General features: G+C 44.6%; 1 protein-coding gene and 1 pseudogene across 1 annotated transcript; one reads left to right on the top strand and one right to left on the bottom strand.

Moving 5' to 3' along the window:
* Positions 1-3309: 3309 nt before the first annotated feature.
* Positions 3310-4766, bottom strand: LOC125167337 (heterogeneous nuclear ribonucleoprotein A3-like; annotated as a pseudogene).
* A 1278-nt stretch (positions 4767-6044) lies between these two features.
* Positions 6045-40288, top strand: SORD (sorbitol dehydrogenase). The gene is made up of 9 exons (XM_047861340.1): positions 6045-6250; positions 19998-20031; positions 22577-22741; positions 26459-26618; positions 30313-30431; positions 33769-33834; positions 34834-35009; positions 38137-38258; positions 39151-40288. Exons 1-9 carry the CDS (start codon positions 6188-6190, stop codon positions 39314-39316), a joined length of 1071 nt encoding a protein of 356 aa, XP_047717296.1. The 5' UTR covers positions 6045-6187; the 3' UTR covers positions 39317-40288.
* Positions 40289-58381: the final 18093 nt, after the last annotated feature.

Genomic DNA, 58381 nt, shown 5'->3' with positions numbered 1-58381 from the left:
CACCAAGCACCTCTCTCCCCTGGATAGTTCTAGACTAAAATTCCTGCTCTCCTTCTTTTCCTAATCTTCCCTGAAATTTGTTAATGGCAGGTATGTTACTAGTTCCTCAGGGAAGCTCATTAATCTTACTCATTGCATATGGATTTTACTAGTTTAACTCTCATTGGTAACCTTATTTCCAAGGTCTGCAAGATATTTCATGTTTTCCTTCCTTCCTTCCTTCCTTCCTTCCTTCCTTCCTTCCTTTCCTTCTTTCTTGTCTCTTTCTTTTGTTTTGTTTTGTTTTTGTTATTCTTTCTTTTGTTGTAAATAACCAGGTTTGAGTAACTGAATAGTTGACCAAATGGAGAAATCGGGAAATCAGAATTTTACAACTGTTCTGACCTTCCGAAAACTAAAGTCCAATGGCACACAGATTTTTCTTGTTAGTATATTGCATTATCTACACCTGAAGTAACCCAGTATTTTTGATAGAATAGATGCTGCCTGGACTAAAGTCTCCCTTTTTCTAAATATGCAATCCTGGAGGATATGCATCCTATGATTTCGTTTTAGAATTCTAAATAGGTTTTCATGGCAGAAATTTATCAACAACTTGTTGTAGTTGTATTCAGGGGAGAGAGTCCCTCAAAGTGTTTGGGAAAGTTAGGCAGAGACCCAGAGAAGCTGTGCCAAGCAGGCCACCAGCAAAGGCAAAGCCAGCACTTTATCCCTATTCACTAAAATGCCTAGAAAAGTCTATTGCTTACCATCATGAATGCTAGTCTCTGTTAGGAAATTATGTAGAAATGTCACACCAAATTGTTTAAATGCCATAATAACCACTTGCTTTTTTACTTTAAAAATGCCAGTTTCTTAAGAATCTTTATCAACTCACTGTTTTATGTTTTCTATAGAGAGCCTTAGTCTTAGAATATATTTCTAGATTTGTCTCCTGCCTTTCCAAATCTCTTTACCTCCAGGCAATAACCTTCAAGACAGTTGCAAAGTGTTATTGCTCATAAGAAAACAAATACCTCTCCAAAGTGTGGTCATTGTGTCATATTTTACTGTCAGACCTCTGCCTTGGTTCTGGTATTCTGTTTACTTAATTTAAAAGTCAGTAAGAGTCTACTTCAAGTGGCTCTCAGCTATTAAACCATTAGGGCTTTCTCCATTGTCAGCTTCACCCACTGGAGAGCCATGTTTGGGAGACTGAAGGAACTCCACAAGCCAAGAAGAGAAAGCTTAGTTTAAAGTTCAGCTTCACGAGTGAAGTCAGGTAACCCTGAGTTAGTCTGTCTCTCCAAGCAAAGCCTGCTTAGAAGCTGTGTGCAGGAAGTGCTGGAGGGACTGGTCAAGTATAGCCTAGCCTTATGGGATAGGTCTCAAAGCAATGAACGTGACTCTACCAGTCCCTTGCAAAAATCCATCCCATTGTTTTGCCACACCTTACCCATCCCCCCCCCCCCCAACCCCTGACACATACTTCCATTTTTATCATTATTGGGGTTCCAGAGATTGGTCTACATTTATCATCAAATCTTTTTTTTTTTTTTTTTTGAGCTCCTACACTGTCCAAAACATTTTACCAGATTCTGTTTTTTTAAATGAGGTCTTGGCAAGTATTCTGGAGGAAAAAACAATTGCTGAGGATGTACAGAAAAAGAACCCTCAGGCACAGTTGGTGGGAATACAAGTTAGTGTAGCCACTGTGGTAAACAGTATGGAAGTTCCTCAAAAATTTTAAAAATAGAATTATCATATGATCCAATAATCCCACTACTGGGTACTTATCCAAAGAAAACAAAAACATTAATTTGAGAAGATATAGGCACCCCTATGTTTATTGCAGCATTATTTACAAAAGCTAAATTAAATTACGGAAGCAACCCAAATGTCCATCAACAGATGAATGAATAAAGAAGTGGCATATATATATATATACACACATATATATATATACACACATATGTATATGTGTGTGTATATATATATATATATATATATATGAAATATATACACACAATGGATATTACTCGGTCATAAAAAAGAAAGAGATCTTGCCATTTGGAACAACATGGATGGGCCTAGAGGGTATAATGCTAAGTGAAAGAAGTCAGTCAAAGACAAATACCATATGATTTCACTCTTATGGTGGACTTTAAGAAAAAAGATTAAAAAAAACCCCACTCTTAAATATAGAGAACAAATCAGTAGTTGCCAGAGGGGAGGTGGGGGAGGGGATGGGTGAAATAGGTGAAGGGGATTAAGAGTACGTTTATTGTGATGAGCACTGAGAAATGTATAGAATCGTTGAATTATTATACTATACACTTGAAACTAATATAACACTGTATGTTATGCTAATTATACTTCAATTAAAAAAAAACCAATGAGATGCACTACACACCTATTAGAACATCTAAAATTTTTTAGAAACTGACTACACCAACTGTTGGTGAGGATTTGGAAAAACTGGGACTCCCAGCTCCAGTTGCACAGCTGCTGGGAATTAAAGTGGTTCAATCACTTTGGAAAACAGTTTAGACGTTCCTCAAATGGCTAATCATAGAGTAACAACGACCTGATAACCTAGAAGAAATGAAAGCATATGTCCGTATCAAAACTTGTACATGAATGTTCATAGGAACCATATTTGTAATCATAAAAAACTAGAAACAACCCAAATGTCCATCAGTATGTAAATGGATAAACACATTGTGGCACATCACCAATAAAAAGGAATGAACTATTGATATATGCAACTTGGATATATCCAACAACTTGGATGAATCTCAAAACAATTGTGATAAGTCTAAAAAGCTTGGGGTGCCTGGGTAGCTCAGTCAGTTGAGTGACTTCAACTCGGGTCATGATCTCATGGTTTGTGAGATGGAGTCCTGTGTTGGGCTTGCTGCTGTCAGCACAGAGCTCGCTTGGGATCCTCTGTGGCCCTGCTGTCTCTACCCCTCCCCCACCTCTCAAAAATAAAGAAACATTAAAAAAAAAAGGCTAAAAAATACCCACTTTTTATACTATTTATATAAAATTCTAGAAAATGCAAACTAATCTGTAGTGAAGAAAGAAGAACAATGGTTGCTTAGGATGCGGAGAGGACTTTTGAGGGGGATACATTATGCTCATTATCTTGAATATGGTGATGGCTTCATGATGTATACATATATCAAAACTTACTGTAGTATGTACTTTAAATATTGGCTATTTACAGTATGTCAATTATACTTCAATAAAGCTATTTAAAAATTTAAAAAAAGTAAGACACTTAATAGATTTTTGTTTTTGAAAAGTTAAAAATTCCTTCATTTTTTATTCCTGGTACCACTACCACAATTTACAGGACAATATACCTGATGTAATGAAAAGAAAAAGAAAAAGCTACAACAGATAAAAGACCTCAGGAATGCACATCTAATTGACACTACATTGCCTTCATCAATAGCTGCACTTTTTGCCAACTGTGGCTATGACAGTCCTGAACAAGAAGGGGTTCCTGTTTAAGCTGCAGGAACTTTTCTGATTATGGAGCATCGTTCCTTCTGTGGCAGATTTTTGCAGTTCCTCTAATGCACTGGGGACGACTGTCTCAAAGTAACCTGTCAGCTTTCCTGACAACACCTTGCTCGCTCTCCTGCTAAGAACTGTAGCCCTTTTCTTCTGAAAATTTTTAGAACCTTCTGCTACCATATCCACCACTTCCACCACCAGATCCATAACCACCACCATAGGGACTGCCCGAGCTTCTTCCACCAAAACTGCCCCCTTTCATGGGTCCTCAGCTTGGTTGCTGTTGTCCACTATAATTTCCAAAATCATTATAGTTCCCACGACCACCATAGTTACCACCTCCAAAATTTCCTCCTTCATTGTAACCATCATATCCTCCACCACCACCACCATACCCACCGCCTTGGTTTCCATATCCTGGTCCACCACCACCATAGCCTCCTCTGCTACTATAACCAGGACCACCACCACAGTTGCCACCATCACCTCCAAATCCATTATATCGACCATCACCTCCTCCATATCTACCTCTGCTGCCACCACCTCCACCGTAGCCTCCTCTTCCACCAAAGTTTCCTCCACTTCCCATAAAGTTGCCAGATCCACCTCCACGACCTCTTTGTGATCCAGCAGACTGCATTTCTTGTTTGGAAAGGGCCTTTTCCACTTCACAATTACGCCCATTAATAGTGATGGTATTTCTGAACAATTTTATCAACTGTATCATGATCATCAAAAGTTACAAAAGCAAATCCTCTCTTTTTTCCACTCTGCCTGTCCTCCATAACTTCTATGGTTTCCATCTTGCCATACTTTTCAAAGCAGTCTCTCAAATTGTATTCTTCTGTATCTTCTTTAATACCACCAATGAAATTTTTCGTCATAGTTAGATGGGCACCAGGCTTTGCAGAATCCTCTCCAGAAACATCTCTCTTTGGTTCCACTACATGTCCATCACCCTTGTGTGGTCAAGCACACATGGCTGCATCCACCTCTTCCACGCAAGAGTAAGTCACAAAACCAAAACCCCTGGAACGTTTTGTTTGGGGGTCTCTCATCACCACACAATCTGTAAGTGTGTCCCATTTTTCAAAACGTTCTCATAAACTATCATTTGTAGTTTCAAAGCTCAAACCACCAATAAACAGTTTTCTCAACTGCTCTGGTTCCTTTGGATCATGCCCCCCGCCCCGCGCGGCAGAGACAGAGTCCAGCTGGGGGCAACCAGGGGGTGGTTTTACCTCCATTTTGAGACCGGTCTCGCCTCTTCCAACTGGAGCTCAACATGGGCTAGACTTTTTTTTTTTTTTTTTTTTAAGAAATAAAGCCTTGCCCTCAGTGACCTTCCAGAGCATTTGGGGAAGGGATGATTACAGGTTGAGGAAGGAAAGTACAGGTTGTGACCCATCTGTGGAGTGTGCAGTGAGTGCCACAGGGTTATCTCCAAGGGCTGTGTGCTGGGGAAAGTCTCCCAGGGGGGATAAAATGATCCAGCAGAATGTCTGGGTGTGGGGAGAAGCTGTAGGGAATGAAATCCTGAACACTACTCTCAAAGGAGGGAAGGGCCTTTACAGACTTAAGCCAGGCCTGAGGGCAGCTCTCCCCTTGGAGTAAACTTTCATTGTTTCTGAGGAAAAAGAAGCCTGAAGGAAGAATGCACGCAGAAGTCCGGTTTCTATTACAAGAAGCAGAGCCAGTTAAGAGAAAAAGGGTTTGCAGATTCCATTTCATAGCTTCTTCACTCTGATGCATGGAGCCCATGAGATGGTATGTCAATTCATTCATTCATTCATTTTTTTTTAATGTTTATTTATTTTTGAGACAATGCGAGAGACAGAGTGCAAGCAGCGGAGGGGCAGAGGAAGTCATAGAATCTGAAGCGGGCTCCAGGCTCTGAGCTGTCAGCCCAGAGCCCGAGGCAGGGCTCAAACTCATGAACCGTAAGATCATGACCTGAGCCGAAGTGGGACGCTTAACCGACTGAGCCATTGGTTCATTCTTACTTGTACCGACTGACGCATTCGTTCATTCTTATTTGTACCGGGCACTTTGCTGGGTGCTGGGGATACAGGGCCCACATGAAGGTTGCATCAGTGTAGTTCCTGTTTCTCAAAGTGTAGACCGTGCCCTATCTGCAGCTTCAAGATTTCCAATGCTAATACAAATACAGACCCCTAGGCCTCACCTCGAGGTAAGACAGGTAAGACGGAGACACACCTTATCAGAATCTCAGTGCTAGCCTTCAGAATCTGCTCCACATTGCAGAACCCCCTTCTTCTGCAGCTCAAGTCTGAGGACATTGGTCTGGTGGCTGACGCCTCTGCAGGTTACTTTCAGGACAGCAATGTTCCCTTGGATATGACGCCGACATAAACAGCAGCGCCTGCAGACGACTGTGGAGGACCGGCTTCGCCTCTCCCCTACCCCCTCCTCTGGCCCCTCCTTAGGCCCCCCTCCCCCAGCGCCCCGGGGTAGCGCCTGAGGGAAGCAGGAAGGCCCCGCCCACCCACGCTAGCCCCGCCCAGGTTGTCAGAGACGAGGAAGCCCCGCCCCGGCCGGCCGTGCGCCTTTTCTGACAACCAGGGCCTCCCAACCCTTACCCCCAACCCTCGCGGGGCTGTCACCAGAATCACCACGCGTCCTGCAGACTGCAGCCTCGACCCGGGAGGGACACAGCGACATGGCGGCGGCCAAGCCCGAGAACCTCTCTCTGGTGGTGCACGGACCCGGAGACCTGCGCCTGGTAAAACGGGAAGGGGAGTGGGAAGCCTAGCCGGACCCTGCCCTGCTGGCCTCCGAACTGGGCCAAGCCGCCGTCCCAGCTCGCCAGTTCCAGCGCTGCGCTGGGCCTGTACCTCTGTGTCCTGGCCGCCCAGATCAGAGCTGGTTACCATGTTGGGGGGAGGGGATGGCTGGTTTGTAAGGTGCTAAGAGGAAGGTTCTTGTCCAGTGCCTCCCGGAACCCAGCCCCGTGGCCGGCACGTGGCCAGAGCCTAGAAAAGTTGCAAACTGATTGAAGCCTTCTCCCTCCTTTGCCAGCTGCAGATTCGCAGTCTAGTCTCTAATCATTGCACTTTTAAAAAGAGGTACCAGGAGGCTGCCTGATGTAGGACATGCTCTGAATTTCTCTGAGCAGACAGTGCAGGGCAGAAAGGAGGGCCACATTTAAAAGATGTGGAACTCATATTTAATCTCTCTTGTCTGGGGCTGATTACACATCCTTTGCAGGATTATTACGATCACAAGAGTACCCAGCACTAACTAGGGACTCAGAAAGTGCCAGTTTCTGTCCCTTTTCCTTCCAGCACAGGTCTCCGTCACCAGGACTCATGGTGTTGCCTGTGCCTGTGCCAGACTTCTGTATCTGAATAGTGTCCATGTCTCTAAAGGTTCTTTCCTCCTTGCCTCCCTTAGTCCCCATTTGGTTCACTTTCCAGCCATTTTCCTCTTTGATCTGGCTCCCATGTTTCTTTAAGAGCGTTAAGGGTATGTCCACCATACTTCTACCTCTGCTCCCTGGCTCATGGGGCCAAAGTTAAGGGAGCTGCAGGATCAGCCCTGTGGTCATGCCAGGGGTCCCTTGACAAACTCCATCTCAGATGGGCCTGGGATGGCAGTGGGTGTGTGGGACGGGTGCCAGCCATCTCTACTGCTCCCTGGCACCTCCTTCCTCAAGAGACTATGCACCACAATCTAGATGGGAGAGACTCAGGAGATTATCCAGATTAACAGTTCTTGACTACTTATGAATCTGTGGTCTCTCTCCTCACAGAATTCAAATAGATTGAGTTTAGCAGCAAGTTCAGAGATTTTATGGACTTCCTTTAAGTCCCTCCATCGACCTTTAGAGGTTTGTGGACCCCAGACCAAGGACTCCTGCCCTGAGTCAATTCTCCTATCTTCTCAGTTGAAGAAAAGTGCGATTCCTGCAGTGCCTGGGTGGCTCAGTTGGTTAAGTGTCCAACTTTGGCTCAGGTCATGATCTCTTGTCCATGAGTAAGAGCCCTTTGTCGGGCTCTTCTGACAGCTCAGAGCTGGGAGCTGCTTTGGATTCTGTGTCTCCTCCTCTCTCTGCCCCTTCCCACTTGTGCTCTCTGAAAAACAAATAAACATTAAAAAAAAAAAAAAAAGACTGTCCCCAGGATGACAGACTTGCCCAGATGAGAGCTCAGAGGTTGACTCCCATTCCAGTGCTCTCTGCACTCACTGTGGAGTCTCACCCAAGGTCTTGAATTAAAATGACACTATTAGTGTTTATTGCTATAACACGGATGAAATTAATAGTAAGACAACGTGAGGGCTTTGCTGGAGGCTGCACGGAGTAAAGACCTCACAGGGAGGGGTCCTTAACCTAGGACCTAGGGGAGAGGTCCCAGAGGAGATGGATGCTACTTGACCTGGTTCTTGAAGGATGAGTAGGAGTCATTCAGGCAAATAAATGCAAGAGCAAGTGCCAAGATATGTGGAGTACAAGATTACAGGTTCTGTTTACCGGCCCTGCAAATAGTGTGATGTACTGACTGGAGGGTGGTAAAGCTGGAGAGGTGGACAGGACCTGATTCTCCGTCTGCTCAGGGCCTGCTTTAAGTCCTGGACCTGATAAGTAGCAGAACTAGAATTGCAACCCCAGGATCTGCTTTGCCTTAACTCTTAAACTCAGCCTGTCCCACTGCTCAGGCTCAGATGACTTCTTTCTGTCACGGCTGTCTAGAACAAAGCCTTGAAGATTGGAGGGAGCGGGAAGCCAACCTTAAAATTGATTTTATAAAAAAAAAATAATTTTTTTAAAAACTTAGGAGTGACTGATGGCTCAGTTGGTTGAGCATCCTACTTTTTTTCTTTAAAATTAAAAAAAAATTTTTTATTTATTTTTGAGAGAGAGAGACAGAGACCAAGTGGGGGAGGGGCAGAGAGAAAGGGGGACAGGATCCCAAGCGGGCTCTACATCTACAGCAGAGAGCCCAATGTGGGGCTTGAACATACGAACCACGAGATCATGACCTGAGCCACCCAGGCGCCCCTCTTTAATTTTTTTTAATGTTTACTTATTTTTGAGAAAGAGATGGCGTGGGTGGGGGAGGGACACAGAGAAAGGGAGACACAAAATCCGAAGCAGGCTCCAGGCTCTGAGCTGTCAGCACAGAGTTTAATATGGGGTTCAAACTCACATGACCATGAGATCATGACCTGAGCTGAAGTCGGACACTTAACCAAGGACACTTAACCAACTGAGCCATTCAGGTGCCCCAGCATCTGACTTTTGATTTCAGCTCAGGTCAGGATCCCAGTGTCCTGGGATGGAGCCCCATGTCTGACTATGTGCTAAGTGTGGAGCCTGCTTGAGATTCTTTCTCTCCCTCTACCCCTCTCCCCTGTTCATGTGCACTCTTTCTCTGTAAAATTTTTTTAAAAAAATCATTTTTAATTAAAAAATTTTTTAATCAACTTTGCCTTAGAATCTACTCTTGATTAGGGATGAGTTGGAGTGGGTATATCCTAAAGGCTCTAGAAAATGCATGATGGGCTAAAGAATGTAGCCTGTGGTTACACTAAAATGGTTCAGGGTGGATTCATGAGGGCCTCAGGTTTGTTTGAGAGTAGGATGTGGTGGGATCATTTACTAGACAAAAGAGTAGAGTAAAATATTGAGGTCAGGTTTGAGTGTAAGATGTCTCTAGGACACAACATCAAGGTGTCTTTGAGAAATTACCTTGGTTTTAGGGATCGGGGGTGCAGGGTTGATTTTTTGGGGGCTGGAAATGTAAGTTCAGGAGTCATTTGCTTCTCTACTGGGCAGTACTTCACCTCCTCCCCACAAGGCATTTGGGAATGGGGAGAGGGTTTGTCACAGTAACTGAGGGGCAGACTTCATAGAGTTAACAGCACTGTCCTGTTGGAGGAGTCAACATGGTGGAGAAGTAGGGGGACCCGAAGTTCCCTCATTCTCAAATATAGCACTGTCCAGCTCAACAAAATATTATTGCCTTGCCCAAAGTAGCACCCTAGTGGGAAATTGTGGCTGGATGAACTTGCCTAGGCTGAGTAGGACATGTAGAGTGAGAAAGCAGCAAATGGAGGACACTACCCTGGAGAGAGCCTCACACTCAGGGGAAAAGGCAGAAAGCTGTCAGCTGAGAAGAGTGACCAGGGATGCCTATGCTGCCTCAGATACCTGCGATGCAACACAGACCTTCCTGGCCCCTCACCACTCCCTCCAGAGAAGGACCCCCTTCCCCTACTTCCATAGACTATCTTTACTCTTCCACCCCCTTCTGTGAGGTGAATAGGTAAGTAGATTGGGACTGGGGATTGGTACTGTTAGTAAACCAGAAAGCAACAAGGAGGAACAGTCCTGGGGCACCTTGGGAGGGAACACCAGTTTTTCTTTCTGTGGGAGAACCAAAATGAAATCCAAGAGTTCCTGGGCAGAGCAGGCTGTGGCCATTTTGTCCGACCAGGCTCAGGGTCCACTGATAGAAAGGGCTGTGCCTCAGGAACTCATGTGAAGGGAGCTGTCTGGGGGGAGGCCAATTTCTAAAATCTGTAGCAGGATTTGGAAGCGTTCTGAAGCAGGAAGCAAGGGCTCGACCCTTCCCAGTGCTGCCATCCCACTTCAGGACAGCCCAGAGACCAGCCAGCAGCCATGGCTGGGCTTCTGTGGGGGAAATTTAACCTGGGCCACTTGAAACTCCTGCCATCTTCCACCTGCTGGGAAGGAAACAGAACACTTAGCCATTTTCCTGCTTATGGAGAAGGCTGGATTCCCTCTTCTTTCTTGATGCTGTGGCCCCAGGGAAGGAAAAATTAAATTCCTTGCCTGTTATGTAGCTAGTGATGACCTCAACCACAGCAAGGGAAAGGCCAAGGCAGCTTCAGTGCTCCCTGACCTGGGGATTCAGGCCTCCATGGTGCCTGGGCTCCAGGCATTTTGTAAGTTGCGTGGTAAATCAGAGAGAGAGAGAGAGAGAGAGAGAGAGAGAGAAAGTATGTGCACCTAAACACACACACACACACACACACACACACACACACACACACAGACACTGACTGGTGGTTTTCATTTATAATGAGAAAAACAAAAATGTGAGGTAACAAAAAAAGACTGACTTTTCCCTCCCTATTTTAAATAGAGAAGGGAGCAAGGGGAGAGGCAGCCAAGCTGATGCATAAAGAGGCAAACAGCCTGTCAGCGAAAAGTGTCAGCTCACTGAGGTCCTCTTAAAAAGGAAACAGTAATAAGGTCACGAGCCAGGTTGAGGCCCAGAGTGGGATTTAGTGCCAGCTCTGCTGTTTATAGTTGTGTGACTCGCCAAATTACTTTCTGCTTCAGTTTCCCATCTGTATAATGGGGATGACAGTAGTTCTCATCTCTGGGGTGTGTGGGGACTAGATGATGTCAGGGAGCAAGAATTCTTGTCTCCTCAAAGGTCCTAGCTGGACTAAGAATCAAATTGACACAAGACAGATTAACAGGAGAAAATAAAATTTAATAGCATGTGTCCAGAGAATCCATACAGACAATGGAAACTCCAAAGACAGTCAGGCAAAATGAGGTATATGTGTCATTCTGAACCAAGGAGAAAGGGGATAGGGGCTTGGGACTTCAAAGGGAATGAATGTAATTCACAGAAAAATGAAAAAGTAAATGTTTGGTAAATAAATGTTTGCCCTGCCCTATAGATAGATAACTCAGATAAAGTTTATCTCTGGTAGTAGATAGCCCTTACTCTGTAAAGACCCTCTAATTTATTTATTTATTTATTTATTTATTTATTTATTTATTTATTTATTTATTTTAATGTTTATTTTTGAGAGACCTCGAGCTGGGGAGGGGCAGAGAGAGGGGGGCAGAGGATGCTCCTCACTGACAGCAGAGAGCCCGATGTGGGGATCTAATCCACGAACCCTGAGATCATGATCTGAGCCAGAGTCTGATGCTCAACAACTGAGCCACCCAGGCACCCAAGAGTCTCCAATTTAGATTGTTCTTTGTAGTTAAGAGAGGGGCAAACGTTTCTCCTGAGCCCACAGGATCTCAATTCCCTTCAGCTCAAAATAATCCCACATATGCGAAAATGGCCCACCTTGGGGCAGGACCATTACAGTGAGATGGTGCTATAAAAGACCCAGCCTTATGGAGCTCGAGTCCTGCATCAGATGCCCTACACATCTCAGCATAAAAAGAGATGAGACCAACACCTACAAATGTACGGACAATCTTTTTTTCTTTTTGTGCTATGTGGACAATTTTTAGCCAAATTATAATACATGTGGGCCCAGGAGATAATCTTATATCCATCTGTATTTACCAGTCAAATTACTTTGTGTCTCTCTGGTCAGTCTTGAGAAATCCAGAAGTTGCTTTGGATTGGGAAATGAATTCTCTTTGAGTTACTAGTTCATGAAGTTGAGATATAAAACAGTCAGATTAGTTTTTTCCACAGAAGCTGTTTTTGGTGGGGGGAAGAGGGAGGCTTTTTTTTTTCTTTTTTTTCTTTTTTAATGCTCTAGGTTTCACTTGAAAGGTAAGGGAAACAAAGAGAGAGCATGTTGAGTGCCTACTATATCCCAGGCATACGCTGGGTGCTTTCATGCATTGCTTCACAAACTATCCCGAATGAAGCACCAATTTTATATTTTTAGCTGTGAACTGACATGCTTGTATTGCTGCATTTTGATGTTGGGGCAATGTCAAATGTTGTAAATATTTGTAAATTCTCCCATCAGTTTCTGTAGGTGTTGCATCAATAATAGACGTAGTACTAGGTCCGTATTGCATCAGGAAAGTCCACTGCGCGTCCACTTTATCTGCCTTACCCCTGACAGCTCTGCCAGATTTCAGGCACCAGCATCTGGCCAGGGAGAATGGAACAACCCAGCCCCCACATCCAGGAAGCTGAACAGTGGGTTTGGGATAGGGGATAGTCAGATTTTTGTTTTACCATGTAGGGGAGGAAAAGTAATTTTCTTCCTATGCTTCTAGGTTATTGGCCGAGACCCCTTGTAATAAAAGACAGATTTTTTTAAATGTATTATTTTTTTAAGTTTATTCATTTTTAGGGCGGACGCGCGCGCGCGCGCGCGCGCGCGCGCACACACACACACACACACACACACACACACACACACACGAGAGTGGGGGAGGGGCAGAGAGGTTAGGCCGGATCCAAAGCAAGCTCTGGGCTGACTGCAGAGCATCTGATGCAGGACTCCAGCTCACGGATCATGACCTGAGCCAAAGTCCGCAAGCCAAGATGCTAACCAACTAAGTCACCCAGGTGCCCCTAAAAGACAGACTAACAAGAGAAAACTAAACAAGTTGTTTTTAAAAAATTTTTTTAAATGATTATTTATTTTTGAGAGAGGCAGAGACAGAATGCGAGGGGGTTAGGGGCAGAGAGAGAGACAAACAGAATCCGAAGCAGGCTCCAGGCTGTCAGCACAGAGCCCGACCAGGGGCTCGAACCCGTGAGCTGTGAGATCATGACCTGAGCCAAAGTCAGACGCTCAACCGACTGAGCCACTCAGGTGCCCCAGTAAACAAATTTTATAACTGTACCTCCTATATGCATGGGAGATATCAGGAAAACTGAATAATTTCCAGAAATGGCCTAAGCCACCATCTTAAATACCATTTCCAGCTAAAGACAAAAGGTCTTCTTAGAGTGAGGGAAACCAGTTATGGGAGGTTTCAGGAAAAAGCACAGTAAACAAGGGTAAGGTTGTTATGCAAATTTAAATCTGTGCCTTCTTCCTAGAAAACTATCTAGAGAGATAGTTATCCTTTTCCTGGAACAGAGAGGGAGACACCCTTACAAATGGAGATTTTCCTTGTCTGCATAAATATCTTACAGAATTTACATAGTTTTCATGGGGCGCCTGGGTGGCTCAGTCGGTTAAGCATCCGACTTCAGCTCAGGTCACGATCTCACGGTCCGGTCCGTGAGTGCAAGCCCCGCCTCGGGCTCTGGGCTGATGGCTCAGAGCCTGGAGCCTGCTTCCCATTCTGTGTCTCCCTCTCTCTCTGCCCCTCCCCCGTTCATGCTCTGTCTCTCTCTGTCTCAAAAATAAATAAACGTTAAAAAAAAAATTAAAAAAAAATTTACATAGTTTTCAGATATTTTCCTATTCAGCTGTTTGTTAAAAATAATCAGCCTAAAATAATTCTTATTCCAAAGAGATAAATTTTGGGATGACATTTTCCTCTGGAGGAAAGAACAAGTTAAAGGGAAAATAGTCATTTTAGAATGATGGGTTGATGTTTAATTATAAAGGGCAGAGGAAATGTACCAGCATGGAGCTTAATTAAACATTAATCAGGCCCAATGAAGATGAGTTTTTGCACTTTGAGGAAATGTGTTATACCCTAGATCAAAAGATTTGATTTGAATCTGTACAAATTTTATTTATTTATTTATTTATTTATTTATTTATTTATTTATGAGGTGGGACAGGAGGAGAGGGAGAGAGAGACTTTTTTTTTTGAGAGAGACTCTTAAACTGACTGCATGCCCAGTGGGGATCCCAATAGGGGGCTCAATCTCACACTGTGAAATTATGAGCCAAAATTGAGAGTCTACTGCTTAACTGACCCCGGCACCCCTGTAATAATTATTTTTAAAGTAAAATAATTCTATGACTGTAATATAACACATTGAAAATATCCCATCCTTGCATATGTACTTTACTGTTAAGATTTGTGGGTAAGGACAAGGGGATTATTTAATGCGGGGGCATCAACACTGGCACCTCCAGTGGTCCTGAGCACAATGTCTTTTTCCCTGGTTATTTTTGCCATCAGCTGACAGACCTAGTATCTATAAGATCACTTTAAAGGGCCCTGATAGGCTTCAAGTATCAGCTGGATTACACTGGGAGTTTACTCTGAGTGGGGAAATGCTGGCTACTTAACCCTTTAACACCTGAGCTAGATTTATCAGTCAGAGGCACTGAAAATAGACTAAAACTCCTTCTGAAAAAGGGAAAATCAGGTAGTAGCAAATAGCCCAAAGAAATACCTCTTCCCTTATTTTAATATTTTAATTAATATTTATTTTAATATTATTAAACAATATTATTTAAATTAAATGATATCATAATTTAATATTAAATATTATTAATATTTTAATATTTATTTTAACAATAAAACAAGACCCAAACCAATAAACAACAGGAAATTAAATCCAGCAAATCTGGCCATCTCTGCCACCCGCTAAGGAAGGACAGTGCCTTTGTCTGCAGGAGGTCCAGAGGCACAAAGCTAACACATTCCCCTACAAGCAGCAGGAGCAGTCAACAATACCACAAATAGGATCAGAACATTTTATGTAATAAGTCCTAGTACTACTAAGAGAGGTAGTAAAAGTAGCCCTATTCTGAAGGGAAAAGCTAGAATTATGGGTATGGGGGGAAATTTACCTTTCAAAATTGCATGACAAAAATTAAGGAGGAGAAATATGTACTCACAGTATTGGCATCCACTTGATCTTTTAGTGTGGCTGTTAAAGCTGGCAGTTTTCTCAATCAGATTGACATTAAGAACACTAATTACTGGAGGAAAAATGTTCAGATTTTGTGAAGTGATATTCAGCTTAATGTTATTTTTTTCAGTGTTTTTTAATTATTTTTGTAATGCTTATTTTTGGAGAGACCATGTGTACAAGAGTTGGGGAGGGGCAGAGAGAGAGGGAGACAGGATCCAAAGCAGGCTCTGCTGCAAGGGTGTGCTGGGAATTGCAGAGGCTTGCTGAGAACATGGTGGCCAGAACATAGAGAGTTTAGGATTTTACAGGGCCACTGGGCACTTTAAATTGATTTGCATTTTATAAAGATTGTTAGCAGAAGAAGACTGGTTGGAGCCCTGAGGGCTTGGGCCGGAGAGTGGCTCCGTGGACTTTGGGAGAGTGTTCAACCCTTCTACTTTGACCCCAAGTTTGCCAGGCCTAATGCAGCTAGAACAAAGTCTTTTTTTTTTTTTTTTTTTTTTTTTTTTAATGTTTATTTTTGAGAGACATAGCGCAAACAGGGGAGGGGCAGAGAAAGAGGGAGATACAGAATTTGAAGCAGGCTCCAGGCCCTGAGCTGGCAGCACAGAGCCGGGCGCAGGGCTCAAACTTGTGAACCGTGAATTCATGACCTGATCTGAGGTTGGCTGCTTAACTGACTGAGCCACCCAGGCGCCCCTAGAACAAAGCCGTTTATGACAAAATGCCTAATTAGGAAATGTTTGGATTTTCCTCCCACGCTCAAAACATGCTCAAGGGAAGAGGAAAATTGAGGAGGGAGGGAAGCCAAAATAAGGTCTTCTGCTCTCTCCTGCTGTGTCTGTGCAGGGCAGCCAGACAACAGGTTGTCTGGGTACAGATGGGGGTGGGAGGCCAATGTGGGCTTTGAGGACCTGGGGTGAGGCCAGCCTCTAAGCCCTCAGTCTAAGGCAGGGAGGTTGGCCAACACCTTCCCACAACTGGTAGAATCAGGCTTAAAACACTAGGCTGGAATCCTATATCACTTTCTCCCAAATTCCAGCCTTTTAAGAAAAGCAGTTCAAGTCTCTTAATACTGATGTGACAAACAAGGGAAATAACAACTCCTCCCCAAAACAAATTTAAGAAGTAACCCTTTTCAGAAGGAAAAGGACAAGGCTGTCCAGAGCTGGTTCAACCATACTGTGAATTAATTATAGAAAAAATAACTTTGATTCTATTTCTTTTGTAATAAGACCTAACTTATTTACTATGAGCCAGGCACTCTATTTTCTGAATATCCTCATTATACAGAGGAGGAAATTGAAGGCACAAAGAGGTTATGTAACTGCCCCGAGGTCATGCAGCTGGTGGAGGGGAGCCTCAGTTTGCACACAGACATGTTGTTCCAGAGTCTGAGTGCTTCACCCCTGCTCCACACAGGTCAGCTGCCGGAGGGAGAAGGCATCTTCCCTTGATTTCTCCTCATGTCGAGGCTGTTTCTGCAACCCAAGCAAGATGTACTGAGGGTATATGAACTCAGATGTGCAGGTGGAAGTAGAAGATAAGGGGCTATGAGGATATATTTGGGAGAGAAATATTTAGGCTAACTTGAGAAAGTATATTTAGGAAATACAAGATAGCATTTAGGATACAAGAGACACCTGGGAGGATTCCATGTTCCCACAGAGTTCTTTTTTTTTTTTTTTTCTATTTTTAAATATTTATTTTTGAGAGAGAGAGAGAGAGACACACACACACAGAGTGTGAGTGTGGGGGGGGGTGTGGAGGGACAGAGAGAGAGAGAGAGAGAGAGAGAGGGGGGCAGGCTCCAGGGTCTGAGCTGTCAGCACAGAGCCCCACATGGGGCTTGAACTCATGAACGGTGAGATCATGACCTGAGCCAAAGGAGGCTGAAGCAACTGAGCCACCCCAGCGCTCCCCCACAGAGTTCTTCATGAAGTACTTCCATGACTTATTCCAGGAGGTGGGAGGAGACCTGGAGGGGATGGAAGGATGTCTGTGATGCATTTCTGACTTGTGAAAAATGCTGGAAAAAAGTTAACTCCTCCTTATCCCTTTGTTTACTGTTACTCCCAGAAAGGTAAGAAATAGTGTTTAGGAAAGCTTGAATATGCATGATAACAAAACTTTGGGGGAATGGAAGGGCGATGAGGATAAAAGGGGAAGTTGAGGGATCTCAGACGGGCTAAGAAATGGGTGAACAAAAGAATATCTTCACCGAAATCTGAGACAGAAAAAGGAGATTAAGTAAACAGAGGACTGTGGCCAGCGTCATACCAAGGAACCACAAACGAAAAGCAAAGTTTTTTCAGTGACCCCGTTGTGATAACTTTCTACAACACGAGCTCTGCAGCCATGCTTAGGATAACATTTACAGACTTAGGGACTGATCTTAACATGGTCTTGTGCTTCTGTGGCATGTCTCCTGCAGAGAGGGGAGTCAGGAGTCAAGCTGAATTGTAAGAGTGGTTAGAGTCAGCAAGAATGAGAATGAAAAAAAAGTTGGTTTGCAAGGAGAGGTATTTAAGTTCTCCACAATGTGTGATCTGCTACCAAGGAAAAACCATGCTGTCAGCACAGCGCCCTCTAGTGTCTCTGAAAGTCACTGCAGCTCTGTGGGGGTGGGACGGCCAAAGTTGGTCAGCTCTGTTAACCTCCAGCATATGTTTACAGTGGTAATCTCTAGTGACTCAGGGCCAACTGTTGGCTTTGAGCTTGATTCTTACCCCTCTCCACCCCTAAATGGGTATTCAGGGCTGGCCTGGTTGGAGGTAAGGATATGAAGAATATGCTGTGGATTTATCTCTTGTTTCTTGAGAAGTTGCCTAACAGTGCCTTTACCGGGGAGGATGGGGTGCTGTTCCATGTTTGAAATAAAGGCCTTACTCCTTAGTTTCAATTAACCTGCAGTTTAAAATCTCACCCAGTATAAGAGAAACAGAACTTTATGTGGTAATCCCTGATGTATAATGTCAGAGATGGGACTTGCAACTCTGAGAGGTTTTGGTGACAGCCAGCTCTCCTGAATTGCCCATTTTTAAATGGACTCCCTCTCCCCACCCTCCTTCCTTCCTTCCTTTCACAGGTAGCCAGTTTAAGTTATCAAGAGATGAAAAACTGCCTTGAGAAGTGTTTTCCCCACATCAAGCTGCTTTGGATATAGTTCCACCAATTTTATCATAGTGCTGCCATGGGCACATCACTGTGAGGATGAACCGAGGTGATGCATGTGCAGCACTTAGCACAGGACCTGGTAGAAAAAAGTTGGTCAATGTTAGCTAATCAGCATTAGCAATTGTCTCTTTGGACTTGGTTCCACTGGGGACAAGGAATTCAAATTAGCATCAAGCTATTTCAACAGAAAGGTTGGTAATCTGAGTTGAGTGAGAACCACAGACCTTCCTTGGTGTCCGTCATGGACAGTGGTTACATAACAAGAACAAACCTCTCTCCCTCCCCTCCATGTTTGAGGCAGTACACTGTACCTGGTGACTGAAGAGATTGAAGGCATGGTCTTTGGCATTGAGGTTATTTTGTTAGCAAAATAGCTCGGGTGTCATTTACTGCTACCCTATTAAAGCATCTGGGGGAGGCTTTCTGAAGGGGGCAAGCTTTGAGCAGTGCCCCTCCCAGACAGAGCACTGTGCATGGGGCCCAGCCCCAACATTGTCATCACCTGTCTGGCTGCTTCTTGCATCACCCTGGAAGGAGAAAAGGCATCTTCTACCCCTGGAGTGCAGTGTGGGATGCAGTGAGGCAGTTGGGGAATCAGGTTTAGTCCTGGTTTATCCACTCTGTGGTGGTATGGCTTTGGCCAAGTTATTTAACTTCCCAGCCTCAGGTTTCTCATCTGCAAACTGTGGGCCATGTGCCATGATGTGTGTGAAGCCAGAATGTTGTCTGGCACATAGTTGTTACAGTGAACATTTTACATTCCTTCCTCTTCTTGGCTGCCTTCAAAGACTTCATAAAATGAACACTTGGATTTAGCCACTCATTGTCCTTCCTTCTTGTCACCAGGAATTTCCTAGCTAGTTAGCAATGGGAAGAAATGTTGGTTAATGTTAATAATAATAATAATAATAATAATAATAATAGCTGTGAATGCCAGAATAGCTCAGATTGGTTTTGTTTTTTGTTTTTTGGTTTTTTTTTTGTTTTTGAGAGAGAGAGAGAGTGCAGATGAGTGAGGCGCAGAGAGGGAGATGGAGAGAGAAGCTAGGCTCACCAGAGGCAGGGCACAAGCTCACCTAATTCAGGGCTCCAACTCACAAACCATGAGACCGTGACCTGAGCCGAAATCAAATGCTCAAGCAACTGAGCCACCCAGATGCCCTAGATTGCTTGTTGAACCTGGAGAGTAGTCAAAATGCAGGTCCTGTGTGTTCCCAAAGGGCATCTGAAAGTCCACATGGGAGGTTTCAGAAGAGAGGACCAAGCAATGGTCCGTGTGCTGATGTAAAGGTATGAGTAGAGATCAAAACCCTCACATAGAATTACCACATACCCTATCCTTTCCCTATAAGAGTTTCCCAGACCAAACAAATCTGTATCTTAAGAATGTGGTTTTTGAGGAGGGCAGGATCTGATAGGAAGACAGCCCAAACATCCTTTCTGCCTAGGGGAGCATATATACTTTTTATTAGTCCGGGGTAAATTGCATCCGTGGGTGGGGTGAGGTCAGCAGTTAGAGTCAGCACTATCTAGTGTGTCCCCTCAGGCATTCACCCGGTAGCAGTGTGGTCTGAACCTGTGTTAATTCTTAGAAGAAGCATTTGAATGAAACTCCACATTAATTAAATAGTTGAGGGGCACCTGGGTGGCTTAGCCAGTTAAGTGTCCAACTCTTGATTTCGGTTCAGGTCTTGATCTCAGGGTCATGAGTTCAAGCCTCATGTTGGGCTCTGCAGTGAGTGTGAAGCCTACTTAAAAAAAAAGTTGAAAATGTTCATAAGGGAAAGTTATTGTGCATACTAAATAGTTTTTGTATTTTATTTCCTTTAGGAGAACTATCCGATCCCTGAACCAGGACCAAATGGTAGGTCCTTGGGACACTTGACTTACTTCTTATTATTTACCCTGGAGACACCTGTGCATTGCTCCCTTACCCCCCTTTTCCTTCTGTTTATTACTTTACCTCCAATTAAAAACTGTGTTTTTGTTAGGCTGTAAACCCAGTCTGTTATTCACAGCATGACTGGATAGGTTCAACTTGACTCCTACATGAAATAAAAACAGTGATAGACCCAGAAGAGTTACCACATCAGACTGCTGACTTGTCCCAGAGTTTTTGACATTAAATGTCTTCAATTTCTGGACGAAAAGGCAGAGTTGTTCCTTGTTTGACCTAACAATAGAGGTAGGTTAGTTACTCTCTCTATATAAGCTGCCGCTTGGGTGGCCAAATCTTGTCCTAACCCTAACCCTTACCCCAGTTTGGAAAATGAGGAAGTCCACAGAACTTAATCTCTTAGTTAGAAAAGAGAGCGTCATTGGAAGAAGACTAGGACTTTCTGTCCAGTGGGGGTGGGAGGAGCTGTATGGAGCAACACCCCACCGTCAAAGCACAGACAGCGGGTGAGTACTCTGGGGCAGGGTTCCTGCCACCTTTGTTCCAGTCTTCCGGCCTCTCACCAGGTGAGCCTGTGAGGCCCAGCTGACATGCACATTTCCTTGAGTGGTGTCTGTACCTGGGGAAGTCATGCCGCCCTGTTGGCGTGGGCAAGATACCTGCTGACAGTTTTTCAATCCCTCTCGTCCCCTGAGTCCCACTTCATAATGTGCAGGACTCTGTGGTGAGGCTGAGAACAAGGGGGAGAGTGTCTATAGATAGCTCATCCCAGCACCCAGCCACTCAGGTCTCCTTTCTGTCCTTGAGTTGGGGATGTGCTTTCCCACCTTTCCCCGGAGCTGTAGCTTCCGTGTCAACATCAGATTGAAGGCAACTTTCCTGGAATCTCAAGAGCTTTGCTACTCAAAGGTCAGCTGCATTGTTGATTTATAGTGATAAGAATATAGACAATAGCTGTTTCTATCAGTGTTTAACACGTAATGTATATTTAGGGCTTAAGTGTTTTCACCAAGATATGGTGTCTCAGAGACATGAAAGAGCACCTCACTGTGTCCTGAAAAGTTAGTATGGATTCTAGAAGCAGCCAAACAAGGGCTGTCTTGGACCCAAAGGACCCTGGTACTGTTTCTCTGATACAACATTCTGCTTTTTCTTTCTCGTCTCTTGCTGCCCTTGATTGGATGGGGAAATAATAAATTTCAGCTAGCGTTTCTAGCAAGTGAAATTTAATCTCTTATTATAAATTGGTAGAGAGGAAACTCTGAGATCATTTTCTCTACCTTTGATCTCAGTATTCACCCTGAGAAGGACAGAGAAGATTCTACAGAACCACACCTGTGGATCACCCGTGATGTGTGGCAAAGGCAGGGTGTGCAACACCTGCATGCATAGCAGAGCTTTAGGTCTCTTTGTCTTTCTAAGGCAGAGCTTTTTCTCAGGGAGATACTTGCAAAGATACTTGCAACGTGCTCACCTTAGTCAGACTGGGCCAGTAATCCTTTCGTGTTTGTTTTGCAGAGGGGCTCAGTAGCATCATTATTTTCAATTTGGAAAACTGACAACAACAATACCAACACATCTCACTTTATTCAAACCTGCGAAGGGGAAATACCAGTTGAAATCTCTGGGTGGTTTAAATTAAATCTGCACTTTTAAACAGAACAACAGGCATGCAGAACACAGCCAGATAGCTCACAAAGTGTTGCCAAGCCTAGATTTTGCCAGCCTTCCTCTCAGGAATTGGTAAGATTCAGGCGTAGCATATTGTCTGGAAACAGCTCTCTCCTAGAAAACAGTTTTTCCCTTACATGGTTGATACATTTCTTCCCATTAATAATATCTTATTTGTGCAGTGGATTAGAGTTCTCCAGAGAAGCAGAACCAAGAAAGAGAGAGGAGAAAGAGAGATTGAGCATATAGATTTGTTTATATATAGGTTTATTATATATGTATGTGGAGAGAGGGCTGGAAGAGATTTATCTTCATTGGCTCATGTGATTGTGAGGACTGGCAAATCTGAAATTTGTAGGGCTGACCAGCATGCTGAAAATTCAGGTCAAAGTTGATGTTTCAGTCTTGGGGAATTCCTTCTTCAGGAAATCTCAATCTTCTCCTAGGGCCCTCAACTGATTGGATGAGGACCGCCCACATTAGGTGGAGTAATCTGCTTTACTTTTTACAATTTACTTATTGAGTCAGTAGACTCCAATGTTAATTACATCTAAAAAATAGCCTCACGGCAACATCTTCTGTTTGACCAAACAGCTGGGCACCACAGCCTTGCTGAGCTGACACATAGCATTAACCCTCAAAAGCAGTTATTTTGCTCTGTGGAAGCTTTTCCTGGATTGTAAGCCTTCATTAGTGTTGCTGTTTAGCTTGTTTCCCTCTGTGGTTGTATCTGGCCTTTGAAATCAAACCCTCTTCCTGTCCAGAGGGGAAGTATGGTGGTGCCTCAGGCTGCAGGGAGGATGGTTCATTCCCTCACTTGTTTTCTCCTTCCTTTTATCAGAAGTGCTGCTGAGGATGCATTCCGTTGGAATCTGCGGCTCAGATGTCCACTACTGGCAGCATGGTCGAATTGGGGATTTTATTGTGAAGAAGCCAATGGTGCTGGGGCATGAAGCTTCAGGAACAGTTGTAAAAGTGGGATCATTGGTAAAGCACCTAAAGCCAGGTCAGCAAAACCCTTCAACTCACTGTTTTATTTATCCCTCAACATAAATAAATATTTGTGTGCACTTTCTTGGGGCCAGGCCCTCTGTTAAACCCTGGGGTTACAGCAGTGAATAAGACAGTCTTCAATTTCTACACACCTGGATCTTACCTTCCACAGAGGAAGACGGGCCTGGGACACACATACAGTTCCTTAAGTACAGTTGTGTTGAGGGCAACAGAGAAGAAAAGGTGACCAGGGTGTTCTAACCAGATCCCTGGCTCCTTGAAGGGAGGAACAGTTAATCCAACACCTGAAGGCAACTAAGGAATAAACCAGTTAAAGGGGTGGGGGAAACATTCCAGGCATAGGAACCATAAACTGTCTCCACATGCTGAGAACCAGGGTCTTTGGTACAGTCGCAGATCTTATTGGATGACTGGAAAACTGTCAAAATTTTTCTAGATTTGCTTAATTCATTCTCTTGAAGGGAGGAATTCTCAGCTATTGGCAGCCTGTGATGCTCCCCAATAAGTGAATTAAATTCGAGCTGTGTGACACAGCCAACTGTTGGCTTTATTCTTCCTTTGCTGATGAGGCCACTGTACAGCCTGGAAATGACATCAGATCATTTGAGGGAAGAAGGTTGGCAGGAGATACCATTTCTCAGTTATAAGGCTCTCTGAGCACAGCTACATGAAGAGGAACTTTCTGGCCCTGAAGAAGCTAGACTTGTGTCTCACTTATGTGAGACTTATGAGAGACTTGTGTCAGGCTCTCCATTCATCATGAGTGGAAGTTGAGAAAGCCCCTGAGAATTTTGTGGGGCTATCCCAAAGGGGAAGATTCATAGTTTCCAACAGCTCCTGAGTGGTTCTTACCTGTGGGTCCAGATATCTGAATACTAGTCATAATAAAGAGTGTGGGGGTTCTTTAAATTTCAGTTATAATAAGTGCTGAGTGCAATCCACAATGAGTCCAACCTTGTGCTTTGAGGGATACAGAGAATTGAGAAGATATGATACCTGGATACTTTCATCTAGTTGGGAAGACCAGACATCAGGACATAAATACCAATAATTAGAGAATAAGACCATTGGGTACTATAAGATATGAGAAAGAATTGGCTCTAGCAGTTCAAAGAAAGGGCATTTGTGATGGGCAGAGGTCTTAAATGAAGGTTCATGGAGGAGATACATCTTGGGGCTGGATATTTAACAATAATAATTGTAGGAAGAAGGTAGCTAATATTCATTGCTTTACTGTTAGCCTCCATGTTAAATATTTACATGTATAATTATGTATGTCATTACTGAAACAACTGTATAAGGTAGGCATTATTTTCTTCCTTAACAGATGAAGAAAGCAAAGCATGGTGATTAGGCAGAGTCATATACTAGTGAGTCTCAAGCTGGGACGCCTGTCTCGGTCTTTCTGACTCTAAAGCAAGTGCTCAGAACCATTCGCCTGCCCAGCATCTGGAGACTTGAAAACGGTTTTGTATTTGAGTTAGTGAAGGGGTCTGAAGCTAATATTCTAGTTAAAGGAACAGAGTAATAAAATCACAGAGATGAGCATAATATATCTGGGTCGCTAATAAATCTATGGTGCTCAGAGTAGAGGTTCTGTGTTGGGGAGTTAGTGGAGATGATAAAAATGCATAATCTATATACAAGTCCCTCTTTAAAAAGCACTGTACAGCTGTGAGTTGTTATTATTATAGTATTACAATGTAATAATTGGAAGACAAAACTGAGTAATATAAAACTCCACCTGATTATGGAGACCCTTGAATGCTAGATTGCAGAAGTTATCGTCAATGGTAGACCATAATTTGGAGAAAGTTCAGTGGGCCAAGGGGAAAGTAGAGAGGGATAGAAGGAAGGGACACACACAGGTTAGGGGAATATATTTTATGGTTGCATAAATATGGTTGAATTTCTGTGGATCCTTTTTTTTTTTTTTCTTGGAGAAGACAAAATTTTTATTTAAGTGTTTCATATGCTAATTTGGACTGAAAATTCTGATCAACTAGTCTAGAAAGAAGGAACACACTCAGAGTAGTTCTTAACATTTGTTGATAAAGTTTTCACACAAATCTTAAAGAATCAATAAATATAAGGCATGGAAAAATTCTTAATTTAAATACAATCTGGCTATCTATCTTATAGTTTGAATTTCCTGTAAAATAACACCAGCTCAGATAATTATAATAATGATAAATACAATGCAAATAGTTAATACTACTTATATTGCTACTATTATTATCATTGCCGCCACTACTTTTAATGAGCGCTAACTACATCCCAGGACCCTGTGTTATTCTGTAGGTAGTTTTAATGCAAAGGCATAAAAATAACTTAAGGTGTGCCTATTTAGTAAAGGGAAAACCTCCCACGGGTGACACTCCTCAGGCTAAGGAGGGCCCTAGCACCACTGTTCCACCCCTGTGCGGGTGGGGCTGGGGACTGACTGGGAAGGGACACAAAGGAAGGAAGTTTCCAAGGTAGTGGTAATATCCTGTATCTTGATAGGGGCTTATATTACACAGGTGAATGCATTTTTTTAAAATTCATCTAGTGATCCATGTAAGATTGTGCATTTTATCTATATTTAAATTTTACCTTAAAAAAGAACCTTAAACAAGTTTGAACTCTAGTTAACGATAGGCAGGCTGAAGTATTTAAGCATGGAGTGTACTAATGGCTACAAGCTACATTGAAATGCATCAGCTCAATGGATAGAGGAGAGATAGATAGATGGGATGGATGGGCAGCTATGTGATAAAGAGAATTAGCTACATGTTAATTGAAGAATCGAGGTGCAGGACATCTGGGTGTTCACTGTACAGTTCTTCCAACTTCAGTGTATGTTTGAAAAAAAAATTTTTTTTAATGTTTATTTATTTTTGAGACAGAGAGAGACAGAGCATGAACAGGGGAGGGGCAGAGAGAGAGGGAGACACAGAATCTGAAACAGGCTCCAGGCTCTGAGCTGTCAGCACAGAGCCCGACGCGGGCCTTGAACTCACGGACCGTGAGATCATGACCTGAGCCCAAGTCGGATGCTTAACTGACAAAGCCACCCAAGCGCCCCAGTTTGAAAATTTTCATAATGAAAAGATAGAAGACCAATTCTAGGCCTGGGTTTCCAAGCAAGCACAGTGAGGTAGAGGAGACGTACATTAGTTCACAAGCCTGGAAGTTACTCTCTGCTCTGCCAGAGCCCGAGACCTCTGTGGGTCATTTGCCTGAGCAGGTCTGCAAACTGGGGATCACCTAACTCCTAGTTATTGTCAGAATGCAACCAGACTGAACATAAGGCATGCCATAATTGTGGCTCCTGTGTTTGTCAAGGCCTTGGCCCATATTTTCAAAGCAGGTGAAGAAAAAAAAAATGTCTGCAAACTCCATGCAGCGGTTTAAGATGAATCCTGGACCTGGCTTGCCTTAGAGATGGGACTGGTTCTGTGTTTCCCAAGCTGGGAAGTGGTTGTGGAGCTGAGGGGTGGATTGGCTTGTTCCATGGTTGGTAAAAGGGCAGGCCAAACCAGTCTGGAGAAGTGTGCTGGTCATGTTCTGTGTAGCATCCTGAGTTTTCTGTGGAAGCACTAATGGGTTGAGCTTGTCTAGGGGGCCCTGGATCCCGGGGAGGTGGGTGTCTCCCCCTGCTGGCATCTCCCCAGGAGCATGTGCCCCTTCACAGCAGCTCTGCCCCTGCTCACGTTTTCCTCTCCAGGGGATCGTGTTGCCATCGAGCCAGGTGCTCTGCGAGAAATGGATGAATTCTGCAAGATTGGCCGATACAATCTGTCGCCATCCATCTTCTTCTGTGCCACGCCCCCTGATGACGGGAACCTCTGCCGGTTCTATAAGCACAACGCTGACTTCTGCTACAAGTTAGTGCCCAAGGCCTGGCCTGGCCACCTGGGACCTCTCCCCCTCCTTTTTGGTTGGGGTTCTTTCTCCTAGTTTCCTGCGGTCATTTCTTTGTTCTTTTCAGCTTATAATTTCAGACACGAAGCATCCCCTCCACAGGCCCTTCTGGGGGCATTGAGGGAAGGCAGCTTGACTAGGGCTAAGACTGACTCACGGTACTTGGTTTTAGTCTTTGGGCTGAAGTTCCCGTTTCCTAGAGCAACAATAGAAAATTGTTGCCAAAATCACTCACTCCTCTCCAGCCATCCTGCAGATAACTTGCTGAGGTTCATCCTCCATTACTGGTTTCCAAGGCAGCTCCCAGGAAAGAGAACTTATTACAGCAGTGACCCCCAGTAACAGCAACAATTGGGGCTTACAGACGAGGCATGGCATGGAGCCAGGGCATGAGCTTTGGGACCCTGGATCCACTCTCTCCTAGTGAGTGACTTTGAGGAAATGACTTAACCTTCCTCTGCTTCAGTCTCATTTAATCACCCAAAGATTAAATGAGGCAATGCGTGTGAAATCACAATTATTATTCCCACATGCCTGGCCTTTTACTAATAAGTGCTTTGCATGCCTCATCTTATTGAACCTTCATAAGAATAATGGTGAGGTGGGCACCAGGACTGCAGTTTTGTGCAAGGGTGCAGACCCAGGAAGAGACTGCAGAGCAGAGCAAGGACTCAAGCTGGGGCAGCTGAGAGTCTTAAATTCCTGTCCTGTGCTCACTGCCCTACCCCAACTCTCAAAATGGTTTTGGGGTGAGAATTGGTATCTGCAGAAGCGCAGTGTTGCACCCATGGAGCTCTGGGGTGCTGATGTGCCTCTTTCCTTCTGACTGTCTGACAGGTGTGTTTTCCTCCCATTCCGACCTGGCCCCAGCTATGGCTCTGTTGGTCAGGATGGGGCTTGTCTGAAAGGGGCCAGGTGCCCATTACAGGGGCAGTCTGATAGATCTGAGTTTTCTAGTGCCTACTGGAAGCCTTGAGAGGAGTCAGAGGCCAGACCTCGTGATGCGTTTAAGTCAACATCTAACTGCTCTAGAAGAAAGCAAGTTATGTGCGTAGAGTCTACCTTTCAGCAAGTGGTTTCCGACCATCCTCCCTTTTCTGGGCCCTTTCCAAGTCAAGGCACCAAATGAGGTTTTCATGAAAGGCAGAAAAGCAAAATGATAAATTTCAAGACTAACCGCTGGTCTCTGCCATCGACCAACTGTGTGACGTTCAGCGAGTTACTTAAACTTTGTAACCTCAATAACTTTGCTTGTAAAATGGAGATGATAATAGCACCAATATGGTGAAATGCATAGCTTATTGACAGAATTCAATGAGAAAAGTTTATCAAGTACTCAGCATGAGGCCTGGCACATAGTAGGTGCTCAATGAATGGTGCCATGATATGTCAGATATGGCCTTGTGTCTGGGGGATAGTACAGGTTAGGTATGAAAGGAAGTCTTGCACTGGGGATGGGGGTGGGTGGGCCTTTGTAGACAATGGTGGGGGAGGGTGTATTCTGTTGGCAGTGTTAATGGGAGGGCTGAGGAGGGCCCCTAGGGGACGTGCAACCCCCCACCTCTCCTTTTCTCCCAGGGTGCTTTCTGCTCACGTCCCCACACCAGCCCTGGACCCACACCCTCTTCTCTGGTTTCTGTTTGTGAGGATTCCTATACTGCCACGGCCTCTTTATTTTCCTACCCACCTTATTTTCTTTTTATCTTCCTGCTTCCCCCTTGACTTCTTGATTATCCTTTTGCTGTTCCCTCAACCCTATTGTGAAAACCACCAAGTTGCATTATTCTCTGATGTTTATAAAGTCAGGAAAGATCAGAGCTGGGAAGAAACTTAGAGTGTTCTCATCCCCCTTCCCTCCCACTGAACAAGGTCAGGTTAGTGGGAGCATAGAGGAGGACCCAGAGACTCTCCAAAGGTCAGTGGCAAAGGCCCTGGGCCCAGGACTCTTCCTGGTGCTTCTGCCTACATGCCAGGCTGCCCTCCCCGTGTGGCTAGTGTGGCTGTCTAGGTGATTAAGGCAGCACCTGCCTAATGAGTAGAACAATCTCACCACAATAATCCTCTATCATCACCATCCTCAGTCCCATTTTCCTGGGTGTTCTGCTAAGGGGAAATCAGAGTGAAGGTTAAGAGCGGCACACCATTCCTGACCAAAGACCACCCTCGGCTCAGAGCCCACACAAGCCTTGGGGGAAGTCCCAGATGTGAAGGGGCAGGCATGTCTGAGGCAGTATGGTTGGTGATTCCTTGGGAGAGTTTGGGAGTCTTCATTATTTCACTTCAAACTTTTATCTCTTTTATAGAATTGATGGGTCACATTGGGTGGGAAGGGGTGATGGTGGCAATCCGAGCAGGAGAGAAGATTGAAGTAGGGGAGACAATGTGAGAGACGCAGAGGGGAGGGAGGAGGAAATGGTGGGGGGCAGCAGGCAGAGGCCGACTGTAAGCCTCATTACTTATTCTGTGGAGTAGTGTGACAGGTCATGGGAACAAGCACATGGTTTGGCTGACACCTTCCTTTTTGGAACTTGAGGATTTTCATGTTCTAGCATGTGGAGGTTTGGGGGCCCTGAATAAAAGTACTGGACAGTGAGGAATTAGCAGAAGTGAGACGTGAACCACATTGCTGCTGGTACTAGCAGGCGGCTGATATGGGGCAGGCAGGATGTGGAACCAGAGACCTGAGTTCAGGTCTTGCTTTTCCACTCATTAGCCTTGTAACCTTGGGCAAGTCTCTGAATGTCATTGAGCTTCAGTTTCCTCTTCTGTAGAATGAAGGTAAAAATAAAGCCTGTCCTTCCTGCCTGACAAGGTCATGGTGAGGATCAAATGAGATAATGGATGAAAAAGCCCTCTAATCTGTAAAGCCTTATGCAAATGTTTGCTGTCATCATCATCGGGGTTGTTAATAGGGTCAGGATGCCAGTGGACTGGGAAGTGAAAACCAAGAACCCCGTGGTGAAGGTGACACAGCATTTAATCAACTGCCTGGAAGAGAGGCCCTTTTCCCTTTACAACCAGTCCAGGGGCAGCCAGGCAGCTGCTGCCATCAGATGTGGTTCTTCTGGAACATACAATTCGGGGGGAGGGCAGCAAACAAGAGTGACATCAGCTTCTAAATCACTGTTTGGCAAAGCTGCTGATAGTTGGGATTGTTTGCTGAAGTGAAACCAGAAAGGCTATATACATAGGTTTGAGAAGCAGATGAGATGCTGGAGGGTGGTCATATTAACCTCTTATTAAATGAACTTCTCATTTATTAATGGTAATCACAACATATCTCTTCTTGGATAACATGTTGAAGAAAACATAATGTGTGCACATTCACTGAAGTGATTTGTCCAAAAAAACCCATTTTCAGAACAGGGCAGCATGGCATGGATTCTGGAATCAGACCTATCTGGTTTCCATTTCAAACCCTTTGAGCCTCTCACTAGTTTTGAACCTTTGGCACAAGTCATTTAATTCTCCAAGGCTCTGTTTCTTTGTCTGTAAAATGAGAATATTAGTGCCTACACTAGAACTCTTCCAAGGTTTGTGTGAATGAATATATGTAAATTGCTCAGCATGTTGCTAGGCACATAAGCAAATGCTCAATAAATATTAGCTATTGTTACCCAGAGAGGGACTAACTGAGTGTGTTGAATGACACCCTAGGCTTCCTGACAATGTCACCTTCGAGGAAGGGGCCCTGATTGAGCCACTGTCTGTGGGGATCCATGCCTGCCGGCGAGCTGGAATCACCCTGGGGAACAAGGTCTTTGTGTGTGGAGCTGGTAAGAAACAGATGATACTGTGGTTATGAGTTCCTTAAAGGGTAATGTGGAGATCCCTCTGCCCGTCTCATTCCCCCACCAATGGCTGGAATTGGTCCTAGAATCTTTTTAGGTTGAAGAGGATTACGGTGTCCCATTCCCTCAGTGACCAGCACTTTGCTAAATAAACTATCTGCAGACATAATAGTATTTCATGTTATTTCCTAGGCAATATATCTGTTTTTGTTCATTTAAAGAATATAATTTGGTATGATTTTTTGAACTTGACAGGGAATATTTTTGGTAGTTAAGGGAAAGGTGACTTTCTGAACTTAAGTCATGCCAGAGAAGTGGTCTCCTGGTCCATCCAGGAATGAGGTGGGTCCTGCCCATGGCCAGTGGAAGGAATGGAGTCCAGTCCACCCTGAGCCAGCACTCAGCTTGCATTGGGGTTGCAGCTGGCTGCGTTCTCTCCTCCCCTGCTTCCAGCCACCCGAACAAAACCCTAGCAGCCTCAGACTGAACCATTCTAGGTGTCTAATGCTAGTGACACAGTCAACATGCTCATACTCCTTGTGGGTGTTTGGTGTTCCTCACACACCCTTTTAGGCATAATTGACATATAACATTACCTTAGTTTCAGGTACACGTGATGATTTGATATTTGCACATATTACCAAATGATCAGCACCATAAGTCCAGTTAACACCTGTCACTATACATAGTTACAAAAATTTTTTGTGATGAGAACTTTTAAGATCTACTCTTTTAGCAACTGTCAAATACGCAACATGGTATTATTGACTATAATCATCATGCTGTATGTTATATCCCCATGATTTATTTACTTTACAACTGGAGGTTTGTACCTTTTGACCCTCTTCACTCATTTCACTCACCTCTCACCATGCCCCCTCTGGAAACCATTTCGTACTGTTATTTGTGAGTTTTGTTGTTTCATTTTGCTTTTGTTTGGATTCCACATGTAAGTGAGATCCTACAGTATTTGTCTTTGTCTGATTTATTTCACTCAGCATAATGCCCTCAAAGTCCATCCATGTTGTCACAAATGGCAAGATTTCTTTTTTTGCAGCTGAATAATATTCCACTGTGTACATATAAACCACATTTTCTTTGTATATGCATCTGTTGATGGACACTTAGGTTGTTTCCATATCTTGGCTGTTGTAAATAATGGTGCAATGAACATGGGGTACAGATATCTTTTTGAGTTAGTGTTTTTCATTAAATACCCAGAAGTGGACTTACTGGATCATCTGGTAGTTCTATTTTTAATTTTGTGAGGAAACTCCATACTGTTTTCCCCAGTGCCCATACCAATTTACATTCCCACTAACAGTGCACAAGAGTTCCCTTTTCTCCATATCCTTGCCAACACTTGTTATTTCATGTCTTTTTGTTTTTATTTTTTTTCATGTCTTTTTAATAGTAGCCATTCTGACAGGTGTGAGGTGATATCTCATTGTGGTCTTGATTTGCATTTCCCTAATGATGAGTGATGTTATGCACCTTTCCATGTACCTGTTGGCCACCTGTACGTCTTCTTTGGGAAAATGTCTGTTTAGGGGTGCCTGGCTGGCTCAGTCAGTAGAACATGCAACTCTTGATCTCAGGGTTGTAAGTTCAAGGCCCACTTTGGGTATATATATACATATATATATATATATATATATATATATATATATATGAAGAAAATGTCTTTAGATCCTCTGCCAATTTTAAAATCAGATCGCTTGGCTTTTTGCTGTTGATTGTATGAATTCTTTATATATTTTGGATATTAACCCCTTATCAGATATATGATTTGCAAATGTTTTTCCTTATTTGATAGGTTGCCTTTTTCATTTTGTTGATGGTTTTCTTTGCTGTGCAGAAGCTTTTTATTTTTTAAAATTTATTTTTATGAGAGAGAAAGAGAGAGGGGGGAGGAAGAGAATCCCAAGTAGGCTCCATGCTGTCAGTACAGAGCTCAATGCAGGGGCTGAGTCTTACAACTGTGAGATCATGACCTGAGCTGAAATCAAGAGTTGGATGCTTAACTGACTAAGCCACCCAGGAGCCCCACAAGTGACATATGTGTGTGTGTGTGTGTGTGTGTGTGTGTGTGTACTTAATTTGCATAAGTAATTCCTTGTTGACATAGAAAAAGAAGTCATGCATACCACATGTGTATACACACAGAAATTCACCCATAGCCCCATCACCTATCATCCTGAAAGAGAACCACTGTGAATATTTTGATGTAGAATTTTTCAGGTTTTTAATTTTTTTTAATGTTTATTTATTTTTGAGAGAGAGACAGAGTGTGAGTGGGAGAGGGGCAGAGAGAAAGGGAGACATAGAATCTGAAGCGGGCTCCAGGCTTTGAGCTGTCAGCACAGAGCCCGATGCGGGGCTCAAACTCAAAAACCTAAGCCAAAGTTGGATGCCTAACTGACTGAGCCACCCAGGTGCTCTGAATCTTCCAGTTTTTAAAAATGAGATCATGGTAAACATGCCTTATTTTACCTACTCTTTTTTAAAAAAATTGATATATTATGAACCTCTTTCCATCACACTGGATGAACGAATTATGACATAATTTTTAATAGTTGTGTAATACCCCATTGTAGTTTGTTTAGCTAATCACCTCTTTGTTGGTCATTTCAAGTATCTTCCAGTGTTTTGACTTTGGGAGGAAACTCACAAAATTATTTTCAAAGGCAGTGTCAAAAAGCAAATCCTCAAAGAATCTGCACAGTCTCATTTTGTGGGTCTGGTTTTATACTAAAACCGTGTCATCCAGCATGCAGATGCTGTGGGAAGCAAGTGGTCTCTGGATTTTTAAGTCCCTGAACATCCTAGAGCTGCCTGAGCAGCTGGGCCAGCCCATGGAGCCAGGTCACTTAAGCCAAGGTGGTCCTCAGAGGACACCTGTAAAGGATGTGTCTCTCCTTGGGGAGATGTGATGGGTTCTAAGAGGGTAGGAGCCAGAGAGAGAACAGGACAGTGTATCCAGGCCTTCTGAGACATTTTATTCTCTTAACAAATATATTTTCTCGAGCCCTCTTCTAATTTGCCATTTTCCCCAAACAGAGTAAATGGAAAAGTTCTAGCTTTGAGGTTGAGAGAATTAAATGGAACTCAGCAGTAGGAGCAAATTTCATGTCCAGAACAGTTCTTCATATATTCATGTGCTTATGCATTCAACAGATAGTTGTTAAGGCCTCACTATGTGGTAGGCACCAGGGTAGATGCCAGAGGTGCACACAAGCTATGGTTCCTGTCCATGGCCTGGACAAGGGGTGAGCTGATGTTTAATATTTCACAAACATCTCCCATTTCCTGCTTTATTTAGGGCCAATTGGACTGGTCACTTTGATCGTGGCCAAGGCAATGGGTGCAGCCCAAGTGGTGGTGACTGGTAAGAAGGTTTTCTTTTTCAATCTCCTTGAAGAGGAAACAGCTGGCCTACTGTTTAGGCCAGGGGCTTGAGAACTATTCCTTTCCTGGAGTGCTGGGTTTCTAAAGGGGCTCTTCCTCTTTTCTCCCCCCGGGGTTCAATGGTTGAAAAGCCCACCCAGGGGCAGAGGGTGGCTGCTGTGGAGAAGGTCTGGCTCTTTATGTGTGGACCCCAGATGCCCCTACTGCTCACTCAGTCGTAAGAAGAGGTTTAGCCCCTGGTCCATTTGACCAAACCCGGGAGGTAAAGAAGGTGTGCTTGTGTGTGTATGAGGTGGAGTTAGTGGGATCTATGATATGTTTATAGGAGGGTGTTTGTGTGTGCAGTGTGTGGTATGGGTGAGAGATGTGTGCAAGTGTGAGGAGAGCTTATCTGTGACAGTATGTGTGGAAGCATGTAGGGTATAGAAGGGTGTGTGTGTGTGTGTGTGTGTGTGTGTGTGTGTGTGTAAGGTATCTGAGAGTGTGGGTGTGGGTGAGTGTATAGAATTGTGGAGTATGTGGATATAAGGGGAGTAGGGATGTAGGAGAGTGAGTGCTTTGTGTGTGGAGAAGGTATCAGTGTATAGAAGGTATCTGAATGTATATGTGAGGACTGGGTACCCTTCAGAGAGAGAGAGGGAAGCTATGTAGAGCTGTGTGGTGTGTATAGGGGTGTGTGGGGATGTAAAACAGTGGATATTTGAGAAGTGATCTGAGTGAGAGGGATGGGGGAAGGGAAAGGGAGAGAGAGAGAGAGAGAGTGTGTGTGTGTGTGTGTGTGTGTGTGTGTGTGTGTGTGTGTGCAGCTGTGTGGTGTGTATGGGAGAGTGTGAAGGTGTAGAGAGTAAGTGTTTGGGCTCAGTGACACCACCCACTACACCAGAGTTTTATTACCACTAAAACATACACCTCCATCTTCATTTTCTCTCCAATCTGCCATCCAGTTCTCAGTTTGAAAGAAACTTTTGTTCAACTTTAGATCTGTCTGCCACTCGGTTGTCTAAAGCCAAGGAAGTTGGGGCTGATTTCGTCCTCCAGATATCCAAGGAGAGCCCTAAAGAAATTGCCAGTAAAGTGGAAGATCTGCTGGGGTGCAAGCCAGAAGTTACCATCGAGTGCTCGGGGGTGGAGCTGTCCATCCAGGCGGGCATATATGTGAGTAGGATGTGGGTCACTGAAGCTGGTGGGCAGCTCTGGGAAATCAGTGCAGGGTAGGTAGCAGTAAGGAGTGCTAGGAACAGGTGTCTCCACCCTTGTTATGTGACCCCCCCCACACACACACAAGAAAATTAGGTAATCTAGGTATCCCTGGTGGTTTTTCTTATTTCTTTTTTTTAATCTCACTTGTCTAGTACCCTTATTAGGTCAGTGTAAAGTCTAAACAAGGTAACAGGCATATATGGGCCTTGAAAAATGTTAAGAGACACACCCCTTTAAAATGGGGTTGCTATCATGATCATATCTGTGGTCATAAAAGCAGTGCTATTGGTAAAAAGATAACAGAAGGAAGAGGGAACCATGCCTTAGTCGTGTGTGGGAAATCCCTATCTTCTTTAATTGAGGAAAACTGCAATCTTTGAGTCATTGATACAAAGTGAGAGCCATTCATTTAGTTAGTCACAAAGGTGTGGTGATTTTTAGGGTCACAGTTGGCCACTACTCTTCTGTCCCAGACCTGGCAACAGGTAGCTGCCAACACCTGATTTGCACCTCGGCAACCCCCCAGTAGTTTATGGGAAGTTGGCGGAATGGGGGTGGGGAATGGCATTGATACCAAGTATGAGGAAAAGAGGGGAGAAAGAATACCTTCTAGGCTTCAGCCTCACCATGTGCTGCGTCTTCTGCTGGGTACTTTATAAATGTGGTGCCAGATCTACCCAGTAGCCGTGAAGATTAGTTATCACTGCCTACATTTTACCACAAGAGGCCTGGTGACTTGCCTTGAACACACTGCCCCAGTGCCTGAGTTTTTCTTACTCTGTCCCTGCTTAGGAGAAAAGGGAAGAAGGGGACCAGGATCCAGTGGGCAACCATGCTGGCATGGGAGGGACTGGGCTGAGGAGGGTGGTGGCAGTAGCCTCCAGCACTGAGCACACAAGCCCCTGCATCCCACATTGCTTCCTCGCAGCAGTACAGGCTTCCTCCTTCCTTCTGAGTCACAGCTGGGTCATGCGTAAGGGCACTTTGCACCTGCAAGACGTTCTGGGGATGGCAGAGCTGCCTACCTATTTTCCTACCTGAATACCCATGGCATCAGGGGCTGAGGAAGTGTTGGGAGGGCAGGGAGGAACAGGTGCCACTTTTTCTTTGTCCTAAGTTCCAGCTGGAGCCGGCCCACCCTCTGCTCCACTGTCAGAGATGACAGTTGCCATGTGGGAAGGGGCAAAGAGAAACCTTTCGGTCTGTGTGTGATTAGTCAACCAGTGACTTGTCTTGGGCTCCCGCTGCGTTCTGGCTTTGTGCTGGGCACTTTGAGGGCTATGATGAATAAGGTGTGTCCCTCTTCAAGTTGTTGGCAGTCAGTGACCCCCACTCCAGAGGAAGGCAGTAAAAGCCATGGCTTCATAATGCAAGACTCTCTTCTTCTCCCCTGCCTGGAGAACATTGGGAACAGTTGACATCTATCTCCAGCTGTTGACGTTGGGGGCCCGGTTGCTAGGCTACCTGAGGCAGCTGGGCCTGAAGCCAGTACCTCTCCCGAGTGGGGAATAGAGCCATTATGCATGACAGATGCTATAGGGTGCTGCAGGCCACCCCACCAGCAAGCAGGTTAGGTGGAGGCATCTTATATGGACACACCTGAGAGTCACTTTCCTGGCAGGTTTGTGACTAGAAAATGTCTGGGAAGAAGCATGGCAAATGCTTAGGGTAGAGTTTATGTCATCTTGGTGCAGAGGTCCCACCCACAAAACAATAGTCAGGTAGTCCAAGCATTCCTTTGCCTGTGGTCTGCAAATAGCTGGCCTCCTGGCAGCTTGGGATGGCCAGCTTGGTAGTATTCCTCCTTCTCACTAGGTAGAGAGGAAATACTGATGGGGAAACAGTTTTTCTAAACAATTTATCACTCAAAAAAGTTTTCTGTGGCTCACTCACAACTTTGACCTCACCTCCCACCCCACCCCACCTTTTCCAGTGGGGACAGCAACATTTTCCAGTGGTGAGAGCGCCTTTCCTAACTGACAGTGGTCATAAGTCACAGTGGTTTGTATGTGACCCTGTGCTTCAATAAAATCAGAAAACATGCTGAACGATGAGCCCATCCTAGTGCCGAGGACTGTGATTTTTATCCTAACAGCCCCACTGGGGAGGCATCATCCTGATCGTATACATGAGGAAGCTGCTTGAGAGGGTCCCATAGCTCAAAAGTGCCAAGTCCAAAGTCACCCCCATTCTGCAGGCTTCTCTTCATGGCATTTCCTTCCCCCCATAGGCTGTGATGTGTGGCTTTTTGCAGCTCCACTGGTTAGACTGGTCCCAGTAAGTGCTAGCTGCTCCCAACTATAATGAAAATGAACTATTTTTCCATCTCTCACAATACTGACCACAGTGATCCCCAAAAATCTCTGGTGGAGGCACAACACTCATGTGGAATCAGTGGATTGAGTGGAGATTGTCAGGAGAAATTTCATTCTCTGGCCCATTCTAAGGAGGGAAACTGATAAGGCAGATAGGTGTTCAAGGAAGACAAAACCTATTGTGGCTGATACTGTTGGGATGAATGTCTCTGGGACAAAAATATTTCTAAATGCCAGCCAGCCTGTGTGTGTAAGGCAGTCTTTAAGCCAGAGAATTCTAATGGCTCTCCCCGTTTGTATGTGGTGGGTAGTTTTATCACCAAGAGGGTGCTTCCTTAGAGGTTTGACCAAAGTGCTGTCTTTTATGGGGTTGACATTCTGGAGGAGGGGCAGGTGCTGAGATGAGGATGTACCTGAACCAACATCTGGTACTGAATTAGTAAAGCTTTGAAAGATGCTCAGGGCCTGAAGGTTAACTGTTGGTAGGGGAGATTTCTCACTGGGGTCTGGAGAACTTGGCTATTTCCTAGGAGGCTGTAGACAGCCGAGGGTGCTCCCAGTGTACCTGGTCCTCCTCTGGATCTTCACAGAAGATAACTCTGCTGCTGTGTTAAGTATGGTCAACATATGGAAGAGTTCACCAGTATAGAAAGAATCATATTCTCTGGAACATTTGGGTACTCACCTGATGCAAACAGATATTTATTTGTGCGAGAAGTCTGCATTTTCTGATCTTCTGAGTTTTCTTGGTCTTATCTCCTCTTCAGGCCACTCGTTCTGGTGGGACCCTGGTGCTCGTAGGACTGGGCTCTGAGATGACCACTGTGCCCCTCGTGCACGCAGCCACCCGGGAGGTGGATATCAAGGGCGTGTTTCGATATTGCAACACGTGAGTATGTTGTGGGTGAGCCAGGGTAGTGAAGGGCCAGAAAGACCCGAGCGTGGCCTCTGGAAACAGGATCCTCTTGTTTAGTCATGAGGGACTTTTCCTTACCACACTGACAGCCATGCAACATGGTAGGGATCCAAAGACAGAGCATCAAACAAGAGGGCAGAGATGGCGGAGGGAAGGATGGACAGCGGGAGGCAAGGAGGGGGATCTTGAAGCATGCTCTTCTTGGATGTCTGCTCCTTATCACCCAGGCCCTCTCTTTTCCATTTCCTCAAGTGGCCACGTCTTCATTGTCCTCTTTTAAAGGGAAGAAGGAGAGAAAGGGGACAACAGAACAGCAAGAACTCAAGCCCCTTGGTTTCTACCCCAGAGCCCCAGGGCCCACCCTGGGAAGTGAGAGGGTCTTAGTTCACCCCACCTCATGTTCTGTGGTTCTGCCCTCTCCCCATCTGGGGAACTTTCCCAGGACGACCTTCCCTACCAGCGTCCGTCTATGACCGTCTATGACCATTCCTTCAGCAGAGTGCTCTTTTCTGATGAACTCTGCCAAGCCAAGCTGCAAAGGGGTGTGGCTGGGTTATCATGAGCTCCTTCTCTGAGGCTAATCTGCCTTTTCACAGTGGCCTCCATATGCCTTATGCCTTCATGCCAAAGGAATTCTAAGCTTTGTGACAGACATTGCAGAGGGGCGGAAGCATTTGGGAACAGACTCTGGATTCCCAAGTTGCAAGTCATAAGATCATTTCCACCATCATTGGGCTATAGAATAGACTCGCCAGGACCACAGTGCTATAAATAAAAATGGCCAAGCTGATCTTGTGCTTGGTAGTTTGGGGACCTAGTTCTTTCCTCCTGCAGGTTGAGTGTAACACTTGTGATCTTTTTACAGGTGGCCGATGGCGATTTCAATGCTTGCATCCAAGTCTGTGAATGTAAAGCCCTTAGTCACCCATAGGTTTCCTCTGGAGAAAGCTCTGGAAGCCTTTGAAACATCCAGAAAGGGATTGGGGTTGAAAGTCATGCTTAAGTGTGACCCCAATGACCAGAATCCCTAATATTAATTGGGCTCTGCCCTCACCATTTCCGCCCCACCCCCCACCCCCCAGTATCTCCAGGCAGGGATGGGCTTTGAATACAGAAGTTTCTTTTGAGTAATGAAAACAATTCATTATAAGCAGAAAGCCTTACATGGAGGAATTGGTGTGCCTTAAAAACACAAGTAGGGACAGTTTGGGGGAATTTGCAGCCAGAATGACCTGTTCATGCAGAGCAAAGTTCAGCAAGTAGAGCAGAGTTTGGTGTAGGTACTGGGAACTCCCCTTCTTCCTGGAGCGCCTGAGTTGAGTAAGGAAAGAAATCTGCCCATTGGGTTCCTGGTTCCACCACGACTGGCCAGGTGGGGATGGAAGCTGAGTTATGAAGAAGTAACTTTATCAAGACTTAACTGGCCCAGAAATTGATTTTCATGAAAATCTCAGCTCAGGGTCTGGGATGAAGCATTCTCAGCAGTTTTATAGTTTAGAGCACAGTGTTTCTAGACATAAGTGCTATTTGGTTTGATGATAAAAGACTTTAAGGGACTGACCTTCCTGCATCTAGGATAATTTTTAAATCTATCAAGAAAACAAAACAATGCTGAAATCCCTCATAAGGTCCAACCAGCTTGCATTCTCCAAATGTAAAAAGAGCCAGGCAAGTTCTCAATATTGCTTAAAGATCACCTTTTCTTGAATTCCTAAGAGTTCTCTGTGACTTAAACTACCTTCCCAGCGCTCCCCACCCCCACCTGTCTGCTTTCAGGGGCAGTCCCTGAGGGCTCCTTTGTCACTAGACAACGGGGGAGGGGTCCTCACAGGATTTGCCCCCAAAGTGTCTGGCCAGTGCACCCATCTTCCCACCTCACAGGATTAGCATTCCTTTCACATTCACTGATGATAGACAATTCCATTTAATTCTGGTAATTATAAACAGAAAGCCTTCCTCCTCACAGCCTGTTAAATAAAGCTCTTGGTATCTTTCTGTTTGAATGATCTCTCCGATCTTGTTTTGATCATGGGGTTTTCTTGTGTAAGATTTGGGTCCAAATCACTTTTTGCCCATTTGTGACTTTGAGACTATTGGTCAGGAATGAGGATATTGTAGCTGTGACCTAACTTGGGCTGCAGCCTTTTAATCCTTCACTTCAGCTGGGAGTGGAGGGTGAGTTTGAAGAGGTGCTGGCTTTCTTGTGACTGGGGCAGGCCATGATCGCTGCTTGGAATTCCTCAAACTGCTTTGGGTAATAAATTGTGCTTGTGGTACCTGACTGCTGCCACCTGTTTGTGCCCCTTTGTAGGGAGGAATGGACTCTGGCTACCCATTTAACAAAGGGAAGGACCCAGGATTTTTGAAAGCGACACATTTTCTGCATCAAATATAATTTCATTAACTTGGAAATTCATGTTCATGATCTCTAATCCTCACAGCAAGCCAGATACGTCAGATTATTTTACAGCTAAGGAAATAGAGACATCAAGGAATTTGCTCAAGTTCCTGTCTCATGTTCTCTCTGGAGGAAGGGGGCGAGTCTTGAGACTTCTGTGCACACTCAGCAGCCACAGAGCCCACTTGTACTTTCTTCTCTGTGTTCCGCTTAGCTCCAGGGGCAGACTTGCCAGCTGCCTCCTCTTAACTCCTTCTAGCTCTGGTGCCCAGAGTTCCTTGAATGAGGAATGAGAAGGCCTTCCCCTTCTAGATGGAAGGCTTCCAACAGAAATGCTCCTGAGAGAGGTGGGTTCACTGTTAAATTCACAAGTAGCCACTTTTCCTTTGATTGTGGTTTATTGGAGGGAAAGGACCCCTGAAACTGAGAAGGACTTAGGAGCTACAGAGGGGACCCTGGGAAGGTGGGGCTACCAAGGACAAAGGCATGGGTGACCTATCTCACAATTGTGATTTGGCTGGATCTTCTAAGTCCAGCATTGCTTGGTGTGTTGGCTGGGCTTCGTGCTGCTGCCACCAGGGCAGTGATGAAGTGAATGACCTGATGGAAAGTGGCCGTTCAGACAATACTTCCCATTGCCAAATCCCCTCACTGCTCTTAAGCCACTAGACAGTTTCACAGCTCCCAAGCAGGGGCAGCGAGGGTGATAGGAGAGGAGGGGCTGTGGGTGGGCTGCCCACTCAGTGAGTCCTCTGGGTGGTGAGAGGGCCCAAGCTGGTATTACTGAGCTGTGCCTGGCTCCCTCACCTCTGCGGCCTTGTTGAAATGTTCCCCACTGCCATTTGGAAGGAATTGCAGGAAGCCCAGGCATTGATTCTTCAGCCGTCTCCACTTAGTGCTCAATAAATATTGATTAACTCAGTGAATCAGTCCCGGAACCAGGAATATGGCCCTGTCGGCCTCTGTGCTCACTAGTGCCTGGCACCTTGTTGGCTTTCAATCAACAGAGGACCCCACCCAGCTGGCACTCCCAACACTAGGGTGGGGTGTGTGGGTGGAGAGCTGTGAAGAAGGACCCTGAAGGCAGGCTGGAGGGTGGAAGGGGGAGGCTAGCCCATGGGCCCTAAAGGAGAAAAGTGGACACAGCTCCAGCAACTTCTCTTGACATCCACCTTTGGCTACAGTGAAGTCACTGTATGTTAATGTGGAGTCACTTCTGGACCGCCAATCCCTGGTTCTCAAGCCACCCCAGGCTCACTTCTCTGTACACAGTCCTGCCTCTTCCTTCTTGGCTCCTATTTTTCTCCCTTTAGGAGAGCAGTGGGGGCATGTGGGGAAATTGCTTGGACCAGAAATTCAAAGTGTTGGAAGCAAATAGGATTTATTAGGTATTTGTTTTCCCAGAACTGTCCTCTGTCCATGATCTCAGCCTAGCTTGGAATACAGAAGGCCCACTAAGGGACCCACATCCCCGGGTAGCAGGCAAATCTCTACCGCCCCTACCCCAACTCACATAGCCAAATCCCAGAGAGTTCAGAGAGGAGCAGCATGAGGAAAGGGTGGCAGGGAAGTGGCTTGGCTTGGAGCTCATCTGCAGGAAGTACCTTCAAGACAGCAGCATGTGTTCTCTGGTGCAGTGGCTGCCTTGTCGCAGCTGCAAGCTGTGCTCCAACTGTCTCTGACCCCCACTCTCAGCACCCCTCTTGTAAAACCCTGGTGGAGTCAGGCACTGAGCTCCTTCTCCAGGTGCCTGATGGTGTTCCTGCCGAGAGATTGCTTGGTGGATCTTAATCGTCGGTGGGGGTGGTGGGATTGGGGAGTAGCCTCTGTCTTCAGGGTCTTGGACCCATCAAGCCTACGAGAGACAGCACTTCGTAAAGGGTTTGATGCCAGGATTCCTGGGTACTTTCTCCTTTCTTTTTTTTTTAATTTTTAGTTTTTATTTAAATTACAGTTACTTAGCATACAGTGTAATAGTAACTTCAGGTGTACAATATCGTGATTCAACACTTCTCATACAACACTAGGTGTGGGAACACTACAACACTTTCTAATCCTGAGCGCATCACAAACTCACTGCGATTTTCCCAGTCAGTTCCCTAATCCGAGTCTTGGTTTCCTCCCTTTTTAATAGAGGAGTGGGCCAGACGACCTCAAGGCCTCTATCATCACTGATATTGTCACCATAGACCTAATCTTTACGGCCCATCTGCTTGTACTCACTGACCTTTGTCCTACATTTTCCCTTAAGCTCTTTCCAGTTTATCTCTCAACTTTGCCAAAAGACCGTAGCATCCTATAACGGAAGCCAAAACTACTCAAGCAATAAAGACTGCCCTGATAAGACCCAGCCAGCCCAGACCACACAGACCAGTTTCAGCTAAAGCCCCCACTCGAGCCTGCACAAATGAACCATGGAGTGACCTCTGGAATGACTGGCAATCAATCACCTTTACCCCACTCCTCCTTTACATAACATACAATATGGGTATAGGCATGTTTCTTAAGGCCCATGTACAACCTTATGCCTGTCTCTACATATGATGGACAAAGACCCCCTTTTAAAATATTCATCCTAACCATAAATAAAAGGAATTCATCCACCCTTGCTTGGGGAGTTACGGCTTTGGAAGTTATTCCCCTTAAGTTCCTTATTTGCTGCAAATAAATATTACATTGTGCAACAATTCACCTGGCATTTCTATCTATGACTTATCAAGGAGTGAACTCCTATCAGTTTAGTTATGATATTATACAGGGTTCCCATCATCCCAAGGCCCTGAGGAAAGAGGACACCTACGGGGGTGGTCCTTGGGGTGGAGGTGTGAGGGGCCTTCTTGGGTTTCAGTGCCAGTCCTGTGTATGCATCTGTGTGTGTGAGGAAGTCGCCTGAGGGAGGGGAGGTGAGAGGAAGCTGGGGGTGAGGAAGCTGCCTGTGGAAACACCTACATCCTGGCCATCACCTTGTCCTGTTGCTTGGCCTCAGGCTCCCATGTATAGTCCTGAAGGGGACTGTGTAGCCCAGAGTTGGGCCCTGGGAGGTCTGGCTCCATCACTGACTTCCCTGCTGGTGGCCAATGATCGGCCTTTCTGTGCTCTGCATAGGACTGGAGGCAGAAACACAGCCTAGCGGTGGGGGATAGATGGATGGGGCCCCCAGCAATCCATCCAGAGTGAGGAGGGAGCTGTGGGAAGAAGGTGGGCCTGGGCCAAAAGTGGGCCTATTCTGGGCACAGCACCACGGAGGCACAGTCAGGATGCAGCTCCCTTGGGACCAGCTCCAGCCTTCAGGAGGTGCTAAAGCCACATGTGCCCTGCCCAGACCTCACAGGCTCTCTGTGTACCGGCCACCAGCTCCCTGGTCCTGGAGGCCTCTCCCACAGACCTGCCTCAGCACCTCCTCCCTGCAGGCATCCCAAGTGGCTCAACTGTTCAGTTGCTTGGCAGAGCCCTTGTCACCAGGAGATAATGGTATCTGTACTTTTCCTTATCACACAGGTTTGCATTGTTAAGAAAGTAAAAGCAGATAAGTAAAAAGAAGAGAAAATCAGCATAATCTGTTCTCCAAGGATACTAATAAGTTGGAGAACTTCCTTCCAGCTTTCCTCTGTGTGGCTCTATACATATAAAGCATGCACGTGCATTTATAATCAGAAATGGGAATGTACTTTACCTACTTTCCTCCCCCATTTTCCCCCATAACAGATTAGCACTTTATTTAACAATCACAATTCCCTCTTTTTTTTTTTTTTTAACATTTATTCATTTTTGAGAGACAGAGAGAATGTAAGCAGGGTAAGGACAGAGAGAGAGGGAGACACAGAATCCTAAGCAGGCTCCAGGCTCTGAGCTGTCAGCACAGAACCCGACGTGGGGCTCAAACCCACGAAACACAACATCATGCCCTGAGCCGAAGTCGGGCACTTAACCGACTGAGCCACCCAGGCACGCCCATAACTCCCTCTTAACAACAACAAAAAAACAGGGTTAATGGAGGGAGGTGGGCAGGGCATGTACTATATGGGTGATAGGTACTAAGGAGGGCACTTAGGATGAGCACTGGGTGTTACATGTAAGTGATGAATCACTGAATTTTACTCCTGAACCCAATATTGCACTGTATGCTAACTAGAATATAAAAAAATTTTTTGAAAAAAATAAATACAAAATGAACAAATAAATCTAATGAAATGGAAAAACAACAAAACAAAAACAATCACAATTCTCATTGATGAGTAACAGTAATTGATGAATTAACAGTAATTGCTTTATACCATCCAACACTCCATCAATCCAAGAGCAACTTTCCCTAATTATCTAAAAGAAAAATGACTTTTTTTCACATCATTTTCTTGAACTAGGATCCAAACACATGTGGTTAATGTCTCTTAATTTTTTTTAAGTATTTATGTATTTTTGGGAGCGTGCAAGTGGGGGAGGGGTAGAGAGGGAGGGACAGAGGATCCGAAGTGGATCAGGCTGACAGCAGTGAGCCCAAAGTGGGGCTTGAACTCACAAACCCACTGTGAGATCATGACCTGAGCCAAAGTTGGTTACTCAACTGACTGAGCCACCCAAGTGCCCCCTTAAGTTTCTTTTAATCTATTATAGGTCCCCTCCATTTTGTTTAAATGTCACTTTTTAAATGTTTATTTATTTATTTTGAGAGACAGAGAGAGAAAGAGAGAGAGAGTGTGTATGCATGTGCACACAAGCAGAGGAGGGGTAAAGAAAGAGGGAGAGAGAGAATCCCAAGGAGGCTCCATACTGTCAGCGCAGGGCCCCATGCGGGGCTCCATCTCATGGTTCCTGAGATCATTACCTGAACAAAAATCAAGAGTCAGACACTTAACCAACTGAGCCACCCAGGCGCCCCTAAATGTCACTATTATGTTCAAGAAACTGGGTCATTTGTCCTCTACATACTGTTTTAACATTTGTTTTCATTTAATAAAGTATGTTCATTTGACAGATTGTTAAATTCCTTTTTATGTCAATAATTAAACACATCATTATTTTTAATCACCATATTCCATTGCATGGATGTACTGTAACTCAAATCACAATATTTTCGGTACTTGTATAGTCTACAGGGCTTGGGGGTTACAATAAAGTTGCAATGATTATGTTGTGCATACGTTGCTTTCTAGAGTTATGTTTTAAAATGAAAATAGCTGGGTTAAAGGGTCTACACATTTTTTTTTAGTGTTTATTTATTTATTTACTTTAAATGTTTATTTATTTTTGAGAGAGACAGAGACAGAATGTGAGTGGGTTAGGGGCAGAGAGAGAGAGAGAGACACAGGAGCAGAAGCAGGCTCCAGGCTCTGAGCTGTCAGAACAGAGCCCGAGGCGGGGCTCGAACTCACGAGCCGTTAGATCATGACCTGAGCTGAAGTCGGACGCTCAACCAACTGAGCCACCCAGGCGCCCCTAGTGTTTATTTTTAAGAGAGAGACGGACAGACAGAGCATGAGCAGGGGAGGGGCAGAGAGAGAAGGAGACACAGAATCCGAAGCAGGCTCCAGGCTCTGAGCTGTCCACATAGAGCCTGATGTGGGGCTCAGACTCACGAACCATGAGATCATGACCTGAGCTGAAGTTGGACACTTAACCAACTGAGCCACCCAGGCGCCCCAAGGGCATACACATTTTAAAGATGACATGGTTAGACTGGAAGACAAAATACTGTTGAAACTACCTAACAGAATCTGAGATTGGGGTGCCCCGGGCCATGTACAATGTGGGAGAACTCTGGAGTCTAGGGAAGCTTTCAGGAACTGTTGAGGATGGGGCCATGAAGCCACTGGCTCTCTGGCTTTAGGCCAGTCTTGGGAGGAGGCTTGGACCTCACCATCTGTAAATTTGGATGAGTCTCCACCTCTTTGTGCCTCACTTTCCTTTTTTTTTTTTTAATTTTTAAATATTTTTAGAGGAGTTGCGGCAAGATGGCGGCTTAGGAGGACGCTGGGCTCACCGCACGTCCTGCTGATCACTTAGATTCCATCTACACCTGCCTAAATAACCCGGAAAACCGCCAGAGGATTAGCAGAACGGAGTCGCCGGAGCCAAACGCAGACGAGAGGCCCACGGAAGAGGGTAGGAAGGGCGGCGAGGTGGTGCGCGCTCCACGGACTGGCGGGAGGGAGCCGGGGCGGAGGGGCGGCTCGCCGGCCAAGCAGAGCCCCCGAGTCTGGCTTGCAAAAGCGGAGGGGCCTGACGGACTGTGTTCCCACAACAAGCGCGACTTAGCGTCTGGGAGGTCATAAGTTAACAGCTCTGCTCGGAAAGCGGGAAGGCTGGAGGACAAAGGGAGGGAGAGCTGCTGAGCCCCCTGACAACAGAGCTCAGTTTGGTGGGGAACAAAGGCGCTTGCCAGCGCCATCTCCCCCGCCCATCCCCCAGCCGAAATCCCAAAGGGAACTGGTTCCTGCCAGGGAACTTGCTCGCTCCGCGCAAACACCCAACTCTGCGCTTCGGCAGCGGATCTGACTCCCTCCCGCTGCCACAGGGCCCCTCCTGAAGTGGATCACCTAAGGAGAAGCGATCTAAGCCTGCCCCTCCTGCCCCCGAGCACCTTGCCTACCCACCCCAGCTAATACGCCAGATCCCCAGCATCACAAGCCTGGCAGGGTGCAAGTAGCCCAGACGAGCCACACCACCCCACAGTGAATCCCGCCCCTAGGAGAGGGGAAGAGAAGGCACACACCAGTCTGACTGTGACCCCAGCGGTGGGCTAGGGGCAGACATCAGGTCTGACTGCGGCCCCGCCCACCAACTCCAGTTATACACCACAGCACAGGGGAAGTGCCCTGCAGGTCCTCACCATGCCAGGGACTGTCCAAAATGACCAAGCGGAAGAATTCCCCTCAGAAGAATCTCCAGGAAATAACAACAGCTAATGAGCTGATCAAAAAGGACTTAAATAACATAACAGAAAGTGAATTTAGAATAATAGTCATAAAATTAATCGCTGGGCTTGAAAACAGTATACAGGACAGCAGAGAATCTCTTGCTACAGAGATCAAGGGACTAAGGAACAGTCACGAGGAGCTGAAAAACACTTTAAACGAAATGCATAACAAAATGGAAACCACCACAGCTCGGCTTGAAGAGGCAGAGGAGAGAATAGGTGAACTAGAAGATAAAGTTATGGAAAAAGAGGAAGCCGAGAAAAAGAGAGATAAAAAAATCCAGGAGTATGAGGGGAAAATTAGAGAATTAAGTGATACACTAAAAAGAAATAATATACGCATAATTGGTATCCCAGAGGAGGAAGAGAGAGGGAAAGGTGCTGAAGGGGTACTTGAAGAAATCATAGCTGAGAACTTCCCTGAACTGGGGAAGGAAAAAGGCATTGAAATCCAAGAGGCACAGAGAACTCCCTTCAGACGTAACTTGAATCGATCTTCTGCACGACATATCATAGTGAAACTGGCAAAATACAAGGATAAAGAGAAAATTCTGAAAGCAGCAAGGGGTAAACGTGCCCTCACATATAAAGGGAGACCTATAAGACTCGTGACTGATCTCTCTTTTGAAACTTGGCAGGCCAGAAAGAATTGGCACGAGATTTTCAGGGTGCTAGACAGAAAAAATATGCAGCCAAGAATCCTTTATCCAGCAAGTCTGTCATTTAGAATAGAAGGAGACATAAAGGTCTTCCCAAACAAACAAAAACTGAAGGAATTTGTCACCACTAAACCAGCCCTACAAGAGATCCTAAGGGGGACCCTGTGAGACAAAGTCCCAGAGACATCACTACAAGCATAAAACATACAGACATCACAATGACTCTAAACCTGTATCTTTCTATAATAACACTGAATGTAAATGGATTAAATGCGCCAACCAAAAGACATAAGGTATCAGAATGGATAAAAAAACAAGACCCATCTATTTGCTGTCTACAAGAGACTCATTTTAGACCTGAGGACACCTTTAGATTGAGAGTGAGGGGATGGAGAACTATTTATCATGCGACTGGAAACCAAAAGAAAGCTGGAGTAGCCATACTTATATCAGACAAACTAGACTTTAAATTAAAGGCTGTAACAAGAGATGAAGAAGGACATTATATAATAGTTACAGGGTCTATCCATCAGGAAGAGCTAACAATTATAAATGTCTATGCGCCGAATACCGGAGCCCCCAAATATATAAAACAATTACTCATAAACATAAGCAACCTTATTGATAAGAATGTGGTAATTGCAGGGGACTTTAATACACCACTTACAGAAATGGATAGATCATCTAGACACACGGTCAATAAAGAAACAAGGGCCCTGAATGAGACATTGGATCAGATGGACTTGACAGATATATTTAGAACTCTGCATCCCAAAGCAACAGAATATACTTTCTTCTCGGGTGCACATGGAACATTCTCCAAGATAGATCATATACTGGGTCACAAAACAACCCTTCATAAGTTTACAAGAATTGAAATTATACCATGCTTACTTTCAGACCACAATGCTATGAAGCTTGAAATCAACCACAGAAAAAAGTCTGGAAAACCTCCAAAAGCATGGAGGTTAAAGAACACCCTACTAACGAATGAGTGGGTCAACCAGACAATTAGAGAAGAAATTAAAAAATATATGGAAACAAACGAAAATGAAAATACAACAATCCAAACGCTTTGGGACGCAGCAAAGGCAGTCCTGAGAGGAAAATACATTGCAATCCAGGCCTATCTCAAGAAACAAGAAAAATCCCAAATACAAAATCTAACAGCACACCTAAAGGAACTAGAAGCAGAACAGCAAAGGCAGCCTAAGCCCAGCAGAATAAGAGAAATAATAAAGATCAGAGCAGAAATAAACAATATAGAAACTAAAAAAACTGTAGAGCAGATCAACGAAACCAAGAGTTGGTTTTTTGAAAAAATAAACAAAATTGACAAACCTCTAGCCAGGCTTCTCAAAAAGAAAAGGGAGATGACCCAAATAGATAAAATCATGAATGAAAATGGAATGATTACAACCAATCCCTCAGAGATACAAACAATTATCAGGGAATACTATGAAAAATTATATGCCAACAAATTGGACAACCTGGAAGAAATGGACAAATTCCTGAACACCCACACTCTTCCAAAACTCAATCAGGAGGAAATAGAAAGCTTGAACAGACCCATAACCAGTGAAGAAATGGAATCGGTTATCAAAAATCTCCCAACAAATAAGAGTCCAGGACCAGATGGCTTCCCAGGGGAGTTCTACCAGACGTTTAAAGCAGAGATAATACCTATCCTTCTCAAGCTATTCCAAGAAATAGAAAGGGAAGGAAAACTTCCAGACTCATTCTATGAAGCCAGTATTACTTTGATTCCTAAACCAGACAGAGACCCAGTCAAAAAAGAGAACTACAGGCCAATATCCCTGATGAATATGGATGCAAAAATTCTCAATAAGGTACTAGCAAATCGAATTCAACGGCATATAAAAAGAATTATTCACCATGATCAAGTGGGATTCATTCCTGGGATGCAGGGCTGGTTCAACATTCGCAAATCAATCAACGTGATACATCACATTAACAAAAAAAAAGAGAAGAACCATATGATCCTGTCAATCGATGCAGAAAAGGCCTTCGACAAAATCCAGCACCCTTTCTTAATAAAAACCCTTGAGAAAGTCGGGATAGAAGGAACATACTTAAAGATCATAAAAGCCATTTATGAAAAGCCCACAGCTAACATCATCCTCAACGGGGAAAAACTGAGAGCTTTTTCCCTGAGATCAGGAACACGACAAGGATGCCCACTCTCACCGCTGCTGTTTAACATAGTGCTGGAAGTTCTAGCATCAGCAATCAGACAACAAAAGGAAATCAAAGGCATCAAAATTGGCAAAGATGAAGTCAAGCTTTCGCTTTTTGCAGATGACATGATATTATACATGGAAAATCCGATAGACTCCACCAAAAGTCTGCTAGAACTGATACAGGAATTCAGCAAAGTTGCAGGATACAAAATCAATGTACAGAAATCAGTTGCATTCTTATACACTAACAATGAAGCAACAGAAAGACAAATAAAGAAACTGATCCCATTCACAATTGCACCAAGAAGCATAAAATACCTAGGAATAAATCTAACCAAAGATGTAAAGGATCTGTATGCTGAAAACTATAGAAAGCTTATGAAGGAAATTGAAGAAGATTTAAAGAAATGGAAAGACATTCCCTGCTCATGGATTGGAAAAATAAATATTGTCAAAATGTCAATACTACCCAAAGCTATCTACACATTCAATGCAATCCCAATCAAAATTGCACCAGCATTCTTCTCGAAACTAGAACAAGCAATCCTAAAATTCATATGGAATCACAAAAGGCCCCGAATAGCCAAAGGAATTTTGAAGAAGAAGACCAAAGCAGGAGGCATCACAATCCCAGACTTTAGCCTCTACTACAAAGCTGTCATCATCAAGACAGCATGGTATTGGCACCAAAACAGACACATAGACCAATGGAATAGAATAGAAACCCCAGAACTAGACCCACAAACGTATGGCCAACTCATCTTTGACAAAGCAGGAAAGAACATCCAATGGAAAAAAGACAGCCTCTTTAACAAATGGTGCTGGGAGAACTGGACAGCAACATGCAGAAGGTTGAAACTAGACCACTTTCTCACACCATTCACAAAAATAAACTCAAAATGGATAAAGGACCTAAATGTGAGACAGGAAACCATCAAAACCTTAGAGGAGAAAGCAGGAAAAGACCTCTCTGACCTCAGCCGTAGCAATCTCTTACTCGACACATCCCCAAAGGCAAGGGAAATAAAAGCAAAAGTGAATTACTGGGACCTTATGAAGATAAAAAGCTTCTGCACAGCAAAGGAAACAACCAACAAAACTAAAAGGCAACCAACGGAATGGGAAAAGATATTCGCAAATGACATATCGGACAAAGGGCTAGTATCCAAAATCTATAAAGAGCTCACCAAACTCCACACCCGAAAAACAAATAACCCAGTGAAGAAATGGGCAGAAAACATGAATAGACACTTCTCTAAAGAAGACATCCGGATGGCCAACAGGCACATGAAAAGATGTTCAGGGTCGCTCCTTATCAGGGAAATACAAATCAAAACCACACTCAGGTATCACCTCACGCCAGTCAGAGTGGCCAAAATGAACAAATCAGGAGACTATAGATGCTGGAGAGGATGTGGAGAAACGGGAACCCTCTTGCACTGTTGGTGGGAATGCAAATTGGTGCAGCCGCTCTGGAAAGCAGTGTGGAGGTTCCTCAGAAAATTAAAAATAGACCTACCCTATGACCCAGCAATAGCACTGCTAGGAATTTATCCAAGGGATACAGGAGCACTGATGCATAGGGCCACTTGTACCCCAATGTTCATAGCAGCACTCTCAACAATAGCCAAATTATGGAAAGAGCCTAAATGTCCATCAACTGATGAATGGATAAAGAAATTGTGGTTTATATACACAATGGAATATTACATGGCAATGAGAAAAAATGAAATATGGCCTTTTGTAGCAACGTGGATGGAACTGGAGAGTGTGATGCTAAGTGAAATAAGCCATACAGAGAAAGACAGATACCATATGGTTTCACTCTTATGTGGATCCTGAGAAACTTAACAGGAACCCATGGGGGAGGGGAAGGAAAAAAAAAAAAAAAAGAGGTTAGAATGGGAGAGAGCCAAAGCATAAGAGACTTAAAAACTGAGAACAAACTGAGGGTTGATGGGGGGTGGGAGGGAGGAGAGGGTGGGTGATGGGTATTGAGGGCACCTTTTGGGATGAGCACTGGGTGTTGTATGGAAACCAATTTGTCAATAAATTTCATAAAAAAATAAATAAATAAAATAAAATAAAATAAATAAATATTTTTAACTTACATCCAAATTAGTTAGCATATAGTGCAACAATGATTTCAGGAATAGATTCCTTAGTTCCCCTTACCCATTTAGCTCATCCTCCCCCCCCACACCCCCTTCAGTAACCCTCTGCTCGTTCTCCATATTTAAAAGTCTCTTATGTTTTGTCCCCCTCCCTGTTTTTATATTATTTTTGCTTCCTGTCCCTTATGTTCATCTGTTCTGTGTCTTAAAGTCCTCATATGAGTGAAGTCATATGATATTTGTCTTCTCTGATTGTCTAATTTCGCTTAGTGTAACACCCTCTAGTTCCATCCACGTAGTTGCAAATGGCTCACTTTCTTTTTTAAGAATAGTCAGTGGTCCCTTCTAGCTCTGGGACTACTGCAAGGATGACAACAAACAGCTCCTGTAAAGGGCCGGCATGGAATTCATAAGGAGCTATGGCTGGGTTACTATGGAACAGTGGAAGACTCTCTTCCCACCATGCCAAACCTCAGACTCTGGGTACTAGTCACCAAACTTGACTAAGTCACCAGGAGGGAGTGAGGGTGGTATGTGTAGAATGTTCCTTTTTGGCTCTGGCCTCTCTTAAGTCGATGCAAGTCCACATGGCATAGAATAAACTGGAATAGTTATTAACATGCAAATTTTGGATTCTCAGACCCCCCCAAGAAATTGACAATTTGTAGGACTCTTAAGGACTCTTGTCTGCTGAGTGAGGGATTTAAAAATCATCATATTACTATTTTAATCTCTTTTCAAATATGTATATAATGTTGTGCTTATACACCTTAACAATACAGATTTTCAAGGGTGCTTATATATTTGTGCTGTGTGCTTTCAAAACACTGAAATGAGTCACCCACTTTGTGGGGTGGGATGATAAGGGACTGACATCATTGACAGTATCAAGGATTAAGATTCTAAGGAATTTCTGAAAAAACTGCTAGCAATAAACACAAAGAGGACAACACATGACCTATGAAAGAGTGGATGAGGAAAAAGCTAAAAGGCAAAGGATTTAGTAATCCAGGGCAGGGTGAAGACAGTGACTCAGCTATGGCTTTTGGAGGTTGGGGCTGCTGATTCGGAGGAACAGCTGGGGTTTTGGCACAGCACGGAGACAGACAGGCTCCAACCAGAGCTTCCCGGAGTCAAACCGACTTGGCTTCTCCTGGTGCCATGTATGAAATTCCCACATCTCACTGCACACCCAGCAGAACTAGAACCCAAGGAACACTGTTGCCCTGTTCATTGGTTCCCTGAAGCCATGCTGCCTTCTCTCAGAATAGGGTTCCAAAGGAAATGATGTTTCCAAGGGAAAGATAGACATTGTTGGGGTGGTTGGCTGGGGAGGTGTTTCTGTCATCCAGTATATGTCTGGTTATGGGCCTGCCTGGAAAAAATCTCTCAAGCATTTGGAATAGGTGGTAAAGGAAGTGTGGTAAAGGTAGTGGGGTGTTTAGATGTCGTGACCTCCCTACAGTAAGACAGAAGTAGGTAGGTACATGTTAGGCTACTCCATTTCCTTATGACCTTGAGCAACTCACTTAAAATTCTTCAAGCCTTGGGTTCTTCATCCTTTAAGCAAGAAAAATAATACCTAGCTCAAGGTTGTCATAGAAACAGAATAAAGTGATTTCTAAGTCTTTTTTTAAGGGTAGAATTAATATTTTATTGTCACTTATAATCAGATGATAGTTGGGATATATAGTCTTTTGTACATAAAAAAATTACAAGTTTTAAACAGCCAATGACTGGTTATGTTTTCAGAAAACATAATTAGATTAATTCACTAATGGTGCCTTCAAGTTTTTCCTTATCAGCTCCAGATAATTCACTCACCTTTTGTCCCTTTTTAAAAAAAACTAGAAGGGGTGCCTGGATGGCTCAGTGGGTTAAGGGACCAACTTTTGATTTCAGCTCAGGTCATTATCTCACGGTTTGAGTTCAAGCCCCTAGTTGGGCTCTGCACTGGCAGTGTGGAGCCTGCTTGTGATTCTCTCTCTCTCTCTCTCTCTCTCTCTCTCTCTCTCTCTCCATCTCTCTGACCCTCCCCTACTTGCACTTGAGCCCTCTCTCTCTCAAATAAATAAGCATTAAAAATAAACTGGAAGGCTGTCATACATTTGGCTTCATGCTCTGAAGCAACATTCTGTCATACATGTTAACATTAAGGAAACCACGTTGGAATATTTCTCATAATGGTAATGAAAGAAATGCTTGATCATTTTGCAAGGTCCACACCATGTGTCTGAGAAGTCAACTACTACAAGTTTATCTCCTGCACTGTTCGAGGCTTCCTGAAAAGCATACCTCCTCTCAATCTGCTTCACCATTTTGGTGGCTGGGGTCTGATAAGCAACCGTAAGGACTGATGAAAGTGGATCTAAACCGCCGGACAGAGCTTCGATTTTGAAGTCTTTAACTTGGTGAATGACACCATGATTGTGCTTAATAAGTGCTTGTGCCCCTGCTCCTCCCTCACCAAACCTTATCTCTTCATGTGGTAAATGAGCAGGGTGGCTGACCCCAAGACTTTTCCAGGTCTGAGCCTAGAGTCTGCAAAGGTGCTCAGAAGTATTGTGAGAAGTTCCCAGGGTGGCAGAAAAGGCCTCAGCCTGGCGTGACCCAGCACCCTCAGCTCTTCCATAAACCCGCCAGGGCAAGGGCACTAGAAGTAGACCTGGAGGCCCAACAGAGCGCAGGATCGGGAACCAGGTAACTACACTCAGGAGCTGCCTCTTACCTGCCTGCCCTGCTCTGCCCCTGAGACCACCCAGAGGAGGCCCTGAGTCCAGAAGCCCTGAGCAATCCATCCAGTGGGACAGGGACTCCAGGAGTCATGGAAGTATCCCTCACTGGCTAGCATCTGGCACACTCAGAAGGAGCTCTGGAAATGTCCATAGCCTGATAAGCAGCTAGACCTCTCACTCTCTGGTCCCAGCCACTGCCATCCTGCCCATCAGCCTGAGCTGACACCAGAGTGGCCAGGAGCCCTCAGCATGGCTCACTGCATAGAAGGGGAAGTCAAGCCCCAAGGACCCAGGAGGGGCATGTCTGGAGACTGCAGCAAGAGGAAGGCTCACCTGAGCCTTGAGCTCCCAGCCCTGAAGACCCATGAGACAGACTGGAGTCCAAATAAGATGGGGACCAGCTGCTCAGGCCAGACTTTTTGACTTTAAGAGGGATTGTGGGCATCCCTGTGGTGTGGTAAGAACAACACTGAATCTGGGGGGCTCAGGTAGCTCAGTCAGTTAAGCGTCTAACGTGGCTCAGGCCATGATTTCACTGTTCATGAGTTCAAGCTCTGGGTTGGCTCTGTGCTGACAGCTCAGAGCCTGGATGGAGCCTGCTTCGGATTCTGGGTTTCCTGCTCTCTCTGTCCCTCCCCTGTTTGTGCTCTGTCTCTCTCTCTCTCAAAAATAAAGAAATAAACATAAAAAAAAAAAAAAAAGAACAACACTGAATCCAAGGCAGAGTCCTCAGTTCTGGGACCAGCACATCCCCTCCACCCCAACTAATTTTAGGAGAGCTATTTAATTTGCACGTGTTCTGGGGCATCTGTAGCAGGGTCAGTAAAACCTCTCAGGAGCATTATCATTTGCACAATAGAACACTAAGCTGCTGTGAAAAAGAATGAGGGAACATTCTAACAGCTAATGCCCAAGGGTTTACTATGGGTCAGACACTTCTGAGAATGCCAGATGTCTTAACTCATATCACCCTCAAATAATCCTATGGATTAGTATCATTCCCCCCATTAAAATCTTTTTTTAATGTTTATTTATTTTTGAGAGAGAGAGACAGTGCAAACGGGGAAGGGATAGAGAGAGAGGGAGACACAGAATCCGAAGCAGGCTCCAGGCTCTGAGCTGTCAGCAGAGTCTGATGTGGGGCTCAAACCCTCAAACTGAGATCATGACCTGCACTGACGCCCAAAGGACTGAGCCACACAGGCACAATTCCACCCATTTTAAAGCTGAGAAAACTGAGGTACAGAAGTTAAATAATTTGCACCATTCACCCCCACCACATGCATACGTATGTTTGAATATGTGCGGGAAAAATGTCTATAAGGATGGATACCAAACTGTTAATGGCACCTAACTCTTGAGGTTTTTTTGTATTATTTGAAGGGAAGATAACATGAGGAATTTCTTTTTTAAAACCATATACATTTCAAAAATAAATAAAAAAATAAAACCATATACATTTCTTTATTGATTGATTTTTTTTTTTAAGTAGGATCATGTACCACTTTTGGGATTTAATAAAATGAATAAGGGAATCACTACTCACTGGCTTTCAGGTTTAACGGCAAAAGAGCATAAGCAGTGTGGCATGTGCTCCTGAGTCAGGAGACACTCTCTGTTCCCAGAAGGCCTTTGATTGTAGCCAGTTGCCAGAAGCAGGGAGAAGGAGGGGGCCACCCATCTCAAACAGTTACAACCCCACCCCTGACCCCCAGAAGACCCCTGGGCTGGCCTAGGCAAGGTGGTCTGTTACATCATACACCCCAGGGTCATTCAAGGGGCCTCAAGGACTGTAGGGTGGATCCACTAGGTCTGAGCAGTCAGCTGTTTGCGTGTTTCAGCCATGAGGCTGCACCCTTGTGCTACTTTTTGGTCTTTTTAATTAATCGTCTTCTTTGATGACCAGCTGAGTGCCTGCCAACAGCGGGCCAGTCCTTGGTGCCTATCTGCATCTCGCAACTTTTGGTCTTAGCCACGTGTTTTGGGACTTGACTGCACTGAATTTTATGTTTTTTTTATTTTATACATTTTTTTAATGTGTTTTTTTTTTTTTTTTTTGAAAGAGAGCTTGGGCGCGCAAGTGGAGGAGGGGCTGGGGGAGGGGCAGAGAGAGAGGGAGACATAGCATCTGAAGCAGGCTCCAGGTTCTGAGCTGTCAGCACAGAGCTCGATGGGGCTCGAACCGCCAGAGCCGTGAGATCATGCCCTGAGCCAAAGGCCGACGCTTAACCAACTGAGCCACCCAGGCTCCCTGTGAGTTTTGTTTTTGAATCATCAATGACCCTTCCCTTCCTCTGTCAGAGGAACTCAGCGGGTACTCATTATGGCTGTGATTATGGTGTGTTCCAGCCCGCTTTCGTTGCTTTCTTCATTTGCTTCCTTTTCCCTGTATGCTATTTCTGTGGAGGACTTTGTGTTTTCTAGGTCCTTGAAAATTAGGTCAGAGGAGAACATCATCTCATCTTTCTAGTTTTTTTAAACTGGTTTTTAGCATAAGAAGCTTTAGTGGAATATTTTTTATCCTTTCTACTACCAATTTCATATTTTAATCTTGCTTTAGAGAAATGTGAGTTTAAGTTTCCTCCCCAGCTTTACTAACCCTTTGATATCATATGGTTGTCTAGAAAACCCTGTGAACCTCACTATTCCCTTGCTTACTCGTTCTCAGGATATCAAAGCTGATGCACCATTTAATTAGACCTTGGTGTTTTAAATCACTTCTGTGTTCATGTCCCCACAGTCATTATCATTTACTTCTATAGCCCGTGGCCTGTGTTGGTGAATTCTTTCAGGGTTTCCTTTCCTTGAAATATGCTCCTCAAGTGACAAAATCTCCTGGGATCTTTATCTTACGTTGCGAGTTCCTTTTCCTTCATGTTGTGGGGCTTTTCTTTCAGCCTTTCAGGCTTTTCTTCCCAGGCTTGAAAAGTGAGGCTCAAAAAAATCTTACTCCAGCATCTTAAAACACCTCTTTCCAGAACCCCCCTAACCATTCACCAAGTACTGCACCAAGTGCAGAGATTCTACCTGATCTCATCGTAGAATTTACAGAGTTGGCAAGTAGTCATGCAGAGAA

This window comes from Prionailurus viverrinus, chromosome B3, assembly GCF_022837055.1.
Source record: "Prionailurus viverrinus isolate Anna chromosome B3, UM_Priviv_1.0, whole genome shotgun sequence".
NCBI lineage: Eukaryota > Metazoa > Chordata > Mammalia > Carnivora > Felidae > Prionailurus > Prionailurus viverrinus.
This window is presented reverse-complemented; position numbering and strand designations above follow the sequence as displayed.

Bases quoted from the DNA above. Each gene is read 5' to 3' on its own strand.
- SORD (XM_047861340.1), top strand. From the start codon at position 6,188: ATGGCGGCGGCCAAGCCCGAGAACCTCTCTCTGGTGGTGCACGGACCC. The intron at 20,032-22,576 runs GTAGGTCCTTGG...TCCTTTTATCAG, and splicing joins CCCTGAACCAGGACCAAATG to AAGTGCTGCTGAGGATGCAT. The intron at 22,742-26,458 runs GTCAGCAAAACC...TTTCCTCTCCAG, and splicing joins GGTAAAGCACCTAAAGCCAG to GGGATCGTGTTGCCATCGAG.